The sequence below is a fragment of the Oncorhynchus kisutch genome, linkage group LG20, assembly GCF_002021735.2.
Source record: "Oncorhynchus kisutch isolate 150728-3 linkage group LG20, Okis_V2, whole genome shotgun sequence".
Taxonomy (NCBI): Eukaryota; Metazoa; Chordata; class Actinopteri; order Salmoniformes; family Salmonidae; genus Oncorhynchus; species Oncorhynchus kisutch.
Window position 1 is genome coordinate 7,275,364 of NC_034193.2, and position 71,549 is coordinate 7,346,912.

General features: G+C 44.6%; 3 protein-coding genes across 4 annotated transcripts in view; 1 reads left to right on the forward strand and 2 right to left on the reverse strand.

Annotated features, from left to right (window-relative positions):
- Positions 1–12,401: 12,401 nt before the first annotated feature.
- Positions 12,402–39,459, forward strand: oit3 (oncoprotein induced transcript 3). The gene is made up of 12 exons (XM_031799987.1): positions 12,402–12,678; positions 24,357–24,580; positions 25,098–25,251; positions 26,480–26,590; positions 27,513–27,635; positions 28,022–28,144; positions 28,601–28,761; positions 33,244–33,411; positions 33,979–34,143; positions 35,720–35,811; positions 38,805–38,904; positions 39,025–39,459. Exons 1-12 carry the CDS (start codon positions 12,573–12,575, stop codon positions 39,193–39,195), a joined length of 1,698 nt encoding a protein of 565 aa, XP_031655847.1. The 5' UTR covers positions 12,402–12,572; the 3' UTR covers positions 39,196–39,459.
- Positions 39,460–45,345: 5,886 nt separating this feature from the next.
- Positions 45,346–57,277, reverse strand: pla2g12b (phospholipase A2, group XIIB). Of its 2 annotated transcripts, none has more exons than XM_031799783.1 (4): positions 56,362–57,277; positions 55,065–55,141; positions 49,502–49,667; positions 45,346–46,894 (listed from the first exon to the last, which is right to left on the reverse strand). In XM_031799783.1, exons 1-4 carry the CDS (start codon positions 57,158–57,160, stop codon positions 46,776–46,778), a joined length of 1,161 nt encoding a protein of 386 aa, XP_031655643.1. In that variant the 5' UTR covers positions 57,161–57,277; the 3' UTR covers positions 45,346–46,775. The 2 variants fall into 2 exon arrangements, with proteins under 2 accessions (XP_031655643.1, XP_031655642.1); XM_031799782.1 differs by having other exon boundaries at positions 55,053–55,141.
- A 10,984-nt stretch (positions 57,278–68,261) lies between these two features.
- The window catches only part of LOC109880799 (uncharacterized protein C6orf118), a 21,852-nt gene continuing 18,564 nt past the window's right edge, over positions 68,262–71,549 (reverse strand). The window contains exons 12-13 of the mRNA XM_031799969.1: positions 70,172–70,233; positions 68,262–68,649 (exon numbers count right to left, since the gene is read on the reverse strand). Coding sequence (XP_031655829.1) covers positions 68,580–68,649; positions 70,172–70,233 — 132 coding nt within the window. The 3' untranslated portion in view covers positions 68,262–68,579. The remainder of the gene's footprint in view (positions 68,650–70,171; positions 70,234–71,549) is intronic.

Genomic DNA, 71,549 nt, shown 5'->3' on the forward strand with positions numbered 1-71,549 from the left:
CTGTCCCTGTATATAACTACTGACCCTGTATATAACTACTGACCCTGGAACTGTCCCTGTATATAACTACTGACCCTGGATCTGTCCCTGTATATAACTACTGATCCTGGATCTGTCTCTGTATATAACTACTGATCCTGGATCTGTCTCTGTATATAACTACTGGCCCTGGATCTGTCCCTGTATATAACTACTGACCCTGGATCTGTCTCTGTATATAACTACTGATCCTGGATCTGTCCCTGTATATAACTACTGATCCTGGATCTGTCTCTGTATATATTTCTTGTTTTTACATCTTGTGATTTTGTTCTACCTTGTTATTTTACTAATACATTGTTATTGATCTCTGCATTGCTGGGATTAGAGGTGGAATAATGGCATTTCACTGTGCTGGTGCTCGTGACATTAAAACTTAACTTGGTTTGTAGTGATTGTTTGTTGTGTAGTGATGGTTTGTAATGTAGTGATGGTTTATTGTGTAGTGATAGTGATGGTTTGCAATGTAGTGTAGTGATGGTAGTGATAGTTTTATGTAGTGTAGTGATGGTTTGTTGTGTAGTGATGGTTTGTTATGTAGCGTAGTGATGGTTTGTAATGTAGTGCAGTGATGGTTTGTTGTGTAGTGTAGTGATGGTTTGGTATGTAGCGTAGTCATAGTTTTATGTAGTGTAGTGATGGTTTGTAATGGTGTGATGGTTTGTTGTGTAGTGATAGTGATGGTTTGTAATGTAGTGTAGTGATGGTTTGTTGTGTATTGTAGTGATGGTTTGTCATGTAGCGTAGTGATGGTTTTTTATGTAGCGTAGTGATGGTTTGTTATGTAGTGTAGTGATGGTAGTGATAGTTTTATGTAGTGTAGTGATGGTTTGTTGTGTAGTGATAGTGTTATGTAGCATAGTGATGGTTTGTTATGTAGCGTAGTGATGGTTTGTTATGTAGCGTAGTGATGGTTTATTATGTAGTGTAGTGATGGTTTGTTATGTAGTGTAGTGATGGTAGTGATAGTTTTATGTAGTGTAGTGAGGGTTTAATGTAGTGTAGGGATGGTTTGTTATGTAGTGTAGTGATAGTGTTATGTAGTGTAGTGATAGTGTTATGTAGTGTAGTGATGGTTTGTTATGTAGTGTAGTGATGGTTTGTTATGTAGCGTAGTGATGGTTTGTTATGTAGCGTAGTGATGGTTTGTTATGTAGTGTAGTGATGGTTTGTTATGTAGTGTAGTGATGGTAGTGATAGTTTTATGTAGTGTAGTGAGGGTTTAATGTAGTGTAGTGATAGTGTTATGTAGTGTACTCAGCGTTATGTAGTTATGTAGTGTAGTGATGGTTTTATGCAGTGTAGTGATGGTTTTATGTAGTGTAGTGATGGTTTGTTGTTTAGTGATGGATTGTTATATAGCCTAGTGATGGTTTGTTGTGTAGTGTAGTGATGGTTTGTTATGTAGCCTAGTGATGGTTTGTTGTGTAGTGTAGTGATGGTTTGTTGTTTAGTGATGGTTTGTTATATAGCCTAGTGATGGTTTGTTATGTAGCCTAGTGATGGTTTGTTGTGTAGTGTAGTGATGGTTTTATGTAGTGTAGTGATGGTTTGTTGTTTAGTGATGGTTTGTTATGTAGTGTAGTGATGGTAGTGATAGTTTTATGTAGTGTAGTGAGGGTTTAATGTAGTGTAGGGATGGTTTGTTATGTAGTGTAGTGATAGTGTTATGTAGTGTACTCAGCGTTATGTAGTTATGTAGTGTAGTGATGGTTTTATGCAGTGTAGTGATGGTTTTATGTAGTGTAGTGATGGTTTGTTGTTTAGTGATGGTTTGTTATGTAGCCTAGTGATGGTTTGTTGTTTAGTGATGGTTTGTTGTGTAGCCTAGTGATGGTTTGTTGTTTAGTGATGGTTTGTTGTGTAGTGTAGTGATGGTTTGTTGTTTAGTGATGGTTTGTTATGTAGCCTAGTGATGGTTTGTTGTGTCGTGATGCAAAACGTAAAAGACAATCATCTCTATCTAGAATTTAGTTATATAAAGCTTCATGAATAAGGCTACAAAGTACCAATAAAGAAACTGACCAACAACCTAACTGAGGTGTGAAGTGAGAGGTGTCGAAGCCTTTGAGCCCAACAAATGGCAGGAGTCTCACAAGCCCTCTCCCACTGTTCAGAGACCATCCACTGGCATTTTCGACAAGAAATATGCCTCCAGAAATACAAGCTTCTCCCAAGTGGGTGTGACACTTACTCCCCCCCCGTCTGCTGCACTGCTGCTTGGATTCCACCTGGCGATCTGTTCACCATCTGCCCTGGCTTGTCTCTCCCCACCACACACACACACCCCTCTCTCTCTCCTGAGTTTTCGCCCGCCTGCAGCACAAACGCACTGTAAGGGGGCGTATGACTCTGAACTTAACAGAGTTCAGAGTCTAGCCCCAAGTTGTTGTTATATATTTTTTTATTGTGCATTTTGCTATTTGCCTCATGACTCCTGCATGCTTTGTTGACTACGAACTTTCTTTACCCAAACCGTGGGACAGGACTATGTTTGTTCCCACACTCGGGACTCTGACTCTCTATAGGTTACACAAACTCTTTGTCTCCCATCCTATTCTAACCACCTCTCGCCTGCTTTGTGTTCATGATGAAGTAGCTTTGTGTTACCTGATGAAATTGCTGTATAATATGATCTTGTTGCTTTCTAATGCACATTCAGATGTCATAAATCAACACTGCAGAGCTCTCCCTGTCCTCTGCCGTGCCCTGATTGTATTACTGTTGATGATATCTGGAAATGTGCATGTACACCCTTGCTACTGTTGCTGGTCCCAATTCTGACTTGTGCTCTGATTCACTGATTTCTGCTCTCGTAAAAGCCTGGGCTTTCTGCACATTAACACTAGAAGCTTATTACCTAAAATGGATCAATTGAAAGTGTGGGTTCACAGCTCGAATCCAGATGTGTTGGTCATTACTGAGACGTGGTTAAGGAAGAGTGTTTTGAATACTGATGTTAACCTTTCTGGTTATAACCTTTTTTTGTCAAGACAGATCTACCAAAGGTGGTGGAGTGGCAATCTTTACCAAGGATCACCTTCAGTGCTCGGTTGTCTCCATCAAGTCTGTCCCCAAACAATTTGATTTGCTGGTTTTAAGCATTAAACATAGCTTTTCGTTGACTGTTGCTGGGTGTTATTGTCCTCCATCAGCACCGGCCTGTACCCTAAGCTCTCTCCTGGACTGTTACACTAAGTCTGAATTCGTCCTGCTAGGTGATGTCATGACTCTCCTGGGACGATCTGAAGGATCATGTGATAGTGGGTCCGTCTCTACAGCGTGTTCTCTCTCTCGTAGAGGGGGGGGGGGGTCGGCTGTTTTATGGCGGTCGTAAATACCGAAACTCCTTTCCCCACTCTGCCAAGATGAACGTTGAGAATCCCGTTGTTACCACAGAGAGAGACGTTGCACGATAATGGTAACTTGACGGTAACCTCACAACGGTTTTCTAACGTAACAATATTTCTGCATTCCAACCAGTTGGAAGGTACTGCTGGTATTTAAACAATACTCATGTCCATCATTTACAGTGTGGCGTTTATCATTAAAGACAGTATAACGGAAAACATTGTAACTTTAAGGGCTTTTCACAATGTAATTATCAGATGTGCATCTACATGTTGTGGAATGTATATGATTAAATATGAAAGTATTTGTGAGAAGATGTAATGTGACGTTGGCCTTCTAAACTAGATACTTAGATATAAAGTTTGAACTAGTCAGTGACCACGACCCCCCCCCCTCCCCCCCGCTAGTCAGTGGCCACGCCCCCCCGTGAGCCCAGACATTACGTCAGGAGTCATGGAGTCGCCGTCCAAGGCGGAGTGCTTATAAAGGACTCCTGACAAACTTTACATTAGATCAGAAAACATGAAGCGGTAGCCACATGTTGAAATGGTTGGCAACTCTACAAGATTCAAAAACGCAGGGACAGGGTCCCCATGTTGAAATTGCTAAGACATCTACAAACTAAAGAACAATTATTCAAGCTGCAGCTGTTTAAATACTTTAGTCTGATAAACACATCCGATTTAAGAACATTTCCCGAATGGTACTCTGAAGTATCCATTATAAGAACTACCACCATGAAAGAACTTGGGACTTCTGGGGAGAGAAACCAGAGACTCTCTGATGAACTATTATCCAGTAGACGGACCGGCGATAGCAGAGAGGGACAACAGAGGCATACACTCGTAAATATGTCAATTGCTATTTTTTTCCGAATAAGCTGCTGTTCATGTTCAACGTATTAGCATTTCATGAGTGTAGTTATCAAATGTATTACAGTGAATCCTCTCTGAGTTTCCTGCTCTTTTCCTGGCCCCGCCCCTTTCCTTTATCTACCAAGCCGTCATATCAGTTTCGTCCACTAGGGACTTTCCTATCACGTCAGTAACCAATGTTTGACCTATTTGCGTGTGTGTTTATGTTATTATGTGATTGATTAAGTTAGTAAATAAATAATTAAACCAATTTGTATATTCCTGATTCATGATCTTGGCTCGGGTTCGTGCAGATATCCAAGGGTTTGCGACATTCAGAATATGACTGAATGGCTAATAATACATAAATTATTGACTGACGGTAATCAATAAGATACGAAAATATCTGAAGAGTTATATTCGGGAAATTGACAGTATGTAAACAACATGTTTCCATGGTGCCACGACTTCCTAGTTTATTACTATTCCGTGATTTGTTGAATTACAGAATAATTACACATAGAGAATCTATTTGATAATTTACAGTCTTCCCATTTAATGATAGTCATCGCTACGACAGTGACCTAAACTTGGACATGCTTAAACCACCTGACCAAGTCCTAAAGCAATGGGACTCCCTAAATCTTTTTCTCAGATTATGACCAATCCCACAAGGTACTGTATGACTCCAAACACCCAGGAAATGCTGCTCTCCTCTCCTGTTTTCCTCACAAATATTCCTGATAGGTATCCATCTGCTGTTTCCTGTAATGACCTCAGTGGTCACTGTTTTACAGCCTGTGTTCGTAATGGCTGCTCAGTGAAACGTCCGGTCCTGATTTGCCATAGACGCTTCCTAAAAAACTTTAATGAGCAAACCTTCCTTCATGACCTGGCCTCTGTAAAATGGTATAGAATCAGCTTGATCCCCTCTGTTGAAAACGCTTGGACCTTCTTTTTTTGTTTTTTTTCAGTGGTATTGTTAACAAACACGCTCCCATAAAGAAAATGAGAATTAAAAACAGGTTCAGCCCCTGGTTCGACTGTGATCTGGCAGAGTTACTCCACCTCAAGAATTGCATTTGGCAAAAGGCTTGGCACATCCATTCTCAGGCTGGCTGGCTCACATTCAGGCAAATGAGAAATAAGTGCACTCAGGCTATCCGGAAGGCCAAAGTTAGTTACTTTAAGGAGCAGTTCTCTCTCTGTTGGTCTGACCCCAAGAAGTTCTGGAAAACAGTTAAAGACCTGGCGAATAAACCCTCCTCCTCACAGCTGCCCATGTCCCTTAATGTTGATGATGTGGTTGTTACTGACAAGGAGCACATGTCCCTTAATGATGATGATGTGGTTGTTACTGACAAGAAGCACATGTCCCTTAATGATGATGATGTGGTTGTTACTGACAAGGAGCCCATGTCCCTTAATGTTGATGATGTGGTTGTTACTGACAAGAAGCACATGGCTGAGCTCTTTAATCACCACTTCATTAAGTCAGGATTCCTATTTGACTCAGCCATGCCTCCCTGCCCGTCCAACATTTCCTCATCTCCCACCCCTTCTAATGCAACTAGCCCCGCTGCTCCTGCCTCTTTTTCCCCTGCCCTGCTACAGAGTTTCTCCCTGCAGGCGGTCACTGAGTGAGGTGCTAAAGGAACAACAACATCTGGGTCAGATGGTTTATATCCTTTCTTCTTTAAGGTTTTATCCCCTATCATCACCAATCCTATCTCTCACCTCTGACCTTTATAACCTGTCTCTCCTCTCTGGGGAGGTTCCCATTGCTTGGACGGCAACCACGGTTTGTCCTTTATTTAAAGGGGGAGATCAAGCTGATCCTAACTGGTATAGGTGTATTTCTATTTTTTCTCTGTTTATCAAAAGTGTTGGAAAAACTGACTGGCTTTCTTGATGTCTACAGTATTCTCTCTGGTATGCAATCTGGTTTCTGCTCAGGGTATGGATGTGTCACTGCAACCTTAAAGGTCCTCAATGATGTCACCATTGCCCCTGATTCTAAGCAATGTTGTGCGGCTATTTTTATTGACTTGGCCAAAGCTTTTGATACGGTAGACCCTTCCATTCTTGTGGGCCGGCTAAGGAGTATTGGTGTCTCTGAGGGGTCTTTGGCCTGGTTTGCTAACTACCTCTCTCAAAGAGTGCAGTGTACAGAGTCAGAACATCTGCTGTATCAGCCACTGTCTGTCACCAAGGGAGTACTCCAAGGCTCGATCCTAGGCCCCACGCTCTTCTCAATTTACATTAGCAACATAGCTCAGGCAGTAGGAAGCTCTCTCATCCATTTATATGCAGATGATACAGTCTTATACTCAGCTGGCCCCTCCCAGGATTTTGTGTTAAATACTCTACAACAAAGCTTTCAGTGTCCAACAAGCTTTCTCTGCCCTTAACGTTGTTCTGAACACCTCCAAAACAAAGGCCATGTGGTTTGGTAAGAATGTCCCTCTTCCCACCGGTGTGATTACTACCTCTGAGGGTTTAGAGCTTGAGGTAGTCATCTCATACAAGTACTTGGGAGTATGGCTAGAAGGTACACTGTCCTTCTCTCAGCACATATCAAAGCTGCAGGCTAAAGTTATATCTAGACTTGGTTTCCTCTATCGTAATCGCTCCTCTTTCATCCCAGCTGCCAAAATAACCCTGATTCAGGTGACCATCCTACCCATGCTAGATTACGGAGACATAATTCATAGATCGTAATGTAAGGGAGCTCTCGAGCGGCTAGATGTTTACCATTCGGCCACCAATGTTCCTAATAGGACACATCACTACACTCTATACTCCTCTGTAAACTGGTCATCTCTGTATACCCGTCGCAAGACCCACTGGTTGATGCTTATTTATAAAACCCTTAGGCCTCACTCCCCCCTATCTGAGATATCTACTACAGCCGTCATCCTCCACATACAACACCCGTTCTGCCAGTCACATTCAGGTCCCCAAAGCATACACATCTCTGGGTCGCTCCTCTTTCCAGTTTGCTGCAGCTAGCGACTGGAACGAACTGCAACAAACACTCAAACTGGACAGCTTTATCTCAATCTCTTCATTCAAAGACTCCATCATGGACACTCTTAGTGACAGTTGTGGCTGCTCTGCGTGATGTATTGTTGTCTCTACCTTCTTGCCCTTTGTGCTGTAGTTTGTACCCTGTGTTGTGTTGCTACCATGTTGTTGTCATTTTGTGTTGCTACCATGTTGTCATTTTGTGTTGCTACCATGTTGTTGTCATTTTGTGTTGCTGCCATGTTGTTGTCATTTTGTGTTGCTGCCATGTTGTTGTCATTTTGTGTTGCTGCCATGTTGTTGTCATTTTGTGTTGCTGCCATGTTGTTGTCATTTTGTGTTGCTGCCATGTTGTTGTCATTTTGTGTTGCTGCCATGTTGTTGTCATTTTGTGTTGCTGCCATGTTGTTGTCATTTTGTGTTGCTGCCATGTTGTTGTCATTTTGTGTTGCTGCCATGTTGTTGTCATTTTGTGTTGCTACCATGTTGTTGTCATTTTGTGTTGCTACCATGCTGTGTTGTCATGTGTTGCTGCCATGCTATGTTGTTGTCTTAGGTCTCTCTTTATTTAGTGTTGTGTGTTTTGTCCTATATTTTTATTTAATTTATTTTAATTTTAATCCCAGGCCCCCGCCCCCGCAGGAGGCTTTTTGCCTTTTGGTAGGCCGTCACTGTAAATAAGAATTTGTTCTTAACTGACTTGCCTAGTTAAATAAAATAACCAATTGAATAAATGGTAGTGATAGAAGTGATTGTTTGTTAAGTAGTGTAGTGATGGTTTGTTGTGTAGTGATGGTTTGTTGTGCAGTGATGGTTTGTTGTGTAGTGTCATGTTGGAAGTGATGGTTTGTTGCGTAATGATGGTAGTGATGGTTTGTTGTGTAGTGATGGTATGTTGTGTAGAGTGATGTTGGTAGTGATGGTTTGTAGAGTAGTGATGGTTTGTTGTGTAGTGATGGTTTGTAGTGTAGTGATGGTATGTTGTGTAGAGTGATGTTGGTAGTGATGGTTTGTTGTGTAGAGTGATGTTGGTAGTGATGGTTTGTAGAGTAGTGATGGTTTGTAGTGTAGTGATGGTTTGTAGAGTAGTGATGGTTTGTAGAGTAGTGATGGTTTGTAGTGTAGTGATGGTTTGTTGTGTAGTGATGGTTTGTTGAGTAGTGATGGTTTGTTGTGTAGTGATGGTTTGTTGAATAATGATGGTTTGTTGAATAGTGATGGTTTGTAGTGTAGTGATGGTTGTGATGGTGTGTAGTGATGGTTTGTAGTGTAGTGATGGTTTGTTGTGCAGTGATGGTAGTGATGGTTTGTAGTGTAGTGATGGTTTGTAGTGTAGTGATGGTAGTGATGTATTGTTGTCTCTACCTTCTTGCCCTTTGTGCTGTAGTTTGTACCCTGTGTTGTGTTGCTACCATGTTGTTGTCATTTTGTGTTGCTACCATGTTGTCATTTTGTGTTGCTACCATGTTGTTGTCATTTTGTGTTGCTGCCATGTTGTTGTCATTTTGTGTTGCTGCCATGTTGTTGTCATTTTGTGTTGCTACCATGTTGTCATTTTGTGTTGCTGCCATGTTGTTGTCATTTTGTGTTGCTGCCATGTTGTTGTCATTTTGTGTTGCTGCCATGTTGTTGTCATTTTGTGTTGCTACCATGCTGTGTTGTCATTTTGTGTTGCTACCATGCTGTGTTGTCATGTGTTGCTGCCATGCTATGTTGTTGTCTTAGGTCTCTCTTTATTTAGTGTTGTGTGTTTTGTCCTATATTTTTATTTAATTTATTTTAATTTTAATCCCAGGCCCCCGCCCCCGCAGGAGGCTTTTTGCCTTTTGGTAGGCCGTCACTGTAAATAAGAATTTGTTCTTAACTTGCCTAATGGTAGTGATAGAAGTGATTGTTTGTTAAGTAGTGTAGTGATGGTTTGTTGTGTAGTGATGGTTTGTTGTGCAGTGATGGTTTGTTGTGTAGTGTCATGTTGGAAGTGATGGTTTGTTGCGTAATGATGGTAGTGATGTTTGTAGAGTAGTGATGGTTTGTAGTGTAGTGATGGTTTGTTGTGTAGTGATGGTTTGTTGAGTAGTGATGGTTTGTTGTGTAGTGATGGTTTGTTGAATAATGATGGTTTGTTGAATAGTGATGGTTTGTAGTGTAGTGATGGTTGTGATGGTGTGTAGTGATGGTTTGTAGTGTAGTGATGGTTTGTTGTGCAGTGATGGTAGTGATGGTTTGTAGTGTAGTGATGGTTTGTAGTGTAGTGATGGTAGTGATGGTTTGTTGTGTAGTGATGGTGTGTAGTGTAGTGATGGTTGGTTGTGCAATGATGGTAGTGATGGTTTGTTGTGTAGTGATGGTTTGTTGTGTAGTGATGGTTTGTTGTGTAGTGATGGTTTGTAGTGTAGTGATGGTTGTGCTGGTTTGTAGTGTAGTGATAGTGATGGTTTTGTAGTGATGGTAGTGATGGTTTGTGGTGTAGTGATGGTTTGTAGTGTAGTGATGGTAGTGATGTTTTGTAGTGTTGTGATGGTTTGTTGTGTAGTGATGCTTTTTAGTGTAGTGATGGTTGTCCTGGTTTGTAGTGTAGTGATGGTTGTGATGGTTTGTAGTGTAGTGATGGTTTGTAGTGTAGTGATGGTTTGTAGTGTAGTGATGGTTTGTAGTGATGGTAGTGATGGTTTGTAGTGTAGTGATGGTAGTTATGGTTTGTTGTGCAGTGTTGGTAGTAATGGTTTGTTGTGTAGAATGATGCTGGTAGTGATGGTTTGTTGTGTAGTGATGGTTTGTAGTGTAGTGATGGTTGTGATGGTTTGTTGTGTAGTGATGGTTTGTAGTGTAGTGATGGTTTGTAGTGTAGTTTAATGTTGGTAGTGATGGTTTGTAGGGATGGTTTGTTGTGTAGTTTAATGTTGGTAGTGATGGTTTGTAGTGTAGTGATGGTTTGTTGTGTAGTTTAATGTTGGTAGTGATGGTTTGTAGTGTAGTGATTGTTTGTTGTGTAGTTTAATGTTGGTAGTGATGGTTTGTAGTGTAGTGATGGTTTGTTGTGTAGTTTAATGTTGGTAGTGATGGTTTGTAGTGTAGTGATGGTTTGTTGTGTAGTTTAATGTTGGTAGTGGTGGTTTGTAGTGTAGTGATGGTTTGTTGTGTAGTTTAATGTTGGTAGTGGTGGTTTGTAGTGTAGTGATGGTTTGTTGTGTAGTTTAATGTTGGTAGTGGTGGTTTGTAGTGTAGTGATGGTTTGTTGTGTAGTTTAATGTTGGTAGTGGTGGTTTGTAGTTTAGTAATGGTTTGTTGTGTAGTGTAATATTGGTAGTGATAGTTTATGTCGTGTAGTGATGGATGTGATCTAGGTCTCTCATACATGTTTACAACAAGTCCTTGACACGTTCCTCCGGTTCTCTCTCACCCCTAGTTCTTCCTGTATCCTTCTCAGATAGGCCTGACATGTCACGGTTGCCTCCTGGAAAAGACCATTTTACACTCCCAGGAACCCATTCTGGGTTTGATCCCTCTGTTGACCTCTGTATGTGTTTATGTGTCAATGAAAGTTGTGCGCCTGTGTAGAATACTGTACTCTGATGGCAGCCTGGGTTCCATACCTATTGTAATGGGGGGTTTCATTGACCACTCCAGAGAGAGCAGGACAGAGAGGGGATAGAAAGAGACAAGGATAGATGGAGGACGGAGGTGTGTCCATCCACAAAAAAGTAATGACATCAGAAGGCTGACAGACACATTTTGTAACGTTCCATTTAATTTCTCCTAACAGCTCATTGATTAAAGAACCCAGTAATTTAATTAGAGAAAAAGCCGATTCTCCCCGAGTCAGGACAGCTTGGACCACCTTCTCCTCTGACACTGCAAAGACCATTAGGTTTTATAGGCGAGAGCAGTCAGAGATTTGTGCCCAAACATATATTCAGAGGAAGACATGCTCACTTTAGTTAATACCCTGTAACCTGGGGTCTTATACTCAACCCTCTGGATCAATTTTACACTCCCCCTCATGGATTTAAGGGAATGGACTGGAGGTAAGGACATTGGACTGGGGGTAAGGACATTGGACTGGGGGTAAGGACAATGGACTGGGGGTAGAGGACAATGGACTGGGGGTAGAGGACAATGGACTGGGGGTAGAGGACAATGGACTGGGGGTAGAGGACAATGGACTGGGGGTAGAGGACAATGGACTGGGGGTAGAGGACAATGGACTGGGGGTAGAGGACAATGGACTGGGGGTAGAGATACACCCTACCTTTCTCCCTCAAGTATGCACTTGCTCACTTCCCATGTTTCTTATACCTGTCCATTCCATGCCAGGGAGTCAAGTGCACACTTCTAGGGTAGTAGGGTAGAGGATAGGGACCCTTTAAAAGGCCTACTGTAATATGTAGGATCAAGCTGCTCTGGTTTGTCTGTCTGTTTGCCCAATGGGAAGAGAAAGACATGGTTCAGAGAAAGATACATCACGTATTCCCGTTACTGATTACATCACTGTTCTGTCTTTCCGGACTTTTCCGGAAAGACATCAAAATGGAAGGATAAGAATGGAAGGGCTTCAAGAAACAGAAATGACTGCTAGGAGAATGAGAGAGAGAGAGACTATAATCATTGATAAGTCCACATTATTAAGGCAGATAGACAGTAAACTGGTCAGCCAGAACTCAATCAGCTAATGTTCTCTGTCGTCAGAGATAGACAGAGTATTCTGGTTCTATTTCAACAGCACATGAACTGTATTTCTTGTGGAGAGAGAGAGAGAGAATGGAGGAGGAGCGAGGACAAGTCCTGAGGACAGAGAGAGAGAGAGAATGGAGGAGGAGCGAGGACAAGTCCTGAGGACAGAGAGAGAGAGAGAGAATGGAGGAGGAGCGAGGACAAGTCCTGAGGACAGGGAGAGAGAATGAAGAAGAGTTGAGAGGTGAGGTGGAGGGAGGTGTGTGTGTGTGTGTGTGTGTGTGTGTGTGTGTGTGTGTGTAATCTAGGGCCGGGCTGGTTCTGTGGATAAGATCGGCCTGTGGAACAATGGGAGGATGGTGCTGTCACTGAACCCATCAGGTCAAGGTGAGACTAATGTACTCTGACACACACCAAACTCCAACCCCCTGGCCAAGCCCTCATTTCTGTACACAGATACACAGATAAGCTGTCTATTAAAGACCCTGTTAACGTTTTTCAAGAAACCTCACACACTCAGAGACACGTTGACGGACACTCAGAGACAGACATACTCGGACACAGACTGAGCTCGGATTCCTATTGTCTACCGGCATAGTCTCGTTTAACAGTCTGATTCCAGGTGCTGAGATGACCCGAGGAGTTGGTAACCGGGGGAAAGTTGAAGTTTACGCGGTAATGATATCGTCCCTGTTAACCGTGCTCCTACAGCACACACCCACTGCGGAAGCCATCGGTGAGTACCACCACGTATACCCGTCTCTAGGTTTCCTTTACGTGTCCATAACACCGACAGCAGGGGGGGAATCAATGTGTCACTGTTACAGCATACTATGGTGCCATTGTAAAAAATACTTATGTTTTCCTCCCGATCTTTCAGTAGAATAATGGCAGGACAACAGTGGACATTATAGTTGTGTACGGGAATCTAGTCGGTCCTCCGTTGATCTTCCTCTGTAACATAGATGTCGTGTGTAGCGTATAGTAAGCCTGAGGAAGTGGAGACTGTGGTTTTTATTTTTATTTTTTTATTTTTTTTAAATGTGTGCATGACTCACACGAGAAAACTTATGCATATTACAACTTGTTGTTTAAACAACAGACTAAATTGTCTTGACAGTCGTTTATTTTTTTTCTGCTGGCGATGGATCTTCGGTCTAAAACACTTTCTTCCTGTCTCTCTCCGTGAGCATGTTTGGATGAGTGCAGGTAATCAAGGCTATATCACAAATGGCACCCTATTCCCTACATAGTGCACAACTTTAGACCAGAGCCCTATGGAACCCTATTCCCTATATAGTGCACTACTTTAGACAAGGACCCCTAGTCTACAGACCATTAGGCTGTGAGAGATTGATACTGTTCAGCTTTAGTATTCTTCTGCTCTGTAGCCAGGACCCACAGTCCTAATGGCCATAGTCATTATTAACTCTGCTCTGTTCTGTAGCCAGGACCCACAGTCCTCTAATGGCCATAGTCATTATTAACTCTGCTCTGTTCTGTAGCCAGGACCCACAGTCCTCTAATGGCCATAGTCATTATTAACTCTGCTCTGTTCTGTAGCCAGGACCCACAGTCCTCTAATGGCCATAGTCATTATTAACTCTGCTCTGTTCTGTAGCCAGGACCCACAGTCCTTTAATGGCCATAGTCATTAACTCTGTTCTGTAGCCAGGACCCACAGTCCTCTAATGGCCATAGTCATTATTAACTCTGCTCTGTTCTGTAGCCAGGACCCACAGTCCTCTAATGGCCATAGTCATTATTAACTCTGCTCTGTTCTGTAGCCAGGACCCACAGTCCTTTAATGGCCATAGTCATTAACTCTGTTCTGTAGCCAGGACCCACAGTCCTCTAATGGCCATAGTCATTAACTCTGTTCTGTAGCCAGGACCCACAGTCCTCTAATGGCCATAGTCATTATTAAATCTGCTCTGTTCTGTAGCCAGGACCCACAGTCCTCTAATGGACATAGTCATTAACTCTGCTCTGTTCTGTAGCCAGGACCCACAGTCCTCTAATGGCCATAGTCATTAACTCTGTTCTGTAGCCAGGACCCACGGTCCTCTAATGGCCATAGTCATTATTAACTCTGCTCTGTTCTGTAGCCAGGACCCACAGTCCTCTAATGGACATAGTCATTAACTCTGTTCTGTAGCCAGGACCCACGGTCCTCTAATGGCCATAGTCATTATTAACTCTGCTCTGTTCTGTAGCCAGGACCCACAGTCCTCTAATGGACATAGTCATTGACTCTGTTCTGTAGCCAGGACCCACAGTCCTCTAATGGCCATAGTCATTAACTCTGCTCTGTTCTGTAGCCAGGACCCACAGTCCTCTAATGGACATAGTCATTAACTCTGTTCTGTAGCCAGGACCCACGGTCCTCTAATGGCCATAGTCATTAACTCTGTTCTGTAGCCAGGACCCACGGTCCTCTAATGGCCATAGTCATTAACTTTGTTCTGTAGCCAGGACCCACAGTCCTCTAATGGACATAGTCATTAACTCTGTTCTGTAGCCAGGACCCACAGTCCTCTAATGGCCATAGTCATTATTAACTCTGCTCTGTTCTGTAGCCAGGACCCACAGTCCTCTAATGGCCATAGTCATTAACTCTGTTCTGTTCTGTAGCCAGGACCCACAGTCCTCTAATGGCCATAGTCATTGACTCTGTTCTGTAGCCAGGACCCACAGTCCTCTAATGGCCATAGTCATTGACTCTGTTCTGTAGCCAGGACCCACAGTCCTCTAATGGCCATAGTCATTGACTCTGTTCTGTAGCCAGGACCCACAGTCCTCTAATGGCCATAGTCATTAACTCTGTTCTGTAGCCAGGACCCACAGTCCTCTAATGGCCATAGTCATTAACTCTGTTCTGTTCTGTAGCCAGGACCCACAGTCCTCTAATGGCCATAGTCATTGACTCTGTTCTGTAGCCAGGACCCACAGTCCTCTAATGGCCATAGTCATTGACTCTGTTCTGTAGCCAGGACCCACAGTCCTCTAATGGCCATAGTCATTGACTCTGTTCTGTAGCCAGGACCCACAGTCCTCTAATGGCCATAGTCATTAACTCTGTTCTGTAGCCAGGACCCACAGTCCTCTAATGGCCATAGTCATTATTAACTCTGCTCTGTTCTGTAGCCAGGACCCACAGTCCTCTAATGGCCATAGTCATTAACTCTGTTCTGTTCTGTAGCCAGGACCCACAGTCCTCTAATGGCCATAGTCATTGACTCTGTTCTGTAGCCAGGACCCACAGTCCTCTAATGGCCATAGTCATTGACTCTGTTCTGTAGCCAGGACCCACAGTCCTCTAATGGCCATAGTCATTAACTCTGTTCTGTAGCCAGGACCCACAGTCCTCTAATGGCCATAGTCATTATTAACTCTGCTCTGTTCTGTAGCCAGGACCCACAGTCCTCTAATGGCCATAGTCATTAACTCTGTTCTGTTCTGTAGCCAGGACCCACAGTCCTCTAATGGCCATAGTCATTGACTCTGTTCTGTTCTGTAGCCAGGACCCACAGTCCTCTAATGGCCATAGTCATTGACTCTGTTCTGTAGCCAGGACCCACAGTCCTCTAATGGCCATAGTCATTGACTCTGTTCTGTAGCCAGGACCCACAGTCCTCTAATGGCCATAGTCATTGACTCTGTTCTGTAGCCAGGACCCACAGTCCTCTAATGGCTATAGTCATTAACTCTGTTCTGTAGCCAGGACCCACGGCCCTCTAATAGTCTTTCATTCAAAAGCTGCTATTAGCATACGCTCTTTGAAAAAAGGTTTCCAAAAAGGTTCTTTGCGGAGGGGGATAGGGTTCTACCAAGAACCGTTTTCATCAAAATAATATTTTGGGAGAAATCAAGGGTTCTTTGTAAGGTAAACGGCTCTACCGTGATGGTTATAGGAGGAGGTGTGATGGTTATAGGAGGTGTGATGGTTATAGGAGGTATGATGGTTATAGGAGGAGGTGGGATGGTTATAGGAGGAGGTGTGATGGTTATAGGAGGAGGTGTGATGGTTATAGGAGGAGGTGTGATGGTTATAGGAGGAGGTGTGATGGTTATAGGAGGAGGTGTGATGGTTATAGGAGGAGGTGTGATGGTTATAGGAGGAGGTGTGATGGATTATAGGAGGAGGTGTGATGGTTATAGGAGGAGGTGTGATGGTTATAGGAGGAGGTGTGATGGATTATAGGAGGAGGTGTGATGGATTATAGGAGGAGGTGTGATGGTTCTCGGAGGATGTGTGATGGTTTTAGGAGGAGGTGTGACAGAAGCACCAGATCATCAGCAAACAGTAGACATTTGACTTCGGATTCTAGTAGGGTGAGGCCGGGTGCTGCAGACTGTTCCAGTACCCTCGCCAATCGATTATTTTTATTTTGTTTATTTATTTAACCAGGAAGGGCTCATTGAGATTTAAAATCTCTTTTTCAAGAGCGTCCTGGCCCGAGATCAGCAGCAACAAGTCATTACAAAAATGACAGACAAACAACATGAAAAACTACAAGTAATCTGGTAAAAACCATAGAATTCACAAGAGTATAACAAAATCAAAAACAGCTATTTAAAAACATTGACAGGTCAGAGAATCAGTCTCAAGATCATTCATCAGTGATTTAAAAACATTGACAGGTCAGGGAATCAGTCTCAAGATCATTCATCTGTGATTTAAAAACATTGACAGGTCGGGGAATCAGTCTCAAGATCATTCATCAGTGATTTAAAAACATTGACAGGTCAGGGAATCAGTCTCAAGATCATTCATCAGTGATTTAAAAACATTGACAGGTCAGGGAATCAGTCTCAAGATCATTCATCAGTGATTTAAAAACATTGACAGGTCAGGGAATCAGTCTCAAGATCATTCATCTGTGATTTGAAAACATTGACAGGTCAGAGAATCAGTCTCAAGATCATTCATCAGTGATTTAAAAACATTGACAGGTCAGGGAATCAGTCTCAAGATCATTCATCAGTGATTTAAAAACATTGACAGGTCAGGGAATCAGTCTCAAGATCATTCATCTGTGATTTGAAAACATTGACAGGTCAGAGAATCAGTCTCAAGATCATTCATCAGTGATTTAAAAACATTGACAGGTCAGGGAATCAGTCTCAAGATCATTCATCTGTGATTTAAAAACATTGACAGGTCGGGGAATCAGTCTCAAGATCATTCATCAGCGAATTAAAAACATTGACAGGTCAGGGAATCAGTCTCAAGATCATTCATCAGTGATTTAAAAACATTGACAGGTCAGGGAATCAGTCTCAAGATCATTCATCAGTGATTTAAAAACATTGACAGGTCAGGGAATCAGTCTCAAGATCATTCATCAGTGATTTAAAAACATTGACAGGTCAGGGAATCAGTCTCAAGATCATTCATCAGTGATTTAAAAACATTGACAGGTCAGGGAATCAGTCTCAAGATCATTCATCAGTGATTTAAAAACATTGACAGGTCAGGGAATCAGTCTCAAGATCATTCATCAGTGATTTAAAAACACCAATTGGGACAAGTTCTTCCAGTTTAAGAGTATTTTGTAAGGCGTTCCAAGACACTGGCGCAGAGTACATAAAAGTCCTTTTACCAAATTCAGTTCGGACATTTGGAGCAGTTAGCAGGATAAAGTCCAGCGAACGAAGAGAGTACCCACCATATTTCTGATCAATAAAAATGCCCAAATAAAAAGGTAGTAAACCCAAAATGGCTTTGTAAATAAAAGTATACCAGTGCCTGAGCCTACGAGTGACTAGAGAAGGCCAGCCAACCCTGGTATACAAAATTCCAAGATATTTATATGAGGTTACAACCTCAATCTCCTTGCCCTAACAGGTAATAATAGGTGAAAGGTTCAGAGGTCTATTTCTTGCTTTAGAAACACCATTCGTTTAGTTTTGTCAGTATTGAGGATAAGCTTCCATTGACACAAGGTATGTTGAACAGTATAAAAAGCAGTTTACAAGTTCTGGAAAGCTTTTGTAAGAGACGAGGCACAACAGTAAATAACAGTATCATCAGCATAAAAATGAAGTTGCGCATTTTGGACATTTTTGTCTAAATCATTTATATAAATAGTGAATAAGAGAGGACCAAGTACAGAGCCTTGGGGCACACCATTACAGACAGACAATTTAACAGACATGAGCCCATCAAATTGAGTGTACTGAGTTCTATCAGACAGATAGTTAGCAAACCATGCAACTGCATGCTCTGAAAGACCTCCACTCGACAATCTCTGGCTTAGTATAGCATGATCAACTGTATCAAAAGCCTTAGAGAGATCAATAAAAAGTGAGACACGGTGCTGTTTTTTGTCAAGGGCTTCAGTGATATCATTTACAACCTTCATGGCTGCTGTAATTGTGCTATGCTTCTTCCTGAAGTCTGATTGGTACATTAATAAGAGAGTTAGTAAATAAAAACTATTTTAGCTGTTGACTCACAAGGGTTTCAAATATTTTCACCAGGGGTGACAGCTTTGAGATTGGCCTATAATTATTTAAAAGAGTTGGATCTCCCCCTTATAAAAGTGGTAGGACAAATGCTGATTTCCAGATCTTTGGAAATTCATTACATTCCAGGGTTAGTGGTTCAGCTATGAAATCAGCTGCCAGATTTAAAAAGCAGGGATCCAAAAGATCATATATATGTTGAAGAGGTTGGGGCTTAAGCTGCATCCCTGTATCACCCCACGGCCCTGTGTGAGAAATTTGTGGGTGTTTTTGCCAATTTTTACAGCACACTTGTTGTTTGTGTACATGGATTTTTTAATGTTGTGTGTTTTTCCCCCAACACCACTTTCCATCAATTTGTATAGCAGACCCTCATGCCAAATTGACTCGAAGGCTTTTTTAAATCAACAAAGCATGAGAAGACTTTGCCTTTGTTTTGGTTTGTTTGTTTGTCAATTAGGGTGTGCAGGGTGAATACGTGGTCTGTCGTACGATAATTTGGTAAAAAGCCAATTTGACATTTGCTCAGTACATTGTTTTTACTGAGGAAATATATGAGTCTGCTGTTAATGATAATGCAGAAGATTTTCCCAAAGGTTGCTGTTGACGCATATCCCACGGTAGTTATTGGGGTAAAATTTGTCTCCACTTTTGTGGATTGGGGTGATAAGTCCTTTTGTTCCAAATATTGGGGAATATGCCAGAGCTGATGATGATGTTAAAGAGTTCTAGTATAGCCAATTGGAATTTGTTGCCTGTATATTTTATAATTTCATTGAGGATACCATCAACACCACAGGCCTTTTTGGGTTGGAGGGTTTTTATTTTGTCCTGTAGTTCATTCAAGGTAATTGGAGAATCCAGTGGGTTCTGGTCGTCTTTAATAGTTGATTCTAAGATCTGTATTTGATCATGTATATGTTTTTGCTCTTTGTTCTTCATTACAGGGCCAAACAGATTAGAGAAGTGGTTTCCCCATACATCTCCATTTTGGATAGATAGTTCGTTGTGTTGTTGTTTGTTTAGTGTTTTCCAATTTTCCCAGAAGTGGTTGGAGTCTATGGATTCTTCAATTACATTGAGCTGATTTCTGACGTGCTGTTCCTTCTTTTTCCGTAGTGTATTTCTGTATTGTTTTAGTGATTCACCATAATGAAGGGGTAGAGTCAGGTATTCTAGCTCTCTATGTTTTTGGTTAGATAGGTTTCTCCATTTCTTTTTAGGTGTTTGCATTCTTCATCAAATAATTTGTCGTTGTTGTTCATTTTCTTCAGTTTTCTTGTTGACATTTTTACATTTGATAGGGAAGCTGAGAGGTCAAATATACTGTTAAGAATTTCTACTGCCATGTTTACACCTTCACTATTACAGTGGAACGTTTTGTCCAGGAAGTTGTCTAAAAGGGATTGAATTTGTTGTTGCCTAATTGTTTTTTGGTAGGTTTCCAAACTGCATTCCTTCCAACTATAGCATTTCATAATGTTACTCAGTTCCTTTGGCTTTGATGCCTCATGATTGAGTATTGCTCTGTTTAAGTAGACTGTGATTTTGCTGTGGTCTGATAGGGGTGTCAGTGTGCTGACTGTGAAAGCTCTGAGAAACTCTGGTTTGAGGTCAGTGATAAAGTAGTCTACAGTACTACTGCCAAGAGATGAGCTGTAGGTGTACCTACCATAGGAGTCCCCTCAAAGCCTACCATTGACTATGTACATACCCAGCGTGCGACAGAGCTGCAGGAGTTGTGACCCGTTTTTGTTGGTTATGTTGTTATAGTTGTACCTAGGGAGGCATATGGGGGAGGGAATGCTGTCACCTCCAGGTAGGTGTTTGTCCCCCTGTGTGCTGAGGGTGTCAGGTTCTTGTCCGGTTCTGGCATTTAGGTCGCCACAGACTAGTACATAATTGATTTCCCCCTCCAGGATGGCGAAGCAATCTTCATTAAAGTATGGGGATTCTAGTTGGGGGAACATAGGTAGCACACAGGAGGACATTTTTCTCTGAGACCATTTCCTTTTGAATTTCTAGTCAAATATAAAATGTTCCTGTTTTGATTAATGTAATAGAGTGAGTTAGTTCTGCTCTATACCAAAGTAGCAAACCCCCTGAGTCCCTTCCCCTTTTCACACCTGATAGTTTGGTGGATGGGACCAGCTCTCTGTAACCTAGAGGGCAACCAGTGGGTCTGTCTCCTCTATACCATGTTTCTTGTAGGATGACAATGTGTGTACTTCTAATTTATTTGGTGAAGTCCAGGTTCCTGCTCTTTAGGCCAAAGGCAGATGACGTCAGGCCTTGGATATTCCAGGATGAGATAGTGAAGGCTTTGTGTTCCATAAAGTGTCCAATGTTGTTGGTCGTGTGGTTTGGCCTCAGGCCAGTAAGTGTGAGCAGAGCCTGCTGAGCATCTGGTACATGGCATTGGCTTGGGCTAGTGTAAGAGTGGGGGTTGGGCCTGTTTGCCCGCTCACTACCTGGGCGTATGTGTGACTTCCATGATGAAGCCCTCTTTGGGGGAATGGGGTGGGCAGGAGGGGCATAGGTCTAATCTGAGGGGGGCCTAAATGGGGTGTGGGCATGGTTGACTTGGGGGGGTGTTGATTGGTTGGGGTGGGGGTGGTGTTGTGGTCTGGATGTAGGTCCTCTCGGCGTGGGTCCTCTATGTGTAGGTCCGGGGGTCCCGCAGGTCTGGGAGAGTGTCTCGATGGTCTGGACGGGGTGTCTATTGATCTGTTGCTCCTGTGTGAAGTGTTGGCTGCGTTTGAGAGTGATGTCCTTTAGGGTCCAGGTGAAGATGGGCCCTGCTGCCTTGTAGAGGTGGACCTGGTCATAGAGGCTGTTCAAGTCCAGGGTGGAGTGGTGTGCCAGGAAAACATTTGGTTTTGAGGCACAGTCACGGGAAACAATTGCGCTTACCCGCTGTATGGTAGCAGGGTGGAGTTAACCCCTTGTGCGCTGGGGAAAGTAGAAGAAGCTTTTTCAAACAATCACTTCCAATCACCACAGTGCTGTGGCCACCATTTTCCTGCTGTGCCCTCAGGTCATTTGTGCCTGTGTGTTTTATTATGTGGCTGGGTGATCCAGCAGTCTGATCCTCTCCTCTAGGGCTCTGTTCTTCTCCTGTTCCTGCTATTTCTCCTGTTGAAGTTGTCTCACCACTGTCCAGAGTGCAGATATGTTTCTCTCCACCTCCAGCTCTCCGGGTCTGGTTAAGAGAGTGTTGTTGTGCTGGAATGTTGTCTGGGTCTGTGCTGACTGAAGTGTAATCACCTGCTGTTCCACCTCTACCTGCCTTACCTCCAGCTGGGTGAATTTGTCCTTCATTTCAATGGGGGAGTGGTAATCTGTGCTGGGAGGTTGACTTTCCGCTTGGGGTGGCTCGTCTGTGAGGTTATATAATGAAGAGCTCTGGTCTGACCCGCTCGGGGTGGGGGGCATCTTTCTCAAGGGAGAGCTTCCCCTGCTGGTTTAATTCTTTGATCAGGTGAAAGTCCAGCTGAGACTGTTTGGGGTTGTTGCCGTGTACCATTACTGTGCCAGACTTATAGAGATTTATATTAGCTGACTCAGAGTCCTCGTTGTCTGGAGTCAAATTGAATTGAGGGCAGTTAATTCAGCAAGTTAACTCAAAACAGTTTGGAGTGGGGGGGCTGTGTGTGTGTGGAGTGGGGGGCTGTGTGTGTGTGGAGTGGGGGTGTGTGTGTGGGTGGGTGGGTGGAGTGGAGTGGAGTGGGGGGTTGTGTGTGTGTGAAGTGGGGGGTTGTGTGTGTGTGAAGTGGGGGGTTGTGTGTGGGTGGAGTGGGGGGTTGTGTGTGTGTGTGTGTCTGTGTGTGTGTGCGTGTGTGTGTGGAGTGGGGGGTTGTGTGTGTGTGTGTGTGTTCATGTTGGTATCCTTGACTTGGTCCTCTACTTCCAGCCAGCTGTGGCCTCCAGTTCTTCCTGTTTGTCTGTTTTGACATCAATCGTTCCTGTGTGAAGGAGTTGACTGCTCTTCTATCTCCTAGCCCTTAGCTCCTAGCCCTTAGTTCCTAGCTCTTAGTTCCTAGCCCTTAGCTCCTAGCCCTGAGCCCCTAGCCCTTAGTTCCTAGCTCTTAGTTCCTAGCTCTTAGTTCCTAGCCCTTAGCTCCTAGCCCTTAGCTCCTAGCCCTTAGCTCCTAGCCCTTAGCTCCTATCTCCTCATTGCTTCCATCCCTATCCCTCACTGGGTTTGAACCAGGGACCTGAACCTACGAGGTCCGGAGTCTGCTGGTTTTCTGTTTTTCCTATATCCTATTCTCTAGCTCCTTGTTCCTATCCCCTAGCTCCCCTATCTCATTTATATCTTATCTCCTATCCCCTAGGTGCTATTCCCAAGTTCATAGTTTCTAGCTCCTATCCCCTAGCTCCTATTCTCTAGCTCATAGTTACTAGCTCCTATCCCCTTGCTCATAGTTTCTAGTTCCTAGATCCTGTTTTCTATCTCCTAGTTCCTAGCTCCTATCCCCTAGCTCCTTTATATCCTATATCCTATCCCCTAGCTCCTATTCCCTTGCTCATAGTTCCTAGCTCCTATCCGCTAGTTCCTAGCTCCTAACTCCTATACACCCTCGCTCCTACAGTGGGTCTTCCGTTAAAAGTTGTGACGTACTGCAGCTTGTAGGGTGCTGCACAATTCTATGGCATGTTATTTAACTGCCAACCATTGTTGCCAGAGCTCAATACTTTTAATTAAAGGAAGGACCACTGTAGCCCCTAACTCTTATAAATCCTATCTCCTATCTCCTAACTCCTAGCTCTTATACAGCCTATCTCCTAACTCCTAACTCCTAGCTCTTATACATCCTATCTCCTAACTCCTAGCTCTTATACATCCTATCTCCTAACTCTTATAAATCCTATCTCCTATCTCCTAACTCATATACATCATATCTCCTAACTCCTAGCTCTTATACATCCTATCTCCTATCTCCTAACTCCTAGCTCTTATACATCCTATCTCCTAACTCTTATAAATCCTATCTCCTAACTCCTAGCTCTTATACATCCTATCTCCTAACTCTTATAAATCCTATCTCCTAACTCCTAGCTCTTATACATCCTATCTCCTAACTCCTAACTCTTATACATCCTATCTCCTAACTCTTATACATCCTATCTCCTAACTCCTAGCTCTTATACATCCTAGCTCTTATACATCCTAACTCCTAGCTCTTATACATCCTATCTCATAACTCCTAGCTCTTATACATCCTATTTCCTATCTCCTAGCTCTTATACAACCTATCTCCTAACTCCTAGCTCTTATACATCCTATCTCCTAGCTCTTATACATCCTATCTCCTAACTCCTATACATCCTATATCCTAACTCCTAGCTCTTATACATCCTATCTCCTAGCTCTTATACATCCTATCTCCTAACTCCTATACATCCTATCTCCTATCTCTTATCCCAGCTGGCTCCTGGTCGTGTTGTTTCTCTCTGTCTCTCTATGCTGTCAATAGAGATGGTTTACAGCCGAAGGGAATTACTCTACAGTCGTTTGTTCCCCTGAGGACAACCATTGATTAACTTGTTCTCTCTCTCTCTCTCTGTCTCTCTGTCTCTCTTTCTCTCTTTCTCTCTTTCTCTTCTCTTCTCTTCTCTTCTCTTCTCTTCTCTTCTTCTCTTCTCTTCTCTTCTCTTCTCTTCTCTTCTCTTCTCTTCTCTTCTCTTCTCTCCACCTCTCTTCTCTCCACCACCTCTCTTCTCTCCTCTTCTCTCCCCCTACCTCTCTTCACTTCTCTTCTCTTCTCTTCACTTCTCTCCACCTCTCTTCTCTCCACCACCTCTCTTCTCTCCTCTTCTCTCCCCCTACCTCTCTTCACTTCTCTTCTCTTCTCTTCACTTCTCTCCACCTCTCTTCTCTCCACCACCTCTCTTCTCTCCTCTTCTCTCCCCCTACCTCTCTTCTCTCCTCTCCTCCAGCTCTGGACCCGTGTTCTGCCTACATCTCTCTGAATGAGCCCTGGCGTAATACAGAGTACCATGTCAACCACTCCTCTGGCAGTGTGCCCCTGTGTGACAGCCGAGTGTCAGGGGAGTGGTACCGCTTCACGGGGATGGCCGGAGACGCCATGCCTACTTTCTGCATCGAAGAGAACCACTGTGGAACCCACGCCCCCATCTGGCTCAATGGGAGCCACCCACAGGTTAGTAGACTAGAGGTTAGAGAGGCGGACCAGCAGATAGAAGGTTGCGGGTTCAAACCCCGTGTGCCGGACGATACAAAAAAATGCTGAACTAAACTGCCAGCCTACCTGCTGTTGTAGCACTTTATGTTCTCTTAATCTAGTGGCTCCACGTGCAATCAACTTCCAACCAAATGAACAGTAACCTATTCCCCTCTCCCCGTCTCCTCCTCTCCCCCTCTCCTCCTCTCCCTGTCTCCTCCTCTCTCCCCTCTCCTCCTTTCTCCTCCTCTCCTCCCCTCTCCCCATCTTCCCCTCTCCCCGTCTCCTCCTCTCCCCGTCTCTCCCGTCTCCCCCTCTCTCCCCTCTCCCCCTCTCTCCCCTCTCCCCCTCTCTCCTCCTCTCCTCTCTCCCCTCTCCTCGTCTCCCTGTCTCCTCCTCTCCCCCCTCTCCTCCTCTCCCCCTCTCCTCTTCTCCCCCTCTCCCCATCTCCCTCTCTCCTCCTCTCTCCCTCTTCCCCTCTCCCCCTCTCCCCCAGCCCCAGGATGGTATCATGACCCTTCCTGTGTGTGCCAGCTTCAATAGTAACTGTTGCCAGTGGAATGCCAGTGTTGATGTGAAGGCCTGTACAGGAGGATACTACGTCTACCGTCTGCCCAGACCGTCTGTCTGCTTCCATGTCTACTGTGGACGTACGTCTGTCTGTTTCTGTCTGTCTGTCTGTTTGTTTCTGTCTGTCTGTTTCTGTCTGTCTGTTTGTTTCTGTCTGTCTGTTTCTGTCTGTCTGTTTGTTTCTGTCTGTCTGTTTCTGTCTGTCTGTTTGTTTCTGTCTGTCTGTTTGTTTCTGTCTGTTTGTTTCTGTCTGTCTGTCTGTCTGTCTGTCTGTCTGTCTGTCTGTCTGTCTGTCTGTCTGTCTGTCTGTCTGTCTGTCTGTCTGTCTGTTTCTGTCTGTCTGTTTGTTTCTGTCTGTCTGTCTGTCTGTTTCTGTCTGTCTGTCTGTCAGTCTGTTTCTGTCTGTCTGTCTGTCTGTCTGTCTGTCTGTCTCTGTCTGTTTCTGTCTGTCTGTCTGTCTCTGTCTGTGTCTGTCTGTCTGTCAGTCTGTTTCTGTCTGTCTGTCTCTGTCTGTTTCTGTCTGTCTGTCTGTCTGTCTGTCTGTCTGTCTGTCTGTCTGTCTGTATGGTTTATGAATGTGGTATGAAGTTCCCAACATGTTACCATGTTTATTTGTTTCTCTGTGTAGATGTGGTAGACCTCACCTACCTCTACATGTTCTGTGTGTCCTGTGGTAGACCTTACCTCCCTCTACATGTCCTGTGGTAGACCTCACCTACCTCTACATGTTCTGTATGTTCTGTGGTAAATCTCACCTCCCTCTACATGTTCTGTGGTAAACCTCACCTCCCTCTACATGTTCTGTATGTTCTGTGGTAAATCTCACCTCCCTCTACATGTTCTGTGGTAAACCTCACCTCCCTCTACATGTTCTGTGGTAAACCTCATCTCCCTCTACATGTTCTGTGGTAAACCTCACCTCCCTCTACATGTTCTTTGTGTCCTGTGGTAGACCTTACCTCCCTCTACATGTCCTGTGGTAAATCTCACCTCCCTCTACATGTTCTGTATGTTCTGTGGTAAACCTCACCTCCCCCTACATGTTCTGTGGTAAACCTCACCTCCCTCTACATGTTCTGTGGTAAACCTCACCTCCCTCTACATGTTCTGTGGTAAACCTCACCTCCCTCTACATGTTCTGTGGTAAACCTCACCTCCCTCTACATGTTCTGTGGTAAACCTCACCTCCCTCTACATGTTCTGTGGTAAACCTCACCTCCCTCTACATGTTCTGTGGTAAATCTCACCTCCCTCTACATGTTCTGTGGTAAACCTCACCTCCCTCTACATGTTCTTTGTGTCCTGTAGATTTCTATGACATATGTGATGAGGTGGAGTGCAGTGGACCTCAGTGTCCGGAGTCGGACTGTCGCTGTGCTGCTGGAACCACCCTGGGACCAGATAGACAGACATGTCTCGGTGAGAGGGGGATGGAGGGGTGGTGGGGGAGGGAGAGAGAGGGGGTAGGTGGGTGGTGGGAGAGGGAGAGGGGGAGAGAGAGATGGGGGATGGATGGTGGGGGAGGGAAGGAGAGAGGGGGAGAGAGAGGGGGGTAGGTGGTGTGTGGGGGAGGGAGAGGGGGAGAGAGGGGGGGGGAGAGGGAGGTGGGTGGGGGGAGGTGGGTGGGGGGAGTGAGAGGGGTGGGTGGGTGGGTGGTGGGAGGTGAGGAGAGAGAGAGAGATTGACTGAATGTGCTGAATCATTCATTCACAAGGAGAGGAGGAGACATATGCCAGCCAGCCAGAGATGGGTGTGTGGGTGGCGGGAGGGAGGGAACCTTCACTACATCCTAGTCTAATGGTGGGTGACAAGCGTGCTATGAAAACCCTGATAGCTTGAGAACTGTTATTATCATACTATCCACCTATCAACCAAATCACTCTCCCTACTACGCTGAGGATTTCTCTCTCTCTCTGTCTCTCTCTCTGTCTGTCTCTGTCTCTCTGTCTCTCTCTCTTTCTCTCTCTCTCTTTCTCTCTCTCTCTCTCTCTTTCTCTCTTTCTCTGTCTCTCTCTGTCTCTCTCTCTCTCTCTCTCTCTCTCTCTCTCTCTCTCTCTTTCTCTCTCTCTTCCTCTTTCTCTCTCTCTCTTTCTCTCTTTCTCTCTCTCTGTCTCTCCGTCTCTGTCTCTCTCTCTCTCTGTCTCTCTGTCTCTCTCTCTCTGTCTCTCTCTCTCTCGCTCTCTCTGTCTCTCTCTCTGTCTCTCTCTCTTTCTCTCTTTCTGTCTCTCTCTCTCTCTCTCTACCTCTCTACCTCCCCTATCAAAATCAAAAAATGTTGTCCTGTGACCTCTCCTCACTGCTGTGTCTGTCTGTGTGTGTCTGCTCACTGACTCCTCTCCAGATGTGAATGAGTGTGAGCAGGGGAACGGAGGTTGTAAGGAGGTATGTGTGAACACCAAGGGGTCCAGACAGTGTGAGTGTGGACCAGGCAGGGTACTGGAGGAGGATGGACGCAACTGCAAAGGTAGAGTCAAACCACCATGTGGGTGGAAAGTTACAGTAGCATAATGTACTACAGTACCCATAATGTTCTGTGTGTAATATCTGGGACACAGTAGGGTTCAAATAGCATTCGTTATCTTTCACTATATTGAGAACCATTGGAATAGTTCCAAAAGTGCAAACTCCTCCTCCTAAAGAGTTATCCCCCCTCCTCGTCCTTTATACCTCCTTCTCCCCTCCTCTTCCTCCCCTTCCTCCTCTCGCCCTATTCTTTCCCCCCTCCCCCTCCTCCTCTTCCTCCCCTCCCCTTCCCTTCCCCTCCCCTCCCCTCCCCTCCCCTCCCCTCCCCTCCCCTCCCCTTCCTCTCCTCCTCTCCCTCCTCCTCTATCTCCTCTCCTCTTTCTGTAGAGATAGCAGGGTGCTACAACAACAACGGAGGCTGTAGCCATGGTTGCTCTGTACTACAGGACTCCTATCACTGTCACTGTCCCCGAGGACTGGAGCTGGGGGATGACAAACGCACATGCCAGGGTGAGACCAGAGAGTGTGTGTGATGTGGCAGGGTGTGTGTGTGTGTTTGGTCGTATCTTCCAGTCCCTGTGCAGTTAACTGTACTCATGAAACTCTTCACCTGTATGGTCATGTGTCGTGTGGCAGCAGCTCCATACAGGACCTAGTAAGGGACCTGGAACTCATCCTGTCCAACCCATGTTTAACACATTCTACTGTGTGTGTGTGTCTGTGTGTGTGTGCGGTGTGTGGTGTGTGTCTGTGTCTGTGTCTGTGTGTGGTGTGTGGTGTGTGTCTGTGTCTGTGTGTGTGTGTGGGTGTGTGTGTGTCTCTGTGTGTGTGCACGTGTGTGTGTGTGTCTCTGTGTGTGTCTCTGTGTGCGTGTGTGTCTCTGTGTGTGTGTGTGTCTCTGTGTGTGTGTGTGTCTCTGTGTGCGTGTGTGTGTGTGTGTCTCTGTGTGTGTGCGTGTGTGTCCAGTCCCGGTGCAGTGTAGCAGCAGCTCCATTAAGGTGTCGGTTCTAAGGGACCTGGTGGGGGGCCTGGAACTCTCCCTGTCCAACTCGTCATGCCGCGGCGTCTCCAACGGAACACACATCAATCTCAGCTTCAGCCTCAAGACCTGTGGAACAGTAGTGGAGGTATGACTAGACCCCTAGCCCCTAGAATCTAGCCCCTAGCCTAGAATCTAGAATCTAGCCCCTACCCTAGCCCCTAGAATCTAGCCCCTACCCTAGCCCGTAGAATATAGCCCCTACCCTAGCCCCTAGAATCTAGCACCTACCCTAGCCCCTAGAATCTAGCCCCTACCCTAGCCCTTAGAATCTAGCCCCTATCCTAGCCCTTAGAATCTAGCCCCTTCCCTGGCCCCTATTCTAGCCCCTCACTAGCCCCTAGAATCTAGCCCCTAGCCCTTAGAATCTAGCCCCTACCCTAGCCCCTAGAATCTAGCCTCTGCCCTAGCCCCTATCCTAGCCCCTAGAATCTAGCCCCTACCCTAGCCCCTAGAATCTAGCCCCTACCCTAGCCCCTAGAATCTAGCCCCTAGCCTAGAAGCTAGCCCCTACCCTAGCCTATACACTAGACCGTAGCCTCTAGAATCTAGCCCTTACCCTAGCCTATACACGAGGCCCTAGCCCCTAGAATCTAGCCCTTACCCTAGCCTAGCCCCTAGAATCTAGCCCCTACCCTAGCCCCTAGAATCTAGCCTTGACACTAGCCCCAAGCCCCTACACCTTAGCCCCTAGCCCATATTTATTTTTTATTTTATTTCACCTTTATTTAACCAGGTAGGTCGGTTGAGGACAAGTTCTCATTTACAACTGCGACCTGGCCAAGATAAAGCAAAGCAGTGCGACAGAAACAACAACAACACAGAGTTACACATGGAATAAACAAGCGTACAGTCAATAACACCATAGAAAAAAAGAAAGTCTATATACAGTGTGTGCAAATGGCGTGAGGAGGTAAGGCAATAAATAGACCATAGTAGCAGAGTGATTACAATTTAGCAGATTAACACTGGAGTGATAGATGAGCAGATGATGATGATCAGATGATGGTGTGTAAGTAGTGATACTGGTGTGCAGCAAAGTAAATAAGAACAATATGGGGATGAGGTAGGTAGATTGGGTGGGCTATTTACCGATGGACTATGTCCAGCTGCAGCGATCGGTTAGCTGCTCAGATAGCTGATGTTTAAAGTTAGGGAAATATAAGTCTCCAGCTCCAGCGATTTTTACAATTCGTTCCAGTCACTGGCAGCAGAGAACTGGAAGGAAAGGTGGCCAAAGGAGGTGTTGGATTTGGGGATGACCAGTGAGATATACCGGCTGGAGCGCGTGCTACGGGTGGGTGTTGCTACGGTGACCAGTGAGCTGAGATAAGGCGGAGCTGCTTTACCTAGCATAGACTTACAGATGACCTGGAGCCAGTGGGTCTAGCGGCGAATATGTAGCGAGGGCCAGCCGACTAGAGCATACAGGTCGCAGTGGTGGGTGGTATAAGGTGCTTTGGTAACAAAACGGATGGCGCTGTGATAGACTGCATCCAATTTGCTGAGTAGAGTATTAGAATCTATTTTGTAGATGACATCGCCGAAGTCGAGGATCGGTAGGATAGTCAGTTTTACTAGGGTAAGTTTGGCGGCATGAGTGAAGGAGGCTTTGTTGCGAAATAGAAAGCCGATTCTAGATTTGATTTTGGATTGGAGATGTTTGATATGAGTCTGAAAGGAGAGTTTACAGTCTAGCCAGACACCTAGGTATTTGTAGTTGTCCACGTATTCTAGGTCAGAACCGTCCAGTAGTGATGCTAGTCGGGCGGGCAGGTGCGGGCAGCGAATGGTTGAAAATGCATGCATTTGGTTTTGCTAGCGTTTAAGAGCAGTTGGAGGCCACAGAAGGAGTGTTATATGGCATTGAAGCTCGTTTGGAGGTTAGTTAACACTGTGTCCACAGAAGGGCCAGATGTATACAGAATGGTGTCGTCTGCATCGAGGTGGATCAGAGACTCACCAGCAGCAAGAGCGACATCATTGATGTATATAAAGAAAAGACTCGGCCCGAGAATTGAACCCTGTGGCACCCCCATAGAGAATGCCAGAGGTCAGGACAACAGGCCCTCCGATTTTACACACTGAACTCTGAGAAGTTGTTGGTGAATCAAGTGAGGCAGTCATATGAGAAACCAAGGCTATTGATTCTGCCGATAAGAATAAGGTGATTGACAGAGTCAAAAGCCTTGGCCAGGTTGATGAATAGGCTGTACAGTACTGTCTTTTATCGATGGCGGTTATGATATTGTTTAGTACCTTGAGCGTGGCTGTTGTGCACCCGTGACCGGCTCGGAAACTAGAGTGCACAGCGGAGAAGGTACGGTGGGATTCGAAACGGTCAGTGAGCTGTTTATTAACTTGGCTTTCGAAGACTTTAGATAGGCAGGGCAGGATGGATACAGGTCTGAGTCTAGAGTGTCACCCCCTTTGAAGAGGGGGATGACCGTGGCAGCTTTCCAACCTTTGGGGATCTCGGACGATACGAAAGAGAGGTTGAACAAGCTGTTAATGGGGGTTGCAACAATGGCGGCGGATTGTTTTAGAAAGAGAGGGTCCAGATTGTCTAGCCCAGCTGATTTGTACGGGTCCAGGTTTTTCAGCTCTTTCAGAACATCTGCGATCTGGATTTGTGTGAAGGAGAAGCTGGGGAGGCTCGGGCAAGTAGCTGAGAGGGGTACGGAGCTGTTGGCCAGGGTTGGGGTAGCCAGGAGGAAAGCATGGCCAGCCGTAGAGAAATGCATACACCCTATCCCCTACACCGTAGCCTTTAAACCCAAGCATCTACACCTTAGCCTTTACACCCTAGCGCCTTCACCCTAGCCTAGATCCTAGCCCCTACACCCTAGCCTCTGGTCCCTACACCCTAGCCTACACCCTAGCCTCTACACCCTAGCCCCTACACGCTAGCCTCTACACCCTTGCCCCTACACCCTAGCCCCTACACCCTAGCCCCTAACCCTAGCCTAGACCCAAGCCTCTACACCCTAGCCCCTAACCTTTACACCCTAGCCCCTAACACCCTAGCCTACACCCTAGCATCTACACCCTAGCCCCTAGCCTAGCCTCTAGCCTTTACACCCTAGCCCCTAACCCTTACACCCTAGCCCCTAGCCCTTACACCCTAGCCTAGACCCTAGCCTTTACACCCTAGTTTAGACCCTAGCCCCTACATCCTAGCTTCGACCCTAGCCCTTACACCACTAGCTTACACCCTAGCCCCTAGCCTATACACCCTAGCCTAGCCCCTATCCCTTATACCCTAGCCCCTTCACCCTATCTTAGACACGAGCCCTATCCCCTACACCCTAGCCCCATGCCTAGACCCTAGCCCCTACATCCTACACACTAGCCCTTACACCCTACCCCCTACACCCTAGCCCCTACATCCTATATCCTAGCCCCTACATCCTACACCCTAGCCCCTACATCCTACACCCTAGCCCCTACATCCTAGACCCTAGCCCCTACATCCTAGACCCTAGCCCCTACATCCTAGCCCCTACATCCTAGACCCTAGTCCCTACATCCTAGACCCTAGCCCCTACATCCTAGACCCTAGACCCTACATCCTAGACCCTAGCTCCTACATCCTAGACCCTAGCCCCTACATCCGAGCCCCTACATCCTAGACCCTAGCCCCTACATCCTAGCCCCTACATCCTAGACCCTAGCCCCTACATCCTAGACCCTACATCCTAGACCCTAGCTCCTACATCCTAGACCCTAGCCCCTACATCCTAGACCCTACATCCTAGACCCTAGCCCTTACACAGGTTCAGCTTCAGGACCTGCGGCCCTCTAGTGGAGGACCTACCTTCTTTGTGTCGCCTTCCACTCTGGATGAATTAGTCTTGACTGATTCTACAGTCCAGTACCCGGAGGTTGTCAGTCGTATTTCAGAGCTGACAGGGGACCGGAACCAATGGACCACAGACGGAGTTACTTGTATTGTTTTCATGACATCATGTAGTGTCATTGGGAAACGGCACTACTGGAGTGAAAGACAAGCAGTAAGAAAGGTAAACTCGGATTTGATTTACGGCCTTAAAATGTTGGATGTTGATTCCATCAAATGTATTTTTTAAAGCCCTTCTTACATCAACAGTTGTCTCAAAGTGCTTATACAGAAACCCAGTCTAAAACCCCAAACAGCAAACAATGCAGGTGTAGCAGCACGGTGGCTAGGAAAAACTACCTAGAAAGGCAGGGAACCTAGGAAGAAACTTGGAGAGGAGCCAGGCTCCGAGGGGTGGCCAGTCCTCTTCTGGCTGTGCCGGTGGAAATTAAGAGTACAGGCATTTAGGCCAGATCGTTCTTCAAAATGTTAAAATGTTCATAGATGACCAGCACATGGTCATTTAAGCCAAATCGTTTTTCAAGACATTCAAACGTTCATAGATGACCAGCACATGGTCATTTAAGGCCAGACTGTTCTTCAAGACTTTCAACCGTTCATAGATGACCAGCAGGGTCAAACTAGTAATCACAGTGGTTATACATGTTTTGGGTGCAATAGTTCACCTCCTCAGGAGTAAACGATTGGTTGATTGATTCATTCCCATCCCAGGTGACAGACGACAAGATAGTGGGTACCAATTTAGTGACAGGTCTTCCAAAGTCCAGCCCAGGACCGTGGTCCGGTAGTAACCGGGATATGATTGTCAGGACCTCCAAACTGCTGCTACCTGTCACCTGTGAATTCCCACGACACTACGAGGTCTCCGACGGTTACCAGGTAAGAGGGTGATTGAATGCTTCTTTTTAGTACTTCCTCTTACTTCCTCTTATTTCAAAATAAAAGTCCAACATTCAAAATAAAAGTCCAACATTCAAAATAAAAGTCCAACATTCAAAATAAAAGTCCAACATTCAAAAGAAAAGTCCAACATTCAAAATAAAAGTCCAACATTCAAAATAAAAGTCCAACATTCAAAATAAAAGTCCAACATTCAAAATAAAAGTCCAACATTCAAAAGAAAAGTCCAACATTCAAAAGAAAAGTCCAACATTCAAAAGAAAAGTCCAACATTCAAAATAAAAGTCCAACATTCAAAATAAAAGTCCAACATACAAAATATGGAATAAAACTATTGGTTTTCCTTTAAATGATGTTTGGAAACCCACCTTTTAACTTGCTATTTTATTCAGCAATTTAATTATCATTATCCCTTTTTCATTGTTTGATTTGTTTGATTTGATCTATTTCGTTCTGTTTTTTTATAAAGGTTGCTTGAGCAACTTTAAATTGCATTTTTAAATTAAGTTGGTGTAATTTAATTTCTCTCGCTCTCTCTCATCCCAGGCCAGTCTCCGTAGCTCCGCCCTAGAGCTAGCAGGCCACTCCCAGGGCCTGTTCCCCTTCTCTCTGGAGCTGTTTAAGAGTGCTGAGTTCTCTGAGCCCTACCGGGCTCCACCCCAACTACGCCTCCACGACTCACTGTTCTTCGGGGTGGAACCCAGGGAGAAGGTACTGTACTGAATCCCAAATGGCACCCTATGTAGTGCACTACTGTTAACCAAAGTCCTACACTCTTAGAAAAAATAGGTTAAATCTAGAAACTAAAAGGGTTCATGGGCTGTCCCCATAGGAAAACCCTTTCAAGAACCCTTTTTGGTTCCAGATAGAACCCTTTAGAACTCCTTTTGGATTTTCTTTTTTTCTAAGAGTGTATATAGTGCACTATATAGGGAATAGGGTGCCATAGGACTCTGGTCTAAAGTAGTGCACTATATAGGGAATAGGGTGCCATAGGACTCTGGTCTAAAGTAGTGCACTATATAGGGAACAGGGTGCCATAGGGCTCTGGTCTAAAGTAGTGCACTATATAGGGAATAGGGCTCTGGTCTAAAGTAGTGCACTATATAGGGAATAGGGTGCCATAGGACTCTGGTCTAAAGTAGTGCACTATATAGGGAATAGGGTGCCATAGGGCTCTGGTCTAAAGTAGTGCACTATATAGGGAATAGGGTGCCATAGGGCTCTGGTCTAAAGTAGTGCACTATATAGGGAATAGGGTGCCATAGGGCTCTGGTCTAAAGTAGTGCACTATATAGGGAATAGGGTGCCATAGGGCTCTGGTCTAAAGTAGTGCACTATATAGGGAATAGGGTGCCATAGGGCTCTGGTCTAAAGTAGTGCACTATATAGGGAATAGGGTGCCATAGGGCTCTGGTCTAAAGTAGTGCACTATATAGGGAATAGGGTGCCATAGGGCTCTGGTCTAAAGTAGTGCACTATATAGGGAATAGGGTGCCATAGGGCTCTGGTCTAAAGTAGTGCACTATATAGGGAATAGGGTGCCATAGGGCTCTGGTCTAAAGTAGTGCACTATATAGGGAATAGGGTGCCATAGGACTCTGGTCTAAAGTAGTGCACTATATAGGGAATAGGGTGCCATAGGGCTCTGGTCTAAAGTAGTGCACTATATAGGGAATAGGGTGCCATAGGGCTCTGGTCTAAAGTAGTGCACTATATAGGGAATAGGCTGCCATAGGACTCTGGTCTAAAGTAGTGCACTATATAGGGAATAGGGTGCCATAGGGCTCTGGTCTAAAGTAGTGCACTATATAGGGAATAGGGTGCCATAGGGCTCTGGTCTAAAGTAGTGCACTATATAGGGAATAGGGTGCCATAGGACTCTGGTCTAAAGTAGTGCACTATATAGGGAATAGGGTGCCATAAGACTCTGGTCTAAAGTAGTGCACTATATAGGGAACAGGGTGCCATAGGGCTCTGGTCTAAAGTAGTGCACTATATAGGGAATAGGGCTCTGGTCTAAAGTAGTGCACTATATAGGGAATAGGGTGTCATTTGGGACTTAACCAGTGTGACCACATGTCTGTTGTCTCCATATCACGGATCAATAAAGATCTTGTTTTGTTAGCTTGTGGATCATACTTTGTTGACTGATACATTTATTTGACCATTTAAGATTTCCATTTGGGTGAGGATTTTAATAAGCTCTTTTATGCGTCAAATTTTGTATGTTGTACTTTACTTTAAGTTTACTTTACAAATTTGACTTGTGCTTGACTTACTATAGGTGGAGGGTTTGTCAGCTCTGGTGGAGAGCTGCTTTGCTACCCCCAGCGCCAAGGCAGACCAGGCTCTCAAATACTACCTCATCAAAGACGGGTGGGTACTACACTACCATGTACATTATATACTGTATCAGCATGACGGGAGGACGAGACTGGGGACAGTGGTGTTTACTCCAAAGTCAATGGATCAATCCTGCCGACAAAAATACAACTGGTTACGACAGACAGACAGACAGAGCAGGGTGTCTGTCTATCAGGACTATCTATAAAATGTTTCCAACAAAACACTTCTCCTCCATACTTCACAGAGATTGCATCCCAAATGGCACCGTATTCCCTATATAGTGCACTACTTTAGACCAGAGCCCTATGGCATCCTATTCCCTATATAGTGCACTACTTTAGATCAGAGCCATATTCCCTATATAGTGCACTACTTTAGACCAGGGCCCTATTCCCTATATAGTGCACTACTTTAGACCAGGGCCCTAATCCCTATATAGTGCACTACTTTAGACCAGGGCCCATAGGGAATAGGGTGCCATTTGGGCTGTTAAGAGAAGATCATGATTGGCTGACAAAGTGAGGTCACTCACTAGCTATGTCCTTACAAACAGTCCCCCTGCATCCCAAATGGCTTCCTATTCATTCTATAGTGCACTACTTTAGACCAGGGCCCATAGGGAATAGGGTGCCATTTATAAAGGCATAAAGGCAGCTATAGCTAACAGTGACGGAGTAGCTTGTTAAGACAGGGTATGGATCAGTGGGTATTGTGTTAAAACAGGGTATGGGTCAGTGGGTATTGTGTTAAAACAGGGTATGGATCAGTGGGTATTGTGTTAAAACAGGGTATGGGTCAGTGGGTATTGTGTTAAAACAGGGTATGGATCAGTGGGTATTGTCTTAAAACAGGGTATGGATCAGTGGGTATTGTGTTAAAACAGGGTATGGGTCAGTGGGTATTGTGTTAAAACAGGGTATGGGTCAGTGGGTATTGTGTTAAGACGGAGTAGCTTGTTAAAACAGGGTATGGATCAGTGGGTATTGTGTTAAGATGGAGTAGCTTGTTAAAACTGGGTATGGATCAGTGGGTATTGTGTTAAAACAGGGTATGGATCAGTGGGTATTGTGTTAAAACAGGGTATGGGTCAGTGGGTATTGTGTTAAAACAGGGTATGGGTCAGTGGGTATTGTGTTAAGACGGAGTAGCTTGTTAAAACAGGGTATGGATCAGTGGGTATTGTGTTAAGATGGAGTAGCTTGTTAAAACAGGGTATGGATCAGTGGGTATTGTGTTAAAACAGGGTATGGGTCAGTGGGTATTGTGTGAAAACAGGGTATGGGTCAGTGGGTATTGTGTTAAAACAGGGTATGGGTCAGTGGGTATTGTGTTAAAACAGGGTATGGGTCAGTGGGTATTGTGTTAAAACAGGGTATGGATCAGTGGGTATTGTGTTAAAACAGGGTATGGGTCAGTGGGTATTGTGTTAAAACAGGGTATGGGTCAGTGGGTATTGTGTTAAAACAGGGTATGGGTCAGTGGGTATTGTGTTAAGACGGAGTAGCTTGTTAAAACAGGGTATGGGTTGTCAGCATAACTATAATCTCCTCCTATAATATCCTGCCCTCATTGTGCCCCTCTCCTCCTCCCCTTCTCTTCTTCTCTCCCCACCTCCCCTACTCCTCTTCTCTCCCCACTTCCCCTGCTCTCTCCCTCCTCCCCTACTCCTCTTCTCTCCCCACTTCCCCTCCTCTCTCCCTCCTCCCCTTCTCTCCCTACTTCCCCTCCTCCCCTACTCCTCTTCTCTCCACACACCCCTCCTCTCTCTCTCCTCTCCACCTCATCTTCCCTCCTCCTCTTCTCCCCCCTCCTATCCCTCCTCCTCTTCTCTCTCCCCCCCTCCTATCCCTCCTCCTCTTCTCCCCCCTCCTCCTCTTCTCTCCCCCCTCCTATCCCTCCTCCTCTTCTCTCCCCTCCTATCCCTCCTCCTCTTCTCTCCCCTCCTCTCTCCCTCCTCCCCTTCCCCTCTTCACTCCCCTCCACTCTCCCTCCCCTCCTCCCCTCCACTCTCCCTCCTCCCCTTCCCCTCCTCGCCTCTCTCCCCCTCCCCCTCCTCCCTTTCTCCTCTCCCTCCTCCCCCTCCTCTCTCACTCCTCCCCTTCCCCTCTTCTCTCCCTCCACTCTCCCTCCTCCCCTTCCCCTCCTCCCCTCCTCTCTCCCTCCTCCCCTCTCTCCACTACTCCTCTTCTCTCCTCCACTTCTCTCCCCTCCTCTCTCGCTCCTCCCCTCTCTCCCCTACTCCTCTTCTCTCCTCCTCTTCTCCCCTACTCCTCTTCTCCCCTACTCCTCTTCTCTCCTCCTCTTCTCTCCCCTCCTCTCTCGCTCCTCCCCTCTCTCCCCTACTCCTCCTCTTCTCTCCCCTCCTCTCTCGCTCCTCCCCTCTCTCCCCTACTCCTCTTCTCCTCTCCTCCTCTTCTCTCCGCTCCTCCCCTCTCTCCCCTACTCCTCTCTCCCTCCTCCTCTTCTCTCCTCCTCTTCTCTTCTCTCCCCTCCTTTCTCGCTCCTCCCCTCTCTCCCCTACTCCTCTTTTCTCCTCCTCTTCTCTCCCCTCTTCTCTCGCTCCTCCCCTCTCTCCCCTACTCCTCTCTCCCTCCTCCTCTTCTCTCCCCTCCTCTCTCGCTCCTCCCCTCTCTCCCCTACTCCTCTTCTCTCCTCCTCTTCTCTCCCCTCCACTCTCGCTCCTCCCCTCTCTCCCCTACTCCTCTTCTCTCCTCCTCTTCTCTCCCCTCCACTCTCGCTCCTCCCCTCTCTCCCCTACTCCTCTTCTCTCCTCCTCTTCTCTCACCTCCTCTCTCGCTCCTCCCCTCTCTCCCCTACTCCTCTTCTCTCCCCCTCCTCTCTCGCTCCCCCCCTCTCTCCCCTACTCCTCTTCTCTCCCCTCCTCTCTCGCTCCTCCCCTCTCTCCCCTACTCCTCTTCTCTCCCCTCTTCTCTCCCTCCTCCCCTCTCTCCCCTACTCCTCTTCTCTCCCTCCTCCCCTACTCCTCTTCTCTCCTCCTCTCTAACTCTATAATGTGTGTTTAGGTGTATCTCAGATGAAATGGTACGTCAGTACTCTGCTAAGGACCAGCTATCCAAACACTACCAGGTTCCTGTCTTCAAGTTTGTTGGCAAGGACAACAAGGTCAGTAAGAACAGACACCCCGGGAGCCAGCTGGCCAGTTCAGTATGTGTGTGTCTGATGTGTGTCTATGTTCTGTATCTACGTGCGTATCCACGTGTCTATCTGCGTGTGTGTCAACAGGAGGTGTTCCTGCACTGTCGTGTGTTGGTGTGTGGGGCAGGAGACTCCCGCTGTTCTCAGGGCTGTAGAGGGCGTCTGCGTCGGGAACTGTGGAGGACTGAGGAGGAACAGGAGGACAGGGACCAGCATCACGTGCTGAGTGGAGGACCCATACGCATCTTGCCAGACTGAGACATCAGACCGCCGTGGCACCTCCATACCACCTTCAGGTCATCTCACCACTGCACCACTGCAAACATAGAAATAGATGTAATAGATATAGAGATATTGTAGGAGCATGATCAGCATTGTCTCCTGAGTGGAGGACCCATACACATTCTGCCAGACTGAGACATCAGACAACCACCACCACCACCAGGCCACCACCACCACTAGGCCACCACCATCACCACCAGGCCACCACCACCACCACCACCAGGCCACCACCAGGCCACCAGACCACCACCACCAGGCCACCATCACCACCACCACCAGACCACCACCACCACCACCAGACCACCACCACCACCAGGCCACCGCCACCACCACCACCACCACCACCACCAGGCCACCACCAGCACCACTACAAGGCCACCAGCACCAGGCCACCACCACCAGCACCAGGCCAACACCACCAGATCACCACCACCAGGCCATCACCACCACCAGACCACCACCACCACCAGACCACCAGGCCACCACCACCACCAGGCCACCACCACCACCAGGCCACCACCAGACCACCAGGCCACCACCACCACCAGACCACCACCACCAGACCATCACCACCAGGCCACCACCACCACCACCAGGCCACCACCACCAGGCCACCACCACCAGCACCAGGCCAACACCACCACCACCAGGCCATCATCACCACCACCACCACCACCACCAGACCACCAGGCCACCACCACCACCACCAGGCCACCACCACCACCACCACCAGGCCACCACCACCACCACCACCAGACTACCACCACCACCACCAGACTACCACCACCACCAGGCCACCACCACCACCAGGCCACCACCAGGCCAACACCACCACCACCAGGCCACCACCAGGCCACCACCAGGCCAACACCACCACCACCAGACCACCACCAGGCCACCACCAGCACCACCAGGCCACCACCACCAGCACCAGGCAAACACCACCACCAGCACCAGGCCAACACCACCACCACCAGACCACCACCACCAGACCACCACCACCAGGCCACCACCACCACCACCACCAGACTACCACCACCACCAGGCCACCACCACCACCAGGCCACCACCAGACCACCAGGCCACCACCACCACCAGACCACCACCACCACCACCAGACCACCACCAGGCCACCACCAACACCACCACCACCAGACCACCACCACCACCACCAGACCACCACCACCAACCACTTGGTGTCCCAGTTCTAAATCAGTCCCTGTTTAGAGGGGAATCACCCACTTGGTGTCCCAGTTCTAAATCAGTCCCTGATTAGAGGGGAATCACCCACTTGGTGTCCCAGTTCTAAATCAGTCCCTGATTAGAGGGGAATCACCCACTTGGTGTCCCAGGTCTAAATCAGTCCCTGATTAGAATGGAATCACCCACTTGGTGTCCCAGTTCTAAATCAGTCCCTGTTTAGAGGGGAATCACCCACTTGGTGTCCCAGGTCTAAATCAGTCCCTGATTAGAATGGAATCACCCACTTGGTGTCCCAGTTCTAAATCAGTCCCTGTTTAGAGGGAAATCACCCACTTGGTGTCCCAGGTCTAAATCAGTCCCTGATTAGAGGGGCACTATGGGGGAAAGCAGTGGAACTGGCATCTAGGTCCAGAGTTGAGTTTGAGAGGCCTCGTGGTTCAGTCGGAAAGGACATGATGATATCCACCTGTCACTAATTTACCATGACCACTTACACAACTCAGAAGGTCAAGAGAACCATCAGAGGCTCTCCTGGTTAAACCAAATCAAATAGTCAAATCAAGTCCTGACTTTCAGTCATTGATGTAGGCCAGGCCACACATCCCTCAGTAATGCACTGTATCCTCTAATTCCCTTATGTCAGTCTCTCTGGTAAATACAGCACATCAGTATATATATATGCTTACGTTCCAAATCGCACCCTATTTCCTATATAGTGCACTACATTTGATCAGGGCCCTATAGGGGAATAGGGTGCCAATTGAAACGCATTCCTATATCGCACAATCTCCTCACACATTAAAGTGATTGGCAGTTCTATTAGAAATCGTTTGAAAGGCTTGAGGAGCTGGGGTTTGCAATTTGTCAGTCGTACTACAAGATGACAGATCCTCAACTAGGTCAGTGAGTTTTGCAGGGATGCGTTTCTCAAGCCTGATGACTTGTTTACAGGCCATGCCTGTATGTAGATGCCTGACTTGCCTAGTTAAATATAAAGGTTAGAAAATGTAGATTTATTTCATGACGATGTACTGGTTTATACAGTGTCTTTTCACTTCTTCCACATTTTGTTACGTTACAGCTATTATTTATTATTATTATAAAATGGATTAAAATCCCTTTTTTCTTTCTCATCAAATCTACACACCAATACCCTATAATGACAAAACAAAAACCGGGGTTTTAGACATTTTTTGCAAATGTGTTAATAATAAAATCAGAAATACCTTATTGACATCAATATTCAGACCCTTTTGCTTTGAGACTTGACATTGAGCTCAGGTGCATGCTGTTTCCATTGATCATCCTTAAGATTTACCAATCTTAAATGGTAAATTATTTGGAAAGGCACACACCTGTCTATATAAGGTCCCACAGTGGACAGTGCAAAAACCAAGCGATGAGGAATTGTCCGTAGCACTCCTAGACAGGATTGTGTCAAGGCACAGATCTGGGGAAGGGTACCAAAACATTTCTGCAGAATTGAAGATCCCCAAGAACACAGTGGCCTCCATTATTATTAAATGGAAGAAGTTTGGAACCACCAAGACTCTTCCTAGAGCTGGTCGCCCAGCCAAACTGAGCAATCAGGGGAGAAGGGCTTTGGTCAGGGAGGTGAACAAGAACCCGATGGTCGCTCTGACAGAGCTCCAAAGTTCCTCTGTGGAGATGGGAGAACCTTCCAGAAGGACAACAATCTCTGCTACACTCCACTAATCAGCACTCCACTGCAGCACTCCACCAATCAGGCCTTTATGATAGTGGCGAGATGGAAGCCACTCCTCAGTAAAATGCACATGACAGCCTACTTGAAGTTTGCCTAAAGGCACCTAAAGGTCTCAGATGAGATGAAACCAAGATTAGACTCTTTGGCCTGAATGCCAAGTGTGACGTCTGGAGGAAATCTGGCACCATCCCTACGGTGGAGCATGGTGGTGGCAGCATCATGCTGTGGGGATGTTTTTCAGTGGCAGGGACTGGCAGACTAGTCAGGATCGAGGGAAAGATGAATGGAGCAAAGTACAAAGATATCCTTGATGAAAACCTGCTCCAGAGCGCTCAGGACCTCAGACTGGGGTGAAGGTTCACCTTCCAACAGGACAACGACCCTAAGCACACAGCCTAGACAACGCAGGAGTGGCTTCGGGACAAGTCTCTGAATGTCCTTGAGTGGCCCAGCCAGAGCCCGGACTTGAACCCGATCGAACATCTCTGGATAGATCTGAAAATAGCTGTGCAGCGACGCTCCCCATCCATGAATTTGTAAATCTGATATTTCTGTGTATAAAAATAAATAAAAATACATTCTAAACCTGTTTTTACAGGGTATTGTGATGTCATTATGGGGTATTGTGATGTCATTATGGGGTATTGTGATGTCATTATGGGGTATTGTGATGTCATTATGGGGTATTGTGATGTCATTATGGGGTATTGTGATGTCATTATGGGGTATTGTGATGTCATTATGGGGTATTGTGATGTCATTATGGGGTATTGTGATGTCATTATGGGGTATTGTGATGTCATTATGGGGTATTGTGATGTCATTATGGGGTATTGTGATGTCATTATGGGGTATTGTGATGTCATTATGGGGTAATGTGATGTCATTATGGGGTATTGTGATGTCATTATGGGGTAATGTGATGTCATTATGGGGTATTGTGATGTCATTATGGGGTATTGTGATGTCATTATGGGGTATTGTGATGTCATTATGGGGTATTGTGATGTCATTATGGGGTAATGTGATGTCATTATGGGGTATTGTGATGTCATTATGGGGTATTGTGATGTCATTATGGGGTAATGTGATGTCATTATGGGGTATTGTGATGTCATTATGGGGTATTGTGATGTCATTATGGGGTATTGTGATGTCATTATGGGGTAATGTGATGTCATTATGGGGTAATGTGATGTCATTATGGGGTATTGTGATGTCATTATGGGGTATTGTGATGTCATTATGGGGTAATGTGATGTCATTATGGGGTAATGTGATGTCATTATGGGGTATTGTGATGTCATTATGGGGTATTGTGATGTCATTATGGGGTAATGTGATGTCATTATGGGGTATTGTGATGTCATTATGGGGTATTGTGATGTCATTATGGGGTATTGTGATGTCATTATGGGGTATTGTGATGTCATTATGGGGTAATGTGATGTCATTATGGGGTATTGTGATGTCATTATGGGGTATTGTGATGTCATTGTTGTGTGTGAATTGATGAGGGGGAAAAAACAATTTAATCCATTTTAGAATAATGCTGTAACGTAACAAAATGTGGAAAAAGTCAAGGGGTCTGAATACTTTCTGAATGCAATGTAAGTGTAGTAAGAACATATCCATAGACAAACAGTGTAATTTACAGTATATAACCGATGTATGGAGAGCTAGCCTGACTGCCAGTCTGTTTATGCTCTCTTGCCAACGTCTTATAGAGTTGTCGTGTTTGGCTTGACAAGAGAGCAGAACGACTGACACCCCAGGTTAATAAAGAGAGCAGAACGACTGACACCCCGGGTTAATAAAGAGAGCAGAACGACTGACACCCGGGTTAATAAAGAGAGTAGAACGACTGACACCCCGGGTTAATAAAGAGAGCAGAACGACTGACACCCCAGGTTAATAAAGAGAGCAGAACGACTGACACCCGGGTTAATAAGAGAGCAGAACGACTGACACCAGGAGGAGCTCATTGAAAAACCCTGATGAGTATTAACTGAAAACATGTGGTGTATCGTGACTAGAAATCATCACAGTATACCACTACAATATACCACTACTCTATACCACCACTACAGTATACCACTACAGTATACCACTACAGTATACCACTACAATATACCACTACAGTATACCACTACTGTTTTCCACTACTGTATACCACTACTCTATACCACTACAGTATACCACTACAGTATACCACTACTATATACCACTACAGTATACCACTACTCTATACCACCACTACAGTATACCACTACAGTATACTACTACTCTATACCACCACTCTATACCACTACAGTATACCACTACTGTTTTCCACTACTCTATACCACTACTGTATACCACTACTCTATACCACTACAGTATACCACTACAGTATACCACTACAGTATACCACTACTCTATACCACTACTATATACCACTACTCTATACCACCACTACAGTATACCACTACAGTATACTACTACTCTATACCACTACAGTATACCACTACTGTATACCACCACTCTATACCACTACAGTATACCACTACTCTATACCACCACTACAGTATACCACTACAGTATACCACTACTGTATACCACTACTCTATACCACCACTACAGTATACCACCACTCTATACCACTACAGTATACCACTACTCTATACCACTACAGTATACCACTACTGTATACCACCACTACAGTATACCACTACAGTATACCACTACAGTATACCACTACTGTATACCACTACTCTATACCACTACTGTATACCACCACTACAGTATACCACTACTCTATAACACTACTGTATACCACCACTCTATACCACTACAGTATACTACTACTCTATACCACTACAGTATACCACTACAGTATACCACTACTGTATACCACTACTCTATACCACTACTGTATACCACTACTCTATACCACCACTACAGTATACCACTACTCTATAACACTACTGTATACCACCACTACAGTATACCACTACAGTATACCACTACTGTATACCACTACTGTACCTACAGTACCTTAAGTGAACTTATCACATCAACATTGTATAATTAGTTATTCATTTATTCATAGAAAAAAAAAAAACCTGATATTCCCGTCAGTCAATGGACCTCAACACACATAATAACATACATAGCACACTTATTTCTGCGCTGTGGAAGTAGCCTGTCCGTCACAGCACAAGTCCAACTAACTGGTGTTTGTGTTGTGTTAGACTAGGTTATTTCGGGATTGCGTCCCAAATGACATCCTATTCCCTACAAAGTGCACTACTTTCGACCAGAGCCTCATGGGCCGTGGTCAAAAGTAGTGCACTTTGTAGGGAATAGGTTGCCGTTTGGTACATTTTTGTATTCTTATGTGGGATATGATGCTGACTGAAAGGTCTTCTCTCTATCAGGATTTGTTTTGGTTTGAGGTATGTTAATAAAATAATAACACAATAATATGTTAAATGGGAGTCATAATCTTTTCCTGAAAATATATATGAAATATAAATAGGTAGAAGTTAGATAAAGACAGTGTGACACGACGCTACATACGGTTAGTATTATTTATTCTACATAATAACCACTATTAACTCATTGGTAAAGTCTTGTTAGGGCTTTCCTCATCAAGCGTAAAGCCTCTGTCGTGTTTTCATGTGGTAATAGAAAAAGGGTTATATTCTCTAAGTCCATAATAAAGTGTTATTCTAATATGTGCGGTGTAAAGTCCCACTGTGTTGTGTCCCAGCCTGGTCCTCTACAGCTCGTCCTTCTCCTCCCAGCTTTCTCTCGTGTTGAGTAGTGTTGTGTTGTGTCCCAGCCTGGTCCTCTACAGCTCGTCCTTCTCCTCCCAGCTTTCTCTCGTGTTGAGTAGTGTTGTGTTGTGTCCCAGCCTGGTCCTCTATAGCTCGTCCTTCTCCTCCCAGCTTTCTCTCGTGTTGAGTAGTGTTGTGTTGTGTCCCAGCCTGGTCCTCTACAGCTCGTCCTTCTCCTCCCAGCTTTCTCTCGTGTTGAGTAGTGTTTGTTGTGTCCCAGCCTGGTCCTCTACAGCTCGTCCTTCTCCTCCCAGCTTTCTCTCGTGTTGAGTAGTGTTGTGTTGTGTCCCAGCCTGGTCCTCTATAGCTCGTCCTTCTCCTCCCAGCTTTCTCTCGTGTTGAGTAGTGTTGTGTTGTGTCCCAGCCTGGTCCTCTATAGCTCGTCCTTCTCCTCCCAGCTTTCTCTCGTGTTGAGTAGTGTTGTGTTGTGTCCCAGCCTGGTCCTCTATAGCTCGTCCTTCTCCTCCCAGCTTTCTCTCGTGTTGAGTAGTGTTGTGTTGTGTCCCAGCCTGGTCCTCTATAGCTCGTCCTTCTCCTCCCAGCTTTCTCTCGTGTTGAGTAGTGTTGTGTTGTGTCCCAGCCTGGTCCTCTATAGCTCGTCCTTCTCCTCCCAGCTTTCTCTCGTGTTGAGTAGTGTTGTGTTGTGTCTCAGCTGGGGTCCTCTACAGCTCGTCCTTCTCCTCCCAGCTTTCTCTCGTGTTGAGTAGTGTTGTGTTGTGTCCCAGCCTGGTCCTCTATAGCTCGTCCTTCTCCTCCCAGCTTTCTCTCGTGTTGAGTAGTGTTGTGTTGTGTCCCAGCCTGGTCCTCTACAGCTCGTCCCTCTCCTCTCCCTCACAGTAACATGCTTCCCTCTGGCTGTTCATGAAGGATCTGCAGCCCAGCGTCCACACAGTGTTGTACAGAGCATCTGCTACGGTCTCACAGGCTGAGCGGGGGGGGGGGGAGATACAGAAGGTTGAGAGAGATTATTTTCCCTTTTGTACTTTAATAACTATTTGCACATCGTTACAACACTGTATATAGACATAATATGACATTTGAAATGTCTTTATTCTTTTGGAACTTCTGTGGGTGTAATGTTTACTGTATGTTATCTACTTCACTTGCTTTGGCAATGTTAACATACGTTTTCCCATGTCAATAAAGCCTTTAAATTGTATTGAGAGTGAGCGAGAGGGGCTATGATGAGAGAGAGATTTGTATTTGATCATGTTCAGGGTTTTGCTGTTTGTTCTTTGTTATAGAGCCAAACAGATTGGAGAAGTGGTTTATCCATACATCTCCATTTTAGATAACTATTCATGTTGTTGTTTGTTTAGCGTTTTCCAATTTTCCCAGAAGTGGTTAGAGTCTATGGATTCATCCATTACATTGAGCTGATTTCTGACGTGCTTTGTTCAGGAAGTTGTCTAGAGGGGATTGAATTTGTTGTTGCCTAATCGTTTTTCGCTTTCAACTCTAATATGTTATACCCCTTGATCTTCAAGAATAGGACTTGGAAATATAGATTAGCCAAACTGTTTTACCTGAGCATAACCCCCAAATATAAGGATTTATTAGCTTACTCTGTTCATGATTTTGTTATCATGGACTGATTGGGCTCATTGCTTCGAGTTGAAACAACCTGGACTCAGGGGTAGACGTAACATAGTAAATATAACTCCGAAAACACGCCAATTAGTATGATATGTTACGTTTTGTATGGTATGTATTAATTTGTGGCTGTCCATCATACATTTCGTATGATATGTTACGAATTGCAATTCGTACATTATGTTACGTATTTGATAAACGTATGAAATGTTACGAATTCCAATTTGTTGTGGCTAACATTAGCTAGGTGGCTATTGCTAACATTAGCTAAGTGGCTATTGCTAACATTAGCTAAGTGGCTATTGCTAACATTAGCTAAGTGGCTATTGCTAACATTAGCTAAGTGGCTATTGCTAACATTAGCTAAGTGGCTATTGCTAACATTAGCTAAGTGGCTATTGCTAACATTAGCTAAGTGGCTATTGCTAACATTAGCTAAGTGGCTATTGCTAACATTAGCTAAGTGGCTATTGCTAACATTAGCTAAGTGGCTAATGTTAGCTAGGCTAGTGGTTAGGGGTTACGGTTTGAGATAGGCTTAAAACAAAAATCTCAAAAACAACTTTCTATTGCTGGATTCGGACCAGAGGCAGATGCTTACCCAAACCTACTGGAAGGTAACAGCGCTCACTATTGCCTCTAGTGGCCGGTTTCCACCTCATCTCCCAACGTCCTCAGACATGGACGGACGTTTAACACTGACTTGTGTCATGTGTGACCAGGCTGCATTTAGGGGGGAAACAAACTTCAACTTGAAACCTTTTTTTTTTTTATGCTCAATTGGATCTCATTAAGAAAACAGAAAGGTGTGATAATGGATTTTTCGCCAACATCCTTTCTGAATTTAAAGTAATCCTAGAAGTAATCATTTGTTTTTTGAGAAGTATCTGTAATCTGATTACAATAGTTTTGCTGGGAACAACGGATTACAATAGTTTTGCTGGGAACAACGGATTACAATAGTTTTGCTGGGAACAACGGATTACAATAGTTTTGCTGGGAACAACGGATTACAATAGTTTTGCTGGGAACAACGGATTACAATAGTTTTGCTGGGAACAACGGATTACAATAGTTTTGCTGGGAACAACGGATTACAATAGTTTTGCTGGGAACAACGGATTACAATAGTTTTGCTGGGAACAACGGATTACAATAGTTTTGCTGGGAACAACGGATTACAATAGTTTTGCTGGGAACAACGGATTACAATAGTTTTGCTGGGAACAACGGATTACAATAGTTTTGCTGGGAACAACGGATTACAATAGTTTTGCTGGGAACAACGGATTACAATAGTTTTGCTGGGAACAACGGATTACAATAGTTTTGCTGGGAACAACGGATTACAATAGTTTTGCTGGGAACAACGGATTACAATAGTTTTGCTGGGAACAACGGATTACAATAGTTTTGCTGGGAACAACGGATTACAATAGTTTTGCTGGGAACAACGGATTACAATAGTTTTGCTGGGAACAACGGATTACAATTTAAATATTTGTTTTGATCAGTTACTTGTACTGTAACATATTACATGGGGAATAACCCTACTGAGTGGCTGACTGACTGGCTGACTGACTGGCTGACTGACTGGCTGACTGACTGGCTGACTGACTGGCTGGCTGACTGGCTGACTGGCTGACTGACTGGCTGACTCAGGGAGAAGAAGGGGAAGGGGGAAACCTAGTCAGTTCAACTGAATGAATTCAACTGAAATGTGTCTGAATCAGAGAGATGTGTGGGGGGGAGGGGGGGCTGCCTTAATCAACGTCCACGTCATCAGCTGCCGGGTAGCAATTGTTGTTGGGGGTCAACTGCCTTGCTCAAGGGCAGAACGGCAGATTTTTCCAACATGTTGGCTCAAGAGAGTGAGTGAGTGAGTGCTTACATCAGTGAGCGGAGGAGAGTATATACTCCCGTGGCTACAGTAACTCACCTTTGACCTTTGACACGAACCCCAAGCTTTTCTTCAGGTCAGAGCAGATAGCGTGGAGACACCAGCGGTACTTGGAGTCGCAGCGGTACTTGTTGGAGCCACAGGTGTCGTAGCAACTGTCCAGCTGGTTACAGCACTGAGTCATGGCTGGGATGCCAATGTCAAACTGTTTTGGGATAATACATAGGATTTAAATATTCTATATAGGGATTTATACATTCTATATATAGGGATTTATACATTCTATATATAGGGATTTATACATTCTATATATAGGGATTTATACATTCTATACATAGGGATTTATACATTCTATACATAGGGATTTATACATTCTATATATAGGGATTTATACATTCTATATATAGGGATTTATACATTCTATACTTTATTTAACCAGGAAAAGAGTCTATTTTTCAAGTGAGACCTGCCCAAGAAGGCAGCAACAATCAGTACATTACAGAACTAAAACATACAACAATACAATACAACAATACAATACAACAACATGAGTCTGTTACTAGTCTGTAACAGAGTCTCACGTCAATATTTTAAATTCATTCAGGGGCACTAACATATCTAGATGAAGCATGGATTATTGACTATTCCATGCCTCTGGTGCACAAGAGAAGGCAGTCTTGCCTAATACTGTGAATGTCCTGGGGACTTTAAGTAGCAACCACCTAGCAGACCTGGTATGGTAACTGCTGGTGGTGAAGGAGACCAGACTACAGAGGTAAAGAGGGAGTTTACCTGCTGGTGGTGAAGGAGACCAGACTACAGAGGGAGTTTACCTGCTGGTGGTGGAGGAGACCAGACTTCAGAGTTAAAGAGGGAGTTCACTCAAAAGGGCTTTGTAGATGAACACATACAAATGTATCTTTCTACATGTATAAATTGATGTCCAACCTACCACTTGGTACAATGAGCAATGGTGGGGGAGTGACTTGGCATCTGTAATAAAGCTCAAGGTTGCATGATAAACAGCCTCTGTAGGCTAGTTGAGAACACCTTTATTTAACCAGGTAGGCTAGTTGAGAACACCTTTATTTAACCAGGGAGGCTAGTTGAGAACACCTTTATTTAACCAGGTAGGCTAGTTGAGAACACCTTTATTTAACCAGGTAGGCTAGTTGAGAACACCTTTATTTAACCAGGTAGGCTAGTTGAGAACACCTTTATTTAACCAGGTAGCCTAGTTGAGAACACCTTTATTTAACCAGGTAGGCTAGTTGAGAACACCTTTATTTAACCAGGTAGGCTAGTTGAGAACACCTTTATTTAACCAGGTAGGCTAGTTGAGAACACCTTTATTTAACCAGGTAGGCTAGTTGAGAACACCTTTATTTAACCAGGTAGGCCAGTTGAGAACACCTTTATTTAACCACGTAGGCTAGTTGAGAACACCTTTATTTAACCAGGTAGGCTAGTTGAGAACACCTTTATTTAACCAGGTAGGCTAGTTGAGAACACCTTTATTTAACCAGGTAGGCTAGTTGAGAACACCTTTATTTAACCAGGTAGGCTAGTTGAGAACACCTTTATTTAACCAGGTAGGCTAGTTGAGAACACCTTTATTTAACCAGGTAGGCCAGTTGAGAACACCTTTATTTAACCAGGTAGGCTAGTTGAGAACACCTTTATTTAACCAGGTAGGCTAGTTGAGAACACCTTTATTTAACCAGGTAGGCTAGTTGAGAACACCTTTATTTAACCAGGTAGGCTAGTTGAGAACACCTTTATTTAACCAGGTAGGCTAGTTGAGAACACCTTTATTTAACCAGGTAGGCTAGTTGAGAACACCTTTATTTAACCAGGTAGGCTAGTTGAGAACACCTTTATTTAACCAGGTAGGCTAGTTGAGAACACCTTTATTTAACCAGGTAGGCTAGTTGAGAACACCTTTATTTAACCAGGTAGGCTAGTTGAGAACACCTTTATTTAACCAGGTAGGCTAGTTGAGAACACCTTTATTTAACCAGGTAGGCCAGTTGAGAACACCTTTATTTAACCAGGTAGGCTAGTTGAGAACACCTTTATTTAACCAGGTAGGCTAGTTGAGAACACCTTTATTTAACCAGGTAGGCCAGTTGAGAACACCTTTATTTAACCAGGTAGGCTAGTTGAGAACACCTTTATTTAACCAGGTAGGCTAGTTGAGAACACCTTTATTTAACCAGGTAGGCTAGTTGAGAACACCTTTATTTAACCAGGTAGGCTAGTTGAGAACACCTTTATTTAACCAGGTAGGCTAGTTGAGAACACCTTTATTTAACCAGGTAGGCTAGTTGAGAACACCTTTATTTAACCAGGTAGGCTAGTTGAGAACACCTTTATTTAACCAGGTAGGCTAGTTGAGAACACCTTTATTTAACCAGGTAGGCTAGTTGAGAACACCTTTATTTAACCAGGTAGGCTAGTTGAGAACACCTTTATTTAACCACGTAGGCTAGTTGAGAACACCTTTATTTAACCAGGTAGGCTAGTTGAGAACACCTTTATTTAACCAGGTAGGCTAGTTGAGAACACCTTTATTTAACCAGGTAGGCTAGTTGAGAACACCTTTATTTAACCAGGTAGGCTGGTTGAGAACACCTTTATTTAACCAGGTAGGCTAGTTGAGAACACCTTTATTTAACCAGGTAGGCTAGTTGAGAACACCTTTATTTAACCAGGTAGGCTAGTTGAGAACACCTTTATTTAACCAGGTAGGCTAGTTGAGAACACCTTTATTTAACCAGGTAGGCTAGTTGAGAACACCTTTATTTAACCAGGTAGGCTAGTTGAGAACACCTTTATTTAACCAGGTAGGCCAGTTGAGAACACCTTTATTTAACCAGGTAGGCTAGTTGAGAACACCTTTATTTAACCAGGTAGGCTAGTTGAGAACACCTTTATTTAACCAGGTAGGCCAGTTGAGAACACCTTTATTTAACCAGGTAGGCTAGTTGAGAACACCTTTATTTAACCAGGTAGGCTAGTTGAGAACACCTTTATTTAACCAGGTAGGCTAGTTGAGAACACCTTTATTTAACCAGGTAGGCTAGTTGAGAACACCTTTATTTAACCAGGTAGGCTAGTTGAGAACACCTTTATTTAACCAGGTAGGCTAGTTGAGAACACCTTTATTTAACCAGGTAGGCTAGTTGAGAACACCTTTATTTAACCAGGTAGGCTAGTTGAGAACACCTTTATTTAACCAGGTAGGCTAGTTGAGAACACCTTTATTTAACCAGGTAGGCTAGTTGAGAACACCTTTATTTAACCAGGTAGGCCAGTTGAGAACACATTCTCATTTACAACTGCGACCTGGCCAAGATAAAGCAAAGCAGTGCGACAAAAACAGAGTAATATATAATCAAACATACAGTCAAAACACAGTAGAAAAGAAAAATATAAACATCTATGTACAGTGTGTGCAAATGTAGAAGAGTAGGGAGGTAAGGCAATAAATAGGCTATAGAGGTGGAATAATTACAATTTAGCATTAACACCGGAGTGATAGATGTGCAGATGATGATGTGCAAGTAGAGATACTGGGGTGCAAAAGAGCAAGGGGATAAGTAATAATATGGGGATGAGGTAGTTGGGTGTGCTATTTACAGATTGGCTGAGTACAGGCACAGTGATCGGTAAACTGCTCAGACAGCTGATTCTTAAAGTTAAAGAGGTAGATATAAGACTCCAGCCTCAGAGATTTTGGCAATTCGTTCCAGTCAGCAGAGAACTGGAAGGAAAGGCGGCCAAAGTAAGTGTTGGCTTTGGGGATGACCAGTGAAATATACCTGCTGGAGCGCGTGCTACGGGTGGGTGTTGCTATGGTGACCAGTGAGCTGAGATAAGGTGGGGCTTTACCTAGCATAGACTTATAGATGACCTGGAGCCAGTGGGTTTGGCGACGGATATGTAGCGAGGGCCAGCCAACGAGAGCATACAGGACACAGTGGTGGGTAGTATATGGGGCTTTGGTGACAAAACGGATGGCACTGTGATTGACTTGCATCCAATTTTCTGAGTAGAGTGTTGGAGGCTATTTTGTAAATGACATCGCCGAAGTCGAGGATCGGTAGGATGGTCAGTTTTACGAGGGTGTTTGGCAGCATGAGTGAAGGAGGCTTTGTTTACGAAATAGGAAGCCAATTCTAGATTTAATTTTGGATTGGAGATGCTTAATGTGAGTCTGGAAGGAGAGTTTACAGTCTAACCAGACACCTAGGTGTTTGTAGTTGTCCACATATTCTAGGTCAGAACCGTCCCGGGTAGTGATGCTAGTCGGACGGGAGGGTGCGGGCAGCGATCAGTTGAAGAGCATGCATTTAGATTTACTAGCATTTAAAAGCAGTTGGTGGCCACATAAGGAGAGTTGTATGGCATTGAAGCTAGTTTGGAAGTTTGTTAGCACAGTGTCCAAAGAAGGGCCAGAAGTATACAGAATGGTGTAGAGGGGGATCAGAAAATCACAAGCAGCATGAGGGACATCATTGATGTATTCAGAGAAGAGAGTCGGCCCGAGGATTGAACCCTGTGGCACCCCAATAGAGACTGCCAGATGTCCGGACAACAGGCCCTCCAGGTTGATACACTGAACTCTGAGAAGTAGTTGGTGAACCAGGCGAGGCAGTCATTTGAGAAACCAAGGCTGTTGAGTCTGCCAATAAGAATGTGGTGATTGACAGAGTCGAAAGCCTTGGCCAGGTCGATGAATACAGCTGCACAGTAATGTCTCTTATCGATGGTGGTTATGATATCGTTTAGGACCTTGAGCGTGGCTGAGGTGCACCCGTGACCAGCTCGGAAACTAGATTGCATCATGGAGAAGGTACTGTGGGATTCGAAATGGACGGTGATCTGTTTGTTAACTTTCAAAGATTTTAGAAAGGCAGGGCAGGATGGATACAGGTCTATAACTGTTTGGGTCTAGAGTGTCTCCCCCTTTGAAGAGGGGATGACCGCGGCAACTTTCCAATCTTTGGGGATCTCAGACGGGATGTATATATAAGGATGTATACACTATATAGGGATTTATACACTATATAGGAATTTATATACTATATAGGGATTTATACTCTACATGGGGATTTATACACTATATGGGGATTTATACACTATATAGGGATTTATACACTATACAGCGATTTATACACTATATAGGGATTTATACACTACATGGGAATTTATACATACGGATTTATACACTATATAGTGATGTATACTCTACATATTTAAAAAGCTTCAGCTGTCACCATAGGAGAACCCTTATGACTCCATGTAGAACCCTTATGACTCCATGTAGAACCCTTTTGACTCTAGGTAGAACCCTTTTGACTCCATGTAGAACCCTTTTGACTCTAGGTAGAACCCTTTTGACTCCAGGTAGAACCCTTTTGACTCCAGGTAGAACCCTTTTGGGTTCCATGTAGAACCCTTTCCACAGAGGGTTCTATATACAGCCCAAGACGTCTAATATGTATTGTATGAAGTAACAGCAGGCTTCAGTTTACGTATTAGTACTGTATAACAAACAGCCTGTAGTTAGTGACAGGAAACATACACCGTCTGGTACCTGGAATCCTAGGAGGTTGGAGCTGCAACCGTTGGGCTCTGGGGTCACGTAACCATAGCGATGCACAGGTGTTTTACCTGATAAGGAAATATAAACAACTTTTAATCCAACCCTTGTGTGCATATTATCCAAATATGAATTAAGAGAAGTTGTTATCAATAATCACAAATGTAATGTTCAGCACTCTATGGTGACATTTATTGATGGGACCTTTTAAACGTACTTCAGCAAAATATCTATTTTACATTTCTATTAGTTATCCCCATTCCAGTGTCCATACTAGTATATGGTACTACTCTACTGATATCCATAATAGCCTTAACTTTAGGGTATGGAGAAATGTATTAGGCTAGTGTGGATATTGGAACGTAGCGTAGTCATGGTGATTATATCCTAGCACATTCTTAGAATGACCGCAATGTGTTGGGTATGCTACTCTACTGATATCCATAACAGCCTTAACTTTAGGATATGGAGAAATGTATTAGGCTAGTGTGGATATTGGAATTGAACCTGTAGGTCATGCTGTACTAACTATGGTCTGATGGGTCATCTGGTCAATCTATATCACTGATACTCACTGAAGTGATCTATTAATAATGTCAACATGGTAACACTGACCTCGGCTATACCTCTCTCATCAATATCACAGATGGATAACATGAGAATATATGTCTATTGACGAATGGGCCTCATGTTAGTAAACAGCCAAACAGTTCAATCAATTACTATTGACCATAAGTATGATAAACAGATGAACACAGAGGGGAGAAAGAGAAAGAGAGAAGCCTAACCGGTGATCTTTATTTGTAATAGCCTGAATGGGTACAATGTGATCTGTTATTTAGGAAATTAAGTTTGACTCTATACTGGATCAAGGATAGCAGTCAGCATCTTGGTTTTAGTTACATTCAGCATCTTGTTTTTAGTTACATTCAGCATCTTGGTTTTAGTTTCATTCAGCATCTTGGTTTTAGTTACATTCAGCATCTTGGTTTTAGTTTCATTCAGCATCTTGGTTTTAGTTTCATTCAGCATCTTGGTTTTAGTTACATTCAGCATCTTGGTTTTAGTTACATTCAGCATCTTGGTTTTAGTTACATTCAGCATCTTGGTTTTAGTTTCATTCGGGGCTTGAATTAATCGCGGAAGTAAAGGCAATGTTATCGCATTTGCGGAGACTGCATTCACACGGTCAACGCTGGTAAATGCTGCATATGTCGGCTCAATCTGAAATTACCTTTAAATTTCAATTACACACAACCCCCCCCCCCCCCCCCCCCCGTCTCATCCTTACCGTATTTGCACTTGTATTGACACACTCCATTGCGTCCCCCCATCAGTTCCACAAGAGAGTCAAAGTATCCGTTGGCTGCCTGGAGGCTCTCTCTGACGGAAGCCAACCCCCATCCAGAGTCCTCTTCCTGGGCTTCGAAGACAAGTATCTCAGAGCTGGCTGGATCCTCCCCTGGAGCATATGCCTCTGCTGCCTCTACAATGGGCTCCTCCACTGCCTTCCCAAGGGTCTCCCGGTCAGTCAACTCTTTCAAGATGGCGTCTTGAATCTCTGTCTCTTCAGCGAGGTCTTCCTTCTCCACCTGGGCAGACAACTCTTTAATCATTGCCTCTGTTATCAGGGCTTCTTTTTCTTCTTCTCTTATGATAAAGGCGTCTACAGGGGAATCTGCTACCAGAGCATCAGCAACTGGGGTGTCCTCAACCGGCTCTTCGGCTACAACCTCGTCAACTACAGGGGAATCTGCTACCAGAGCATCAGCAACTGGGGTGTCCTCAACCGGCTCTTCGGCTACAACCTCGTCAGCTACAGCGGCATCTGTAACAGGCTCATTTGTCACTAGGGCTTCTGCCACAGCCTCAGCCTCAGCTGAAGGAGTATCGTCAACGACCGGGCCACCTGCCTGCACGGTATCAACCTCCGACGGAACACCTACAGCAGCAGAGGTGGCAACCCTGAACGTGGTCGGAACAGCAGGAGGGCCGTCCCCTTCACGGGTTGTCCTGCTGACCAGAGAAGCAGACATCCCAGAGGAGAGGAAGATGAAGAGCAGGAGGAACGATACGGTACGGGGAAGCATGGTGGCCTGGTAGAAAGTCACTGCGCAGGTTCGTCTGAGAGGAAGACGTCCACATTTAAACAGACTCTGAGAGTACTGACTGTGTCTGTGTGAGAGGCAGAGAGGACTTTGGCCACTGATTAGGTCAGGGAGACAGCAAGGCACAGACAAATCGATGCTGGGTTCAAAGGTCAATAATCCTTTCCTACTGGGCACACCACGTCATTTCAACGTGGAAAATTGGGTAATATTTAATTAAGACGTTGATCCAATGAGATTTTTTTTTTAAATTCACCCACTCAAAAAGACAGCCAGAAGTTTGTTGAAATCCTAATGCTATTTATTTATTGATATTATCCTAATATCACTATGTTTTCAACCATCTAAAAGCACAACCAAATAACAATGGAAAAACAATGTCAGGTATTTTGTACTTATACAACAACTTAATGTGTTATCACTGTGCTTCATCTAATAGCAGAACCAAACAATTACAGTTGAGATCACATTAAAAAGTACATTGTGCAAGTGATCAATGCTGTTGGAGATTCTGTACAGATTATATCATAGAAATTGTGAAGATTTACACAGAACTGCAACCTTTCCACGCCATCTTGAACATGAACACTTTCTATGATTACATAAAAACAACATTTTATAGTTACAACAGACTGACCTCAACCTCAAAATGTGGTCATAGATGAAACTCATTTTTAAGGTTGAACAAATAATGTTACATTCGTTTGTAAGGTAGCCTTAACTTTAGTCTATTTTTCTGTTTTACAAAAGTGATATTGAATTGTGTTTGGTTGTCAACGCAACATGTCAGTATTTGAAGGAGATGTATCTCTTGTGCCACTGACTGGCTTTAATTCCAGTTTGTCTACAAATTAATAAATTATATGTTGGATTCACGTCTCCATCTCAACCAAGAGTCAAAGCTAAAGAATAGGACTAAATCCAATCAGATTTTATTTCAAGTGCATGTAAAGTTTGATATGATTTTGTCCAAGCAGAAGATACATCTAATTCAAATGTAGTTATGTGGTTGTGTTGACAACCAAACACAATTCAATTTTGGGGGCTTCCGAGTGGCGCAGTGGTCTAAGGCACTGCATATCAGTGCTAGAGGCGTCTCACAGACCCTGGTTCAATTCCAGGCTGTATCACAACCGGCCGTGATTGGGAGTCTCATAGGGCAGCGCACAATTGGCCCAGTGTCGTCCGGGTTTGGCCGCCATTGTAAATAAGAATTTGTTCTTAACTGTTCTTAACTGACTTGCCTATGTTAAAAAACAAACATGTAAATGAAATATCCAGGTTCTCTTCAAAATAGTAATTGATAACTTAGATTCATGTCTCAACCAAAGTTAAACTTTGGTCTATAACAAAAGGTTGGTTGACAGATTTTCATGCAAGTATTTTAAATTTCCGATTAAAGAAGTAGCCTTTTCCCACCAGTGGTGTTTCCACCAAACTGATTTATTGCGGATAAATATCAGTGCGTGATGACACAGCGCACACAAATGTACTTTTTCCGCGTAAATGTTCATGTACAAACCGAATGTTCAAAGTGTTTCCATCACATTTTCAACTCTACCGAAAGTTTTTGTCACAAACTGTTGCGTTAAATAAAAATGTGCCTACTCTGGTCTTGGCACGACTGCTCTAGCTAACCGTTTACAGATACCGTGTAGGTAGGCTAGTCCACTGCATAATAATGACATTACTATGGATAAGAGCGAGAATATTTTTGTTGTTGTTGTCAAGCGTCGATCATCATGTCACCAGAATTAGACCCTCGATCTCTATTGTGAAGTAGCATCCTCTTCACCACCCTGTGAAATGTTTCATTATTTATTTCATCTATAGCCTAAATGAAAGCTTTCCCCGAGTCGTAACGGGAGGACCACACACCATATCATCGCGTTACTCCCAAGTTTACCCGGATATAAAGGTTATTTTGATCAATATTTCCGCAGGAAGTCGTTTCCACCGCCATTTCACTCGTAATTAATATAGACTGAGGATTGGAAACATGGTTGAGGTGTAGTGGACTGTCCAGCAGGACTGAGGAGAAGCGTTGGTGATTGGTTACCATATTATTTAGCAACGGTATAATTATTTTCCCAGAAAGTTTAGGATGTGCATATCACCTTAGTTTTGTTGATCCCGTTGATCTCCTGTTGACTTCATGCTTCCCTATAACTTGTTTTAAGTTATCTCATCCCTTACATTTAATCAGTGTGAACTAATTAAGATCACATTGACTCCAATGTGTAGCTTTATAAGTTACAAAATCACATTTGTGATAAGGTGATCTCAGAATCATGTCTCTGATTAGCCAATCATATACAACGTCTTTGAGACATAGAGGTAGAATGACTAGATTGTATTTCCATATTTGAGACAGAGGTAGAATGAACAGATTACATTTCTATATTTGAGACAGAGGTAGAATGACTAGATTACATTTCTATATTTCAGACATAGAGGTAGAGTGACTAGATTGTATTTCTATATTTGAGACAGAGGTAGAATGAACCGATTATATTTCTATATTTGAGACAGAGGTAGAATGACTAGATTGTATTTCTATATTTCAGACAGAGGTAGAATGAACCGATTATATTTCTATATTTGAGACAGAGGTAGAATGAACCGATTATATTTCTATATTTGAGACAGAGGTAGAATGACTAGATTGTATTTCTATATTTGAGACATAGAGGTAGAATGAACCGATTATATTTCTATATTTGAGACATAGAGGTAGAATGAACCGATTATATTTCTATATTTGAGACATAGAGGTAGAATGAACCGATTATATTTCTATATTTGAGACATAGAGGTAGAATGACTAGATTGTATTTCTATATTTTATTGGTTTCAGGCATTCCGTAAAGTTGTCTTGTATTCCATTTGTAGTATTTCAATCAATTATTTGTATTCATATTGAAAATTAATATTATTACCAGGAATGGAAAATAAGATGGCCCTTTTCAAATATTGCAAGGCACAGATTTGTGGGGCAAATTTTACCCGGGCTAGTAGAAATCACAGTCTACTCGTCCGACATTCCGGTGCCCAAAGTCCTGAAATTCCATCCCTGGTGTCATGTAACACAATATCTCAAACAAGCAAACGACTGAAATGAGATGATACCTCATTAACCCCTGAGGGGAAATTAGTTTGTCAACATGTTTATAAAAATCGTATAAAAATAGTGCACTATATCTATCACCTTGTTTGCAGTACAGACCTCATTGTGGAAAAGGGAGATACTGATACGATCAGTTCCTCTGAGTGGCAGTTTAGTCATTAGTATCACTGCCAACAAGCACCTAATTTGGTCTAGATAAAGCCCACTGGGTACAGACGTCAGTTCAACGTCTAGTTTTGATAAAACATTTAGTTGATTTTGTCATCTAAATGTGAATTCAATTTGAAATCAACAAATAATCTCACCATGTTATGTGAGATTTAGGTCAAAAGTTGGGTGAAAAAAAGACACATTGATTCAACGTCATCACATCACATTTTATTATTTTGTTTAAATGACATGGAGTTGAAACCTACAGGAGGGTTTCTCTCCGGGAACAGGGTTGGAGTTGAAACCTACAGGAGGGTTTCTCTCCAGGAACAGGCTTGGAGTTGAAACCTACAGGAGGGTTTCTCTCCGGGAACAGGCTTGGAGTTGAAACCTACAGGAGGGTTTCTCTCCAGGAACAGGGTTGGAGTTGAAACCTACAGGAGGGTCTCTCCAGGAACAGGCTTGGAGTTGAAACCTACAGGAGGGTTTCTCTCCAGGAACAGGCTTGGAGTTGAAACCTACAGGAGGGTTTCTCTCCGGGAACAGGGTTGGAGTTGAAACCTACAGGAGGGTTTCTCTCCGGGAACAGGGTTGGAGTTGAAACCTACAGGAGGGTTTCTCTCCAGGAACAGGGTTGGAGTTGAAACCTACAGGAGGGTTTCTCTCCGGGAACAGGCTTGGAGTTGAAACCTACAGGAGGGTTTCTCTCCAGGAACAGGGTTGGAGTTGAAACCTACAGGAGGGTTTCTCTCCAGGAACAGGGTTGGAGTTGAAACCTACAGGAGGCTTTCTCTCCAGGAACAGGGTTGGAGTTGAAACCTACAGGAGGGTTTCTCTCCAGGAACAGGGTTGGAGTTGAAACCTACAGGAGGCTTTCTCTCCAGGAACAGGCTTGGAGTTGAAACCTACAGGAGGGTTTCTCTCCAGGAACAGGGTTGGAGTTGAAAGCTACAGGAGGGTTTCTCTCCAGGAACAGGCTTGGAGTTGAAACCTACAGGAGGGTTTCTCTCCAGGAACAGGGTTGGAGTTGAAACCTACTACAGGAGGGTTTCTCTCCAGGAACAGGGTTGGAGTTGAAACCTACAGGAGGGTTTCTCTCCAGGAACAGGCTTGGAGTTGAAACCTACAGGAGGGTTTCTCTCCTGGAACAGGCTTGGAGTTGAAACCTACAGGAGGGTTTCTCTCCAGGAACAGGCTTGGAGTTGAAACCTACAGGAGGGTTTCTCTCCAGGAACAGGCTTGGAGTTGAAACCTACAGGAGGGTTTCTCTCCAGGAACAGGGTTGGAGTTGAAACCTACAGGAGGGTTTCTCTCCAGGAACAGGGTTGGAGTTGAAACCTACAGGAGGGTTTCTCTCCAGGAACAGGGTTGGAGTTGAAACCTACAGGAGGGTTTCTCTCCAGGAACAGGGTTGGAGTTGAAACCTACAGGAGGGTTTCTCTCCAGGAACAGGGTTGGAGTTGAAACCTACAGGAGGGTTTCTCTCCAGGAACAGTGTTGGAGTTAAAACCTACAGGAGGGTTTCTCTCCAGGAACAGGGTTGGAGTTGAAACCTACAGGAGGGTCTCTCTCCTGGAACAGGAGACCGATTATATTTCTATATTTGAGACAGAGGTAGAATGAACCGATTATATTTCTATATTTCAGACAGAGGTAGAATGAACCGATTATATTTCTATATTTGAGACAGAGGTAGAATGAACCAATTATATTTCTATATTTGAGACAGAGGTAGAATGACTAGATTGTATTTCTATATTTCAGACAGAGGTAGAATGAACCGATTATATTTCTATATTTCAGACAGAGGTAGAATGAACCGATTATATTTCTATATTTGAGACAGAGGTAGAATGAACAGATTATATTTCTATATTTGAGACAGAGGTAGAATGACTAGATTATATTTCTATATTTGAGACATAGAGGTAGAATGAACCGATTATATTTCTATATTTGAGACAGAGGTAGAATGAACCGATTATATTTCTATATTTGAGACAGAGGTAGAATGAACCGATTATATTTCTATATTTGAGACAGAGGTAGAATGAACCGATTATATTTCTATATTTGAGACAGAGGTAGAATGACTAGATTGTATTTCTATATTTTATTGGTTTCAGGCATTCCGTAAAGTTGTCTTGTATTCCATTTGTAGTATTTCAATCAATTATTTGTATTCATATTGAAAATTCATATTATTACCAGGAATGGAAAATAAGATGGCCCTTTTCAAATATTGCAAGGCACAGATTTGTGGGGCGAATTTTACCCGGGCTAGTAGAAATCACAGTCTACTCGTCCGACAGTCAGGTGCCCAAAGTCCTGAAATTCCATCCCTGGTGTCATGTAACACAATATCTCAAACAAGCAAACGACTGAAATGAGATGATACCTCATTAACCCCTAAGGGGAAATTAGTTTGTCAACATGTTTATAAAAATCGTATAAAAATAGTGCACTATATCTATCACCTTGTTTGCAGTACAGACCTCATTGTGGAAAAGGGAGATACTGATACGATCAGTTCCTCTGAGTGGCAGTTTAGTCATTAGTATCACTGCCAACAAGCACCTAATTTGGTCTAGATAAAGCCCACTGGGTACAGACGTCAGTTCAACGTCTAGTTTTGATAAAACATTTAGTTGATTTTGTCATCTAAATGTGAATTCAATTTGAAATCAACAAATAATCTCACCATGTTATGTGAGATTTAGGTCAAAAGTTGGGTGAAAAAAAGACACATTGATTCAACGTCATCACATCACATTTTATTATTTTGTTTAAATGACATGGAGTTGAAACCTACAGGAGGGTTTCTCTCCGGGAACAGGGTTGGAGTTGAAACCTACAGGAGGGTTTCTCTCCAGGAACAGGGTTGGAGTTGAAACCTACAGGAGGGTTTCTCTCCGGGAACAGGGTTGGAGTTGAAACCTACAGGAGGGTTTCTCTCCAGGAACAGGGTTGGAGTTGAAACCTACAGGAGGGTTTCTCTCCGGGAACAGGGTTGGAGTTGAAACCTACAGGAGGGTTTCTCTCCAGGAACAGGCTTGGAGTTGAAACCTACAGGAGGGTTTCTCTCCGGGAACAGGCTTGGAGTTGAAACCTACAGGAGGGTTTCTCTCCAGGAACAGGCTTGGAGTTGAAACATACAGGAGGGTTTCTCTCCAGGAACAGGCTTGGAGTTGAAACCTACAGGAGGGTTTCTCTCCAGGAACAGGGTTGGAGTTGAAACCTACAGGAGGGTTTCTCTCCGGGAACAGGCTTGGAGTTGAAACCTACAGGAGGGTTTCTCTCCAGGAACAGGCTTGGAGTTGAAACCTACAGGAGGGTTTCTCTCCAGGAACAGGGTTGGAGTTGAAACCTACAGGAGGGTTTCTCTCCAGGAACAGGGTTGGAGTTGAAACCTACAGGAGGCTTTCTCTCCAGGAACAGGCTTGGAGTTGAAACCTACAGGAGGGTTTCTCTCCAGGAACAGGGTTGGAGTTGAAAGCTACAGGAGGGTTTCTCTCCAGGAACAGGCTTGGAGTTGAAACCTACAGGAGGGTTTCTCTCCAGGAACAGGGTTGGAGTTGAAACCTACAGGAGGGTTTCTCTCCAGGAACAGGGTTGGAGTTGAAACCTACAGGAGGGTTTCTCTCCAGGAACAGGCTTGGAGTTGAAACCTACAGGAGGGTTTCTCTCCTGGAACAGGCTTGGAGTTGAAACCTACAGGAGGGTTTCTCTCCAGGAACAGGCTTGGAGTTGAAACCTACAGGAGGGTTTCTCTCCAGGAACAGGCTTGGAGTTGAAACCTACAGGAGGGTTTCTCTCCAGGAACAGGGTTGGAGTTGAAACCTACAGGAGGGTTTCTCTCCAGGAACAGGCTTGGAGTTGAAACCTACAGGAGGGTTTCTCTCCAGGAACAGGCTTGGAGTTGAAACCTACAGGAGGGTTTCTCTCCAGGAACAGGGTTGGAGTTGAAACCTACAGGAGGGTTTCTCTCCAGGAACAGGGTTGGAGTTGAAACCTACAGGAGGGTTTCTCTCCAGGAACAGGGTTGGAGTTGAAACCTACAGGAGGGTTTCTCTCCAGGAACAGGGTTGGAGTTGAAACCTACAGGAGGGTTTCTCTCCAGGAACAGTGTTGGAGTTAAAACCTACAGGAGGGTTTCTCTCCAGGAACAGGGTTGGAGTTGAAACCTACAGGAGGGTCTCTCTCCTGGAACAGGAGACCGATTATATTTCTATATTTGAGACAGAGGTAGAATGAACCGATTATATTTCTATATTTCAGACAGAGGTAGAATGAACAGATTACATTTCTATATTTGAGACAGAGGTAGAATGACTAGATTACATTTCTATATTTCAGACATAGAGGTAGAGTGACTAGATTGTATTTCTATATTTGAGACAGAGGTAGAATGAACCGATTATATTTCTATATTTGAGACAGAGGTAGAATGACTAGATTGTATTTCTATATTTCAGACAGAGGTAGAATGAACCGATTATATTTCTATATTTCAGACATAGAGGTAGAATGAACCGATTATATTTCTATATTTGAGACAGAGGTAGAATGAACCGATTATATTTCTATATTTGAGACAGAGGTAGAATGACTAGATTGTATTTCTATATTTTATTGGTTTCAGGCATTCCGTAAAGTTGTCTTGTATTCCATTTGTAGTATTTCAATCAATTATTTGTATTCATATTGAAAATTCATATTATTACCAGGAATGGAAAATAAGATGGCCCTTTTCAAATATTGCAAGGCACAGATTTGTGGGGCGAATTTTACCCGGGCTAGTAGAAATCACAGTCTACTCGTCCGACAGTCAGGTGCCCAAAGTCCTGAAATTCCATCCCTGGTGTCATGTAACACAATATCTCAAACAAGCAAACGACTGAAATGAGATGATACCTCATTAACCCCTAAGGGGAAATTAGTTTGTCAACATGTTTATAAAAATCGTATAAAAATAGTGCACTATATCTATCACCTTGTTTGCAGTACAGACCTCATTGTGGAAAAGGGAGATACTGATACGATCAGTTCCTCTGAGTGGCAGTTTAGTCATTAGTATCACTGCCAACAAGCACCTAATTTGGTCTAGATAAAGCCCACTGGGTACAGACGTCAGTTCAACGTCTAGTTTTGATAAAACATTTAGTTGATTTTGTCATCTAAATGTGAATTCAATTTGAAATCAACAAATAATCTCACCATGTTATGTGAGATTTAGGTCAAAAGTTGGGTGAAAAAAAGACACATTGATTCAACGTCATCACATCACATTTTATTATTTTGTTTAAATGACTTGGAGTTGAAACCTACAGGAGGGTTTCTCTCCGGGAACAGGCTTGGAGTTGAAACCTACAGGAGGGTTTCTCTCCGGGAACAGGCTTGGAGTTGAAACCTACAGGAGGGTTTCTCTCCTGGAACAGGCTTGGAGTTGAAACCTACAGGAGGGTTTCTCTCCAGGAACAGGCTTGGAGTTGAAACCTACAGGAGGGTTTCTCTCCAGGAACAGGCTTGGAGTTGAAACCTACAGGAGGGTTTCTCTCCGGGAACAGGGTTGGAGTTGAAACCTACAGGAGGGTTTCTCTCCAGGAACAGGCTTGGAGTTGAAACCTACAGGAGGCTTTCTCTCCAGGAACAGGGTTGGAGTTGAAACCTACAGGAGGGTTTCTCTCCGGGAACAGGGTTGGAGTTGAAACCTACAGGAGGGTTTCTCTCCAGGAACAGGGTTGGAGTTGAAACCTACAGGAGGGTTTCTCTCCGGGAACAGGCTTGGAGTTGAAACCTACAGGAGGGTTTCTCTCCAGGAACAGGGTTGGAGTTGAAACCTACAGGAGGGTTTCTCTCCAGGAACAGGCTTGGAGTTGAAACCTACAGGAGGGTTTCTCTCCAGGAACAGGGTTGGAGTTGAAACCTACAGGAGGGTTTCTCTCCGGGAACAGGCTTGGAGTTGAAACCTACAGGAGGGTTTCTCTCCAGGAACAGGGTTGGAGTTGAAACCTACAGGAGGGTTTCTCTCCGGGAACAGGCTTGGAGTTGAAACCTACAGGAGGGTTTCTCTCCAGGAACAGGGTTGGAGTTGAAACCTACAGGAGGGTTTCTCTCCAGGAACAGGGTTGGAGTTGAAACCTACAGGAGGGTTTCTCTCCAGGAACAGGGTTGGAGTTAAAACCTACAGGAGGGTTTCTCTCCGGGAACAGGGTTGGAGTTGAAACCTACAGGAGGGTTTCTCTCCAGGAACAGGGTTGGAGTTGAAACCTACAGGAGGGTTTCTCTCCAGGAACAGGGTTGGAGTTGAAACCTACAGGAGGGTTTCTCTCCAGGAACAGGGTTGGAGTTGAAACCTACAGGAGGCTTTCTCTCCAGGAACAGGCTTGGAGTTGAAACCTACAGGAGGGTTTCTCTCCAGGAACAGGGTTGGAGTTGAAACCTACAGGAGGGTTTCTCTCCAGGAACAGGGTTGGAGTTGAAACCTACAGGAGGGTTTCTCTCCAGGAACAGGGTTGGAGTTGAAACCTACAGGAGGGTTTCTCTCCAGGAACAGGGTTGGAGTTGAAACCTACAGGAGGGTTTCTCTCCAGGAACAGGGTTGGAGTTAAAACCTACAGGAGGGTTTCTCTCCGGGAACAGGGTTGGAGTTGAAACCTACAGGAGGGTTTCTCTCCAGGAACAGGGTTGGAGTTGAAACCTACAGGAGGGTTTCTCTCCAGGAACAGGGTTGGAGTTGAAACCTACAGGAGGGTTTCTCTCCAGGAACAGGGTTGGAGTTGAAACCTACAGGAGGCTTTCTCTCCAGGAACAGGCTTGGAGTTGAAACCTACAGGAGGGTTTCTCTCCAGGAACAGGGTTGGAGTTGAAACCTACAGGAGGGTTTCTCTCCAGGAACAGGGTTGGAGTTGAAACCTACAGGAGGGTTTCTCTCCAGGAACAGGGTTGGAGTTGAAACCTACAGGAGGGTTTCTCTCCAGGAACAGGGTTGGAGTTGAAACCTACAGGAGGCTTTCTCTCCAGGAACAGGGTTGGAGTTAAAACCTACAGGAGGGTTTCTCTCCAGGAACAGGGTTGGAGTTGAAACCTACAGGAGGCTTTCTCTCCAGGAACAGTGTTGGAGTTGAAACCTACAGGAGGGTGTCTCTCCTGGAACAGGGTTGGAGTTGAAAGCTACAGGAGGGTTTCTCTCCAGGAACAGTGTTGGAGTTGAAACCTACAGGAGGGTGTCTCTCCTGGAACAGGGTTGGAGTTGAAACCTACAGGAGGGTCTCTCTCCAGGAACAGGGTTGGAGTTGAAACCTACAGGAGGGTGTCTCTCCTGGAACAGGGTTGGAGTTGAAACCTACAGGAGGCTTTCACTCCAGGAACAGTGTTGGAGTTCAAATCTACAGGAGGCTTTCTCTCCAGGTACAGGGCTGGAGTTAAAACCTACAGGAGAGTGTCTCTCCAGGTACAGGGCTGGAGTGCTCTGGTCTACAATCTACAATCTTTTGTGACAGAATATCAGATAGCAGACCATTAGCAACAGAACAGTATGTCAAAATACTGCCTATGTGGAGAAGATGGATCTGTGTGTGTTTGTGTACAGCAGTAGGCTGCAGGTGATGATAGGTGTGATGACGTGGACAGGTCTGGACTGGTAGGACGTGGACAGCCCCAAAGGATTGGACCCAGATTATATAGTAAAAGGATAAACAGTCAAATCAAATCACGTCAATATTTATTTGGGTCGGCGGTTGTATGGTTTGCTTGTATGACATCAAAGCCATATTTACTATAATCATCACCACATTTAACCACATCCTCAATTATATCTTTATTGTTAAAAGACTATTAAATAGTCTGATAAGTCAAATAAGATATTTCAATGATGTCACTACAGCACAATTGACTCTTGTGAGGACTACATACAGTGTGGTTGTTGCTGTTGTAACTAATGCCATCGTACTTCTGTTACCATCGGAGATATTTTAATGTCAGCTCGAATAACAATGATTAAAAGTGATGTGAAGCTTGGCGAATGAGTAATCATCCCGTCCATAATATCTAGTAATGGCCTTCAGGTCAGCTTGTTAAACACTACCCCCTAGTGGACAAAAAGAGGTACTGTTCCAAACGCTACTAATTTACGAGAGGTTGTGTTCTATCGTCCTCGTGTCGCAGGGCGGTCCATATTTTGTCCCACACCTCCCTGTGAATAGAACCAGATCACAGAGCCAACGGTGAGATAAATAATTTCTCTACTAATAATTTAGGTTGTTTTTATTTGGCCTGTATTTAGTCATATATGTTGCCAAGAGAGACCAGGGCCCGTATCCACAACGCGTCTTCGAGTAGGAGTGCTGATCTAGCATCAGTTTCAACTTTCAGATCATCATGGAAAAAATATTGTATGGGCAGATCGTAGATCTGCACTCCTACTATGAGACACTTTGTGGCTACAAGCCCTGGACCATGCCAGCAACAGGTATGTGTACTGTATATTCAGGGAAGATCTAACAGTATGGTTTAGGGGTTCTGGGTCAGTGGTTCTGGGTTAGTGGTTTAGGGGTTCTGGGACAGTGGTTCTGGGTTAGTGGTTCTGGGTTAGGGGTTCTGGGTTAGTGGTTTAGGGGTTCTGGGTTAGTGGTTTAGAGGTTCTGGGTTAGTGGTTCTGGGTTAGGGGTTCTGGGTTAGTGGTTCTGGGTTAGGGGTTCTGGGTTCTGGGTTAGTGGTTCTGGGTTAGGGGTTCTGGGTTAGTGGTTCTGTGTTAGTGGTTTAGGGGTTCTGGGTTAGGGGTTCTGGGTTAGGGGTTCTGGGTTAGTGGTTCTGGGTTAGTGGTTTAGGGCTTCTGGGTTAGTGGTTCTGGGTTAGGGGTTCTGGGCTAGTGGTTTAGGGGTTCTGGGTCAGTGGTTCTGGGTTAGTGGTTTAGGGGTTCTGGGTTAGTGGTTCTGGGTTAGTGGTTTAGGGGTTCTGGGTTAGTGGTTCTGGGTTAGGAGTTCTGGGTTAGGGGTTAGGGTTCTGGGTTAGTGGTTTAGGGGTTCTGGGTTAGTGGTTCTGGGTTAGGGGTTCTGGGTTAGGAGTTCTGGGTTAGGGGTTCTGGGTTAGGAGTTCTGGGTTAGGAGTTCTGGGTTAGGGGTTCTGGGTTTGTTTCTGGGTTAGTGGTTCAGGGTTAGAGGTTAGTGGTTCAGGGTTAGAGGTTAGGGGTTCTGGGTTAGTGGTTCTGGGTTAGTGGTTCTGGGTTAGAGGTTCTGGGTTAGAGGTTCTGGGTTAGGGATTCTGGGTTAAGGTTTAGGGGTTAATGTTTAGGGGTTCTGGGTTAAGGTTTAGGGGTTGAGGTTAAGGGTTAAGGTTTAGGGGTTCTGGGTTAAGGGTTAGGGATTCTGGTTTAGGGGTTAGGGGTTCTGGGTTAAGGTTTAGGGGTTCTGGGTTAAGGTTTAGTGATTGAGGTTAAGGGTTCTGGGTTAAGGGTTAGGGGTTCTGGGTTAGGGGTTAAGGGTTAGGTATCTACAGGCTGAATCCAACACATTAACATTGTTAACATTTCTGAATCAATGTGTAATTGGGATGAGGATGATGAGAATGATGAGAATGGGGAACAATCAATCAATATCTAACTGTCCCAATTGGGACATTTTGTTGCCCCCCCCAAAAAAACAATGTCAACCATACAACAGATTTGCACAGAAGATACATAGTGAGATTGGTTACAGTCTTAAAATGAGGATACGTACGCTTTCACATCCTCGCTTGTTGTCACTCTGTTCAAGATCATGTTGAGGTTGCTTTCCAGATCCTTCAAGACACAGTGAGACCAATGAGTATAGAAAATGCATTGTATATTCAATACAATTTACAGATACCCATCCTAAAACCCCAAACAGCTTTACAGATACCCATCCTAAAACCCCAAAGAGCTTTAAGGATACCCAGCCTAAAACCCCAAAGAGCTTTACAGATACCCATCCTAAAACCCCAAACAGCTTTACAGATACCCAGCCTAAAACCCCAAAGAGCTTTACAGATACCCAGCCTGGGCAATGAAGAGGCAGAAGCAGAGTGGTTTGGAACAACTCCCTAGAAACCAAAAGAGGACCAAGGCCTGAGGGGAGGAACCAGGCCTGAGGGGAGGAACCAGGCCTGAGGGGAGGAACCAAGCCTGAAGGGGTGGAACCAGGCCTGAGTGGAGAAACCAGGCCTGAAGGGGGGGAACCAGGCCTGAGGGAAGGAACCAGGCCTGAGGGAAGGAACCAGGCCTGAGGGAAGGAACCAGGCCTGAGGGAAGGAACCAAGCCTGAAGGGGTGGAACCAGGCCTGAGGGGAGAAACCAGGCCTGAAGGGGGGGAACCAGGCCTGAGGGAAGGAACCAGGCCTGAGGGAAGGAACCAGGCCTGAGGGAAGGAACCAGGCCTGAGGGAAGGAACCAGGCCTGAGGGAAGGAACCAGGCCTGAGGGGAGGAACATTATCATCTCTGACTATTGGTCCACCTACACAGAGTACATATAGCACACGCAGCACAGTACATACAGTACATACAGTACATACAGCACAGTACATACAGTACATACAGTACATACAGTACATATAGCACACGCAGCACAGTACATACAGTACATACAGTACATACAGCACAGTACATACAGTACATACAGTACATACAGCACAGTACATACAGTACATACAGCACAGCACATACAGCACAGTACATACAGCACAGTACATACAGTACATACAGTACATACATACAGTACATACATACAGTACAGTACATACAGTACATACATAGAGTACATACAGTACAGTACATACAGTACAGTACATACAGTACATACAGTACATACATACAGTACATACATACAGTACAGTACATACAGTACATACAGCACAGTACATACAGTACATACAGTACATACATACAGTACATACATACAGTACAGTACATACAGTACATACATACAGTACATACAGTACAGTACATACAGTACAGCACATACAGTACATACAGTACATACAGTACATACAGTACATACAGCACAGTACATACAGTACAGTACATACAGTACAGTACATACAGTACATACAGTACATACAGCACATACAGTACATACAGT

Bases quoted from the DNA above. Each gene is read 5' to 3' on its own strand.
- oit3 (XM_031799987.1), top strand. From the start codon at position 12,573: ATGACCCGAGGAGTTGGTAACCGGGGGAAAGTTGAAGTTTACGCGGTA. The intron at 12,679-24,356 runs GTGAGTACCACC...CCTCTCCTCCAG, and splicing joins ACCCACTGCGGAAGCCATCG to CTCTGGACCCGTGTTCTGCC. The intron at 28,762-33,243 runs GTATGACTAGAC...TTCCCATCCCAG, and splicing joins CCTGTGGAACAGTAGTGGAG to GTGACAGACGACAAGATAGT.
- pla2g12b (XM_031799782.1), bottom strand. From the start codon at position 57,160: ATGCTTCCCCGTACCGTATCGTTCCTCCTGCTCTTCATCTTCCTCTCC. The intron at 55,142-56,361 runs GTAAGGATGAGA...TTTCCTTATCAG, and splicing joins TCAATACAAGTGCAAATACG to GTAAAACACCTGTGCATCGC. The intron at 46,895-49,501 runs GTGAGTTACTGT...CCCCCCGCTCAG, and splicing joins GTTCGTGTCAAAGGTCAAAG to CCTGTGAGACCGTAGCAGAT.